We start from the raw sequence: 60,948 nt of genomic DNA, 5'->3' as shown, positions 1-60,948 counted from the left end.
CCTGGAACTTGAAAGGTGCCTCCGTGGACCAATTGGGAAGGTCAGAAACAAGAAAATGGAATGACAGGGTTGATGGAAACCAAAACCACAACCTGTGCCATTGGAAAGGATAATTTGCATTTGAGGAGAGTCTCTTGAATAGTTAGTGTGACTGTGGGCCTGGGGCAGTGCACGAGCTGTATAAAAGAAGGCCCGTCTCCTCTCTCTCAGTCATCCATAGCTCTCGCCTTCATCTCCCTGGGAACAAGGTGAGTCTGAATCCCTTTGACCATCATCTGCTTCTCAGGGATTAGTTTGCGCGTATACGTGCCTTTATCCTAGGTTGGATCTTGGGGAAGCAGGTTGGCCTGAGGGAGGGAAGGGGGCAGCCAGTGTGGCATGATGCTGGGCATTACCTGAGGAGTCTCCTTAGCTATGAGCTAGTCAAGGACCTAGCTGTGCCTGTTTGCTCTTGGCCAGAACACTGGGTTCAAAGGGAAGGAGAAGCCACTGGGCTTCCTGACACATCCACCATATCCCTAGTCAACACTGTGCCTTGACTCCCTCCTGCTGGGATGGCAGGCAGCTTCTCACTCACTTCTGAGCTCCTCCCGACCCTCTGTCCCAACAGGCGCCCCTCCAAGACACAAGACATGTCCTGCTACGACCAGTGCGTGCCACGCCTGCAGTGTCGGCCCTGTGGCCCCACCCCTCTGGGCAGCAGCTGCAACGAGCCCTGCGTCAGGCAGTGCCAGGACTCCAACGTCGTCATCCAGCCCTCTCCCGTGGTGGTGACCCTGCCCGGACCCATCCTCAGCTCCTTCCCGCAGAGCACCGCCGTGGGATCCTCCACCTCCGCTGCCGTTGGCAGCATCCTCAGCTCTGAGGGTGTGCCCATCTCCTCTGGAGGCTTTGGCTTCTCCGGCTTTGGCAGCGGCTCCTGTGGCAGGCGGTGCTTCCCCTGCTAAATCTGCTGGCCATGGCCCTGGAGAAAGACCTCCATAGTCCATGAAGTTTGAAGAAGACCTGAGAGAGAGCACCGGGGCGAATCTCATCTCTCGGAAAACATGCTCCGTGACTTCTTTTCCCCCCTTCTACCTTTTTATTTTTTTCCTTTTTTTTTTTTTTTCCTCTGTGTCCTTCCTGCTCACTGTCAACTTTCCTGGACTGTGAGTGCCATTGAATCAGCCTCGGAATGTCCGACTGGCCCTGTGCCATCCACTCAAAGGGCAGATGCGCAGCTGGAGGCAATAGCTGCCATGGCCATGCCGTTCAGACTGTCCTCTGCCCCTGGTGCTTCTGGCAGCAGGGCCTGCCCTTGCATGGACCTTGTTTCCAAATTTTCTCTCATTAAAGATTTAAAGCATTTGAATGTGCACCTCTGTGTTATCCTTTCCCTTGCAAAGGCTGCCCAGTGGAGGCTAGGGGAGAGATGTTTCAAAGTGTTGGTTCTGGGAAAGGGTCCTTCCTTCTCCTTTGGACAATTGGTACTACAGGCTTCTATTATGCATGCCTGGGGTGGAATCACTTTACCTTCCGGTTTCTAAACATTTTGGCTTATGTAGCGATCTCAAGGGTCTTGACTTGGACCAGCACTTTTGAACAACTTTTCAGAGACATGTTTGTCTGGGGTAACACAGCAGAGGAAGTTTTTGAGAAAGGTAAGAAAACAGGGCAAATTCTTCTAATGGTCAGTTTTGACGTAAAGCGAGGTGGAGTCAGTGGTTCCAAAGAAGAGGACCGTTTCCTCAGAGTAAAGCTTCAGGGTGCAATGTCCACATTGCTACGGGTGAGAGCAAGAAGGTAGCAACTATGTCCCCAGCAGCTTTTAGGAAAGAAAGGCAAGCCTTCCCATGGTATTTGCTGTGGGGTCCTGGAAAATGCACCTTCCAGGCCATAGTCAGCTTGAGTGCCCTCTATATGGAGGGAGTGCAAAGAGGGCCTTCTTTGAGTGGGGTCCTGAGCATCATCAAGCCTTTGAACAGATTAAACATGAGGAAGAAGCATTTGAGCAGTTGTACTTGGGCCTGTCCGTGCAGCACCAGCTCGTCCAAGTGGGCTTTCTAGCACAACTGGGGAGAATAGCCTCACCTGGAGCCTCTGGAAGAAAGCCCAGGAGAAACTAGTACAGCACTGACTGACGGAGCATTGGATCAGGCTGCCCAGAGAGGTGGTGAAGTCTCCTTTCCTGGAGATACTCAAAAGTCCCTTAGCATTCTTTCCTCTGCAACCTAGCGTAGGGAACCTTCTCTAGCAAGGGACTTGGACTAGATGACCTCCAGTGGTCCCTTCCAACCGCTGTGCTCCGTCCTTCTGTGACTGATATCATACCATTGTTTTGTCTCTTGCAGAGCAGTGCAAGCACAGCAACCTCTCTCCAACAAAAGCCTGTACGCTGGGGGAAGGCAAGCTGTGGGGAGGAGGCATCAAGGGGGCAGCTGACCTCAAGAGACTCCGGGCTGAGAGTTGGACTGTGGTTTTGCACTAGAAGCTTCTCAGAGCAAAGTTTGGCCTTTCCTAAACCTTCTTATGAAATGCAGCACAGGATGCTTTTCCAAAAATTTGTTGAGGCAGAGACTAGCAGAAGATACGTCAAATACCATGCTTAAAAGCAGAAACTGGAGTGTTCTGACTAACCCAAGATAAGGCAAATCTGCACGGTAGACATAGGAGAGGGCCGAACGACAAGGATAATTTTAATCCTTAGCACAGGGCAGAACAGAGGTTATACAAACTCAACCTGTAAAATGAACGCAATAACCTTGAGAATTACTGCCCTCCTACCTCTATGGAGAAATACAAAATATACTTAAAAGCAACAGATTGGGAGCGGATCTAATACTGAAATATTCCTTAGTGACTGCGCGGGGAAGATTGCGAGCCTGGGATACTCAAACAGTGAGGAACTAGGAGACATGGTAGCACGCATTTTGAGGAAGATAAATAGCGGGGTGTATTTTGCTGAGAAGGCGTGCAGTTTCTCTTTTGTCTCAAGAGAGGGCGTGTCTACCGCTGCAACTGTGAAGAAAATATGCTGCTTCACTGAGGCCCTTTGACTGAGAGTGTTTCTCACCCAAGGGGTACCCCATACCACGTGACGGCACACCAACAATGGAGGTGGAGAAGGGGAAGGAGGAAGGGAGTGTCTCGTTATGAAAACTTCTGTCTTTTCAAGCCACTCCTATGCCTATGGACTCCCTGCATCCCGCAGCATGATAGAATATCACTAGTTGATGGGAAGTAGAGAATGCTTGCTTTCTCTTTCTACACTACCATGCAGCCCCAAACTGGACTCTGTTGCAAGAAAGACATGGGGCGAGTGGAGTGAGCTCTGTGGTGCTATTGGTAGTAGGGCTTTGCCCCCACCTTCCTTCCTTCTTGCTTCACATTGCCGAGCCTATTGATAAAAAAGAAGTAGTGCGAACAGCAAAGTGGATAGCACTCACTGAACTACACTGGATACTTTTCTGCAGCCCTAATTTGACTCATGAGGGTACAGCCAATCCCGCTGTTCATGGCTCTGAGAAACTTGCTGAAAAGCAGTGGTGAGAATGGAGACCGCTGAGATTTCTTACCATTTGTTCAGAAAACCTTTCAGAAGCACCTCCCAGGATCGCTGCTGAGAAACATCTCTCTTCCCACCCTTCATTGGAGCGCTTTTGCAAGGGAAGGAATAAGACAGAGGTGCTGGTTGGGATGCAGGAGATCTTTGGTGAGTGACTATTTGGAAGCAAGGTGATTGCAAGGGGAGGCCCTGCTGCAGAAGGACCTGAGAGTCTGCGCTGCGTGAGCATGGCCGCCACGCCTCCAGCTGTCCTTCTGCCTTATCCACAGTCAGCATAGGGCCAGTGGGTCCTCCCTACGCTGACTCGGTGGGCCACGCAGTTCAGGGGAGACATGCTGAGCAGTGAGGACTGAGGATGGAAAAGAGAGAGAGCAAGAGAGGGGAATGGCAGAAGTGGGTCGTATTTTCTGAACGACCAAGCTGGCCCCAGTGCTCTCTCTCAGGGACTGCGACAATCTTCATGGACTTTGGAGGTCTTTCTACAGGGCCATTGCCAGCAGATTTAGCAGGAAGGAACCTTCTGCCACTCTGGTGACTGTCAAAGCCAACAGCACGCTTTTTCAGGCTGGGCCTGATGGGGAAAAGGTGATGGGTCCCCACCTGTCACACACGTTTGCCAAAGTCTTCAGAGTAGCAGACATCCTGCAGGCACATGGAGTGTTTGCAGAGTAGAGTGAGTGATGCAGAGGCACAGGCTGAGATGCGCCACAGCTTTATTGAGTCAAAAGGGGGAAAGAAAGTTGCGTCCAGGGGAGGACATCAAGCAGGAAGCACCAGGAGCAGAGTCTGCACTAATGGCCATGGTGGATATCCCCCCAGGTGTCCATCTCCCATTCTTCCACAGAGGGAGAAGTGCCATCAGCTCCTCCCTCGGCTGGTCTTCTGGGGTTGACAGACCAGAGGAGCAGAGGTGACAAATAAGAAGTCAGGGGGAAAAGGAGGCAGTGGAAGAGGGGAAAGGCAGACAGGGGCAGCGCATTCTGAGAGTTGGTGCTTGCCCCGCCTTTTTGCAAGAGGCGTTGCTGGGTCCCTATGAAAGGAAGAGCTGAGTGCTCTCTCTCAGGGCCGCTATCAAATTCTGGGCCCCAAGAGGTAATCCTCCGGGACCATCACCAGCAGATTTAGCAGGGGAAGTACCGCCTGCCACTGAAGCGGCCGCCGAAGCCGGAGAGGCCAAAGCCTCCAGAGGAGATGGGCACACCCTCAGAGCTGAGGATGCTGCCAACGGCAGCGGATGTGGAGGATCCCACGGCGGTGCTCTGCGGGAAGGAGCTGAGGATGGGTCCGGGCAGGGTCACCACCACGGGAGAGGGCTGGATGACGACGTTGGAGTCCTGGCACTGCCTGACGCAGGGCTCGTTGCAGCTGCTGCCCAGAGGGGTGGGGCCGCACGGCTGGCAGGGCAGGCGTGGCAGGCACTGGTTGTAGCAGGACATGGCTTGTGTCTGGAGGGTCACCTGTTGGCAGAAAGGGAGGAGCAAAAGAAGGGGAGAGTAAGAAGCAGCCTGCCTTCCCAGCACAAGTGTTCCAAGGCTCAGTGCTGACTGGAGATACGGAGTCTGTGCAAGGAAACCTGTGGCCTTCTCCTTACATTTGGCCCCGCCAAGAGTGACCAGGCACGTTCAGGGTGCTGCCTGGCCCATAGCTCAGGAGACACCTCTGGCAAGACCTAGCATCTGTTGACACCGCACCGGCTGCCCTTTTCTGTCTCCCTGCACTGGTTGCCTTCCCAAGGCCCAACAGAGGATGAAGGCGCTTGCAAGTGCAGAGAAATCCCGGAAGAGGACGGAGCGATGGAAGGGCTTCAGACTCACCTTGTTCCTGGGGTGATGGAGGCAAGAGGAGCGGATGAGAGAGAGAGGAGATGGGCCTTCTTTTATACAGCTCGTGCACCGCCCCAGGCCTACAGTCACTGCATGCGAGCAGTAATTTTCCAGGAGACTCACCTCAGATGCAAATTATGCTTGCCAGTGGTGCAGGTTGTGGTTTTGTTTCCCCTCATTTCAATTCCTCATTTGTGAAATGCCAATTCTTCCAGGCTGACCTCTTTCAAGTGTTGGTGTGAGAGACCTAGGGATTACGCCAGGACAACAACACCAAAATGAACAGAAGTGGATGAGGAAAATGCTGTTGGCCAAACACAAACACAGCAATACGAAGCCTCTTGGGGAAGAAAGCACGGTTGAGTAACGTGAGAGGAATGCAGCCATAGTGTGTGTGTGTGTGCAGTCAGGAACCAAGCGAGGAAAGCCATAGGCCTGATAGAATTCAGTCTGTCAAGGGACGTGAAGGGCAACAAAAAGGGTTCCTACACAGATCTCAATGGTGAAAGGAAAATAAGGTGGGTGTTCTCCTCATGGAAATGGGTGACCTGTTCACTGGGGACAGCAAAAATGCTGAGGTCCTGATTGTCTTCTTTGTTTCTTTCTTATCCAGCAAGTGTGGCTTTTGGGAATTCCATGGCTCAGAGGCCATGCTGAAAAGCTGGAACAATCGAGATGCAGCTTTGGGTCAGGGAAACCTCGAGGAAACTGGATGTGTGTAACACGTTAGGCTTATTTGTCCCATGATGAGATGAGTCCATGAGTGCTGAGGGAGCTGTCCCCACTTGATCAGCATAGGTTGTTGACTGGACTGGGAGAAGTGGCCCAAAACTGGGGGAAAGAGCGTGTTACTCCTGTTTAAGAAGACCAGGAGGGTGGAAGCAGGGAGCTAGGGGACCAGGGTCTTCAGGTCAGTCTCTTGGTAGGAGGCGGAACAGTGCACCCTGGAAAAAACATGGAGCTTGGAAACCATTTCCGTGCTCATGAAGGATGAAAATATCTGCATCGTCACACGCAGCGTGGATTCACAGTGGAGAAGTCATGGATTGCTGGAGGTGATTCATCACAAAGAAACAAGAAGCCTGAAGGATGTGGGAAGAGGACTGTATGCTTTCTTGCTGGAGTTCAGAAAGGCTTTTGACATTGTCCTCCACGAGATGGTCCTAGTGAAGCTGTGGAAGAATGGGCTGAATGAGTGCTCCTGAGCACGGAGAAAAAAAAAACCATCTCAGTTGAAGAGGCAAGCAAGCTCGCCACAAATGAAGAAGGGCTGCGGGGTCCCAGAAGTGTCAGGTGGCTGGGGATGGTCGTGGAATGGAAGTGATGAAGAAGGGCGTATGTTCACAATTTTCTCCTGGACTCAATCAAAGAAGCAATGCGTCCTTGCGGCATGAACAAAACACTTCTCTGCCCTGCTGGCATAGAGGGAGATGTGTTGTGGTGCAAAAGTGCTCGAGAAAATCTTTATTCCTATGGAAAGCTTTCTGAAGAGACTCTCCCTGTGCAAGGCCATTTACAATCTAATTTTGCATTGGCCACGGGTGACCCTTTTGGCGTGGGTCCTCCCCGTCTGTGCATCTGTCTGCAGGCCTGAGCATCACTCGCACCAGGCAATCCTGTCCCTGAGAGGAGGAGGAGCAAGGCACTGTAAAGAAAACCAGCACAGCCGTCAACTCAAAAGGACAGACCTTATTCCGTGGCACTTTTTAGGTAATAGCAGGGCTCTGGAAGGCAATACTCTCCTTCAAAAGAACAACTGATGGTGTGATATCGTTTCTGTGCCTGCAGACTGTGATGAGAGTGCACAGTGCCAAATAAACACAGAAATGTCTTTGCAGAACAGTTAAGCTGTGGGTGAAGACGTGTGCAAGCAGCAGAACATCCCACCTGGCTTCTTAGGGAACAAACAGGTGCTCGTGGAGTAGTCTGAGAGACAGACCTTGAGGGAGAAAGACAAAATGAGTCCCCGGGCAAAGCAGGTTCAAGGTATTCAGAAGTGGGCCGCACTGACATGAGGATATGCCTGCCTGGCTCCAAAGGCGGTTACAAATAAGGTCCTGACATTTCCCAAGACACACATGCCATGCCTGAAGCACAGAATACGTCTTCTACCCGCGCTGACGCGTTTCTGCAAGGAAACTCCTTGTGCCTTTCATCCTGGAACTTGAAAGGTGCCTCCGTGGACCAATTGGGAAGGTCAGAAACAAGAAAATGGAATGACAGGGTTGATGGAAACCAAAACCACAACCTGTGCCATTGGAAAGGATAATTTGCATTTGAGGAGAGTCTCTTGAATAGTTAGTGTGACTGTGGGCCTGGGGCAGTGCACGAGCTGTATAAAAGAAGGCCCGTCTCCTCTCTCTCAGTCATCCATAGCTCTCGCCTTCATCTCCCTGGGAACAAGGTGAGTCTGAATCCCTTTGACCATCATCTGCTTCTCAGGGATTAGTTTGCGCGTATACGTGCCTTTATCCTAGGTTGGATCTTGGGGAAGCAGGTTGGCCTGAGGGAGGGAAGGGGGCAGCCAGTGTGGCATGATGCTGGGCATTACCTGAGGAGTCTCCTTAGCTATGAGCTAGTCAAGGACCTAGCTGTGCCTGTTTGCTCTTGGCCAGAACACTGGGTTCAAAGGGAAGGAGAAGCCACTGGGCTTCCTGACACATCCACCATATCCCTAGTCAACACTGTGCCTTGACTCCCTCCTGCTGGGATGGCAGGCAGCTTCTCACTCACTTCTGAGCTCCTCCCGACCCTCTGTCCCAACAGGCGCCCCTCCAAGACACAAGACATGTCCTGCTACGACCAGTGCGTGCCACGCCTGCAGTGTCGGCCCTGTGGCCCCACCCCTCTGGGCAGCAGCTGCAACGAGCCCTGCGTCAGGCAGTGCCAGGACTCCAACGTCGTCATCCAGCCCTCTCCCGTGGTGGTGACCCTGCCCGGACCCATCCTCAGCTCCTTCCCGCAGAGCACCGCCGTGGGATCCTCCACCTCCGCTGCCGTTGGCAGCATCCTCAGCTCTGAGGGTGTGCCCATCTCCTCTGGAGGCTTTGGCTTCTCCGGCTTTGGCAGCGGCTCCTGTGGCAGGCGGTGCTTCCCCTGCTAAATCTGCTGGCCATGGCCCTGGAGAAAGACCTCCATAGTCCATGAAGTTTGAAGAAGACCTGAGAGAGAGCACCGGGGCGAATCTCATCTCTCGGAAAACATGCTCCGTGACTTCTTTTCCCCCCTTCTACCTTTTTATTTTTTTCCTTTTTTTTTTTTTTTCCTCTGTGTCCTTCCTGCTCACTGTCAACTTTCCTGGACTGTGAGTGCCATTGAATCAGCCTCGGAATGTCCGACTGGCCCTGTGCCATCCACTCAAAGGGCAGATGCGCAGCTGGAGGCAATAGCTGCCATGGCCATGCCGTTCAGACTGTCCTCTGCCCCTGGTGCTTCTGGCAGCAGGGCCTGCCCTTGCATGGACCTTGTTTCCAAATTTTCTCTCATTAAAGATTTAAAGCATTTGAATGTGCACCTCTGTGTTATCCTTTCCCTTGCAAAGGCTGCCCAGTGGAGGCTAGGGGAGAGATGTTTCAAAGTGTTGGTTCTGGGAAAGGGTCCTTCCTTCTCCTTTGGACAATTGGTACTACAGGCTTCTATTATGCATGCCTGGGGTGGAATCACTTTACCTTCCGGTTTCTAAACATTTTGGCTTATGTAGCGATCTCAAGGGTCTTGACTTGGACCAGCACTTTTGAACAACTTTTCAGAGACATGTTTGTCTGGGGTAACACAGCAGAGGAAGTTTTTGAGAAAGGTAAGAAAACAGGGCAAATTCTTCTAATGGTCAGTTTTGACGTAAAGCGAGGTGGAGTCAGTGGTTCCAAAGAAGAGGACCGTTTCCTCAGAGTAAAGCTTCAGGGTGCAATGTCCACATTGCTACGGGTGAGAGCAAGAAGGTAGCAACTATGTCCCCAGCAGCTTTTAGGAAAGAAAGGCAAGCCTTCCCATGGTATTTGCTGTGGGGTCCTGGAAAATGCACCTTCCAGGCCATAGTCAGCTTGAGTGCCCTCTATATGGAGGGAGTGCAAAGAGGGCCTTCTTTGAGTGGGGTCCTGAGCATCATCAAGCCTTTGAACAGATTAAACATGAGGAAGAAGCATTTGAGCAGTTGTACTTGGGCCTGTCCGTGCAGCACCAGCTCGTCCAAGTGGGCTTTCTAGCACAACTGGGGAGAATAGCCTCACCTGGAGCCTCTGGAAGAAAGCCCAGGAGAAAGTAGTACAGCACTGACTGACGGAGCATTGGATCAGGCTGCCCAGAGAGGTGGTGAAGTCTCCTTTCCTGGAGATACTCAAAAGTCCCTTAGCATTCTTTCCTCTGCAACCTAGCGTAGGGAACCTTCTCTAGCAAGGGACTTGGACTAGATGACCTCCAGTGGTCCCTTCCAACCGCTGTGCTCCGTCCTTCTGTGACTGATATCATACCATTGTTTTGTCTCTTGCAGAGCAGTGCAAGCACAGCAACCTCTCTCCAACAAAAGCCTGTACGCTGGGGGAAGGCAAGCTGTGGGGAGGAGGCATCAAGGGGGCAGCTGACCTCAAGAGACTCCGGGCTGAGAGTTGGACTGTGGTTTTGCACTAGAAGCTTCTCAGAGCAAAGTTTGGCCTTTCCTAAACCTTCTTATGAAATGCAGCACAGGATGCTTTTCCAAAAATTTGTTGAGGCAGAGACTAGCAGAAGATACGTCAAATACCATGCTTAAAAGCAGAAACTGGAGTGTTCTGACTAACCCAAGATAAGGCAAATCTGCACGGTAGACATAGGAGAGGGCCGAACGACAAGGATAATTTTAATCCTTAGCACAGGGCAGAACAGAGGTTATACAAACTCAACCTGTAAAATGAACGCAATAACCTTGAGAATTACTGCCCTCCTACCTCTATGGAGAAATACAAAATATACTTAAAAGCAACAGATTGGGAGCGGATCTAATACTGAAATATTCCTTAGTGACTGCGCGGGGAAGATTGCGAGCCTGGGATACTCAAACAGTGAGGAACTAGGAGACATGGTAGCACGCATTTTGAGGAAGATAAATAGCGGGGTGTATTTTGCTGAGAAGGCGTGCAGTTTCTCTTTTGTCTCAAGAGAGGGCGTGTCTACCGCTGCAACTGTGAAGAAAATATGCTGCTTCACTGAGGCCCTTTGACTGAGAGTGTTTCTCACCCAAGGGGTACTCCATACCACGTGACGGCACACCAACAATGGAGGTGGAGAAGGGGAAGGAGGAAGGGAGTGTCTCGTTATGAAAACTTCTGTCTTTTCAAGCCACTCCTATGCCTATGGACTCCCTGCATCCCGCAGCATGATAGAATATCACTAGTTGATGGGAAGTAGAGAATGCTTGCTTTCTCTTTCTGCACTACCATGCAGCCCCAAACTGGACTCTGTTGCAAGAAAGACATGGGGCGAGTGGAGTGAGCTCTGTGGTGCTATTGGTAGTAGGGCTTTGCCCCCACCTTCCTTCCTTCTTGCTTCACATTGCCGAGCCTATTGATAAAAAAGAAGTAGTGCGAACAGCAAAGTGGATAGCACTCACTGAACTACACTGGATACTTTTCTGCAGCCCTAATTTGACTCATGAGGGTACAGCCAATCCCGCTGTTCATGGCTCTGAGAAACTTGCTGAAAAGCAGTGGTGAGAATGGAGACCGCTGAGATTTCTTACCATTTGTTCAGAAAACCTTTCAGAAGCACCTCCCAGGATCGCTGCTGAGAAACATCTCTCTTCCCACCCTTCATTGGAGCGCTTTTGCAAGGGAAGGAATAAGACAGAGGTGCTGGTTGGGATGCAGGAGATCTTTGGTGAGTGACTATTTGGAAGCAAGGTGATTGCAAGGGGAGGCCCTGCTGCAGAAGGACCTGAGAGTCTGCGCTGCGTGAGCATGGCCGCCACGCCTCCAGCTGTCCTTCTGCCTTATCCACAGTCAGCATAGGGCCAGTGGGTCCTCCCTACGCTGACTCGGTGGGCCACGCAGTTCAGGGGAGACATGCTGAGCAGTGAGGACTGAGGATGGAAAAGAGAGAGAGCAAGAGAGGGGAATGGCAGAAGTGGGTCGTATTTTCTGAACGACCAAGCTGGCCCCAGTGCTCTCTCTCAGGGACTGCGACAATCTTCATGGACTTTGGAGGTCTTTCTACAGGGCCATTGCCAGCAGATTTAGCAGGAAGGAACCTTCTGCCACTCTGGTGACTGTCAAAGCCAACAGCACGCTTTTTCAGGCTGGGCCTGATGGGGAAAAGGTGATGGGTCCCCACCTGTCACACACGTTTGCCGAAGTCTTCAGAGTAGCAGACATCCTGCAGGCACATGGAGTGTTTGCAGAGTAGAGTGAGTGATGCAGAGGCACAGGCTGAGATGCGCCACAGCTTTATTGAGTCAAAAGGGGGAAAGAAAGTTGCGTCCAGGGGAGGACATCAAGCAGGAAGCACCAGGAGCAGAGTCTGCACTAATGGCCATGGTGGATATCCCCCCAGGTGTCCATCTCCCATTCTTCCACAGAGGGAGAAGTGCCATCAGCTCCTCCCTCGGCTGGTCTTCTGGGGTTGACAGACCAGAGGAGCAGAGGTGACAAATAAGAAGTCAGGGGGAAAAGGAGGCAGTGGAAGAGGGGAAAGGCAGACAGGGGCAGCGCATTCTGAGAGTTCGTGCTTGCCCCGCCTTTTTGCAAGAGGCGTTGCTGGGTCCCTATGAAAGGAAGAGCTGAGTGCTCTCTCTCAGGGCCGCTATCAAATTCTGGGCCCCAAGAGGTAATCCTCCGGGACCATCACCAGCAGATTTAGCAGGGGAAGTACCGCCTGCCACTGAAGCGGCCGCCGAAGCCGGAGAGGCCAAAGCCTCCAGAGGAGATGGGCACACCCTCAGAGCTGAGGATGCTGCCAACGGCAGCGGAGGTGGAGGATCCCACGGCGGTGCTCTGCGGGAAGGAGCTGAGGATGGGTCCGGGCAGGGTCACCACCACGGGAGAGGGCTGGATGACGACGTTGGAGTCCTGGCACTGCCTGACGCAGGGCTCGTTGCAGCTGCTGCCCAGAGGGGTGGGGCCGCACGGCTGGCAGGGCAGGCGTGGCAGGCACTGGTTGTAGCAGGACATGGCTTGTGTCTGGAGGGTCACCTGTTGGCAGAAAGGGAGGAGCAAAAGAAGGGGAGAGTAAGAAGCAGCCTGCCTTCCCAGCACAAGTGTTCCAAGGCTCAGTGCTGACTGGAGATACGGAGTCTGTGCAAGGAAACCTGTGGCCTTCTCCTTACATTTGGCCCCGCCAAGAGTGACCAGGCACGTTCAGGGTGCTGCCTGGCCCATAGCTCAGGAGACACCTCTGGCAAGACCTAGCATCTGTTGACACCGCACCGGCTGCCCTTTTCTGTCTCCCTGCACTGGTTGCCTTCCCAAGGCCCAACAGAGGATGAAGGCGCTTGCAAGTGCAGAGAAATCCCGGAAGAGGACGGAGCGATGGAAGGGCTTCAGACTCACCTTGTTCCTGGGGTGATGGAGGCAAGAGGAGCGGATGAGAGAGAGAGGAGATGGGCCTTCTTTTATACAGCTCGTGCACCGCCCCAGGCCTACAGTCACTGCATGCGAGCAGTAATTTTCCAGGAGACTCACCTCAGATGCAAATTATGCTTGCCAGTGGTGCAGGTTGTGGTTTTGTTTCCCCTCATTTCAATTCCTCATTTGTGAAATGCCAATTCTTCCAGGCTGACCTCTTTCAAGTGTTGGTGTGAGAGACCTAGGGATTACGCCAGGACAACAACACCAAAATGAACAGAAGTGGATGAGGAAAATGCTGTTGGCCAAACACAAACACAGCAATACGAAGCCTCTTGGGGAAGAAAGCACGGTTGAGTAACGTGAGAGGAATGCAGCCATAGTGTGTGTGTGTGTGCAGTCAGGAACCAAGCGAGGAAAGCCATAGGCCTGATAGAATTCAGTCTGTCAAGGGACGTGAAGGGCAACAAAAAGGGTTCCTACACAGATCTCAATGGTGAAAGGAAAATAAGGTGGGTGTTCTCCTCATGGAAATGGGTGACCTGTTCACTGGGGACAGCAAAAATGCTGAGGTCCTGATTGTCTTCTTTGTTTCTTTCTTATCCAGCAAGTGTGGCTTTTGGGAATTCCATGGCTCAGAGGCCATGCTGAAAAGCTGGAACAATCGAGATGCAGCTTTGGGTCAGGGAAACCTCGAGGAAACTGGATGTGTGTAACACGTTAGGCTTATTTGTCCCATGATGAGATGAGTCCATGAGTGCTGAGGGAGCTGTCCCCACTTGATCAGCATAGGTTGTTGACTGGACTGGGAGAAGTGGCCCAAAACTGGGGGAAAGAGCGTGTTACTCCTGTTTAAGAAGACCAGGAGGGTGGAAGCAGGGAGCTAGGGGACCAGGGTCTTCAGGTCAGTCTCTTGGTAGGAGGCGGAACAGTGCACCCTGGAAAAAACATGGAGCTTGGAAACCATTTCCGTGCTCATGAAGGATGAAAATATCTGCATCGTCACACGCAGCGTGGATTCACAGTGGAGAAGTCATGGATTGCTGGAGGTGATTCATCACAAAGAAACAAGAAGCCTGAAGGATGTGGGAAGAGGACTGTATGCTTTCTTGCTGGAGTTCAGAAAGGCTTTTGACATTGTCCTCCACGAGATGGTCCTAGTGAAGCTGTGGAAGAATGGGCTGAATGAGTGCTCCTGAGCACGGAGAAAAAAAAAACCATCTCAGTTGAAGAGGCAAGCAAGCTCGCCACAAATGAAGAAGGGCTGCGGGGTCCCAGAAGTGTCAGGTGGCTGGGGATGGTCGTGGAATGGAAGTGATGAAGAAGGGCGTATGTTCACAATTTTCTCCTGGACTCAATCAAAGAAGCAATGCGTCCTTGCGGCATGAACAAAACACTTCTCTGCCCTGCTGGCATAGAGGGAGATGTGTTGTGGTGCAAAAGTGCTCGAGAAAATCTTTATTCCTATGGAAAGCTTTCTGAAGAGACTCTCCCTGTGCAAGGCCATTTACAATCTAATTTTGCATTGGCCACGGGTGACCCTTTTGGCGTGGGTCCTCCCCGTCTGTGCATCTGTCTGCAGGCCTGAGCATCACTCGCACCAGGCAATCCTGTCCCTGAGAGGAGGAGGAGCAAGGCACTGTAAAGAAAACCAGCACAGCCGTCAACTCAAAAGGACAGACCTTATTCCGTGGCACTTTTTAGGTAATAGCAGGGCTCTGGAAGGCAATACTCTCCTTCAAAAGAACAACTGATGGTGTGATATCGTTTCTGTGCCTGCAGACTGTGATGAGAGTGCACAGTGCCAAATAAACACAGAAATGTCTTTGCAGAACAGTTAAGCTGTGGGTGAAGACGTGTGCAAGCAGCAGAACATCCCACCTGGCTTCTTAGGGAACAAACAGGTGCTCGTGGAGTAGTCTGAGAGACAGACCTTGAGGGAGAAAGACAAAATGAGTCCCCGGGCAAAGCAGGTTCAAGGTATTCAGAAGTGGGCCGCACTGACATGAGGATATGCCTGCCTGGCTCCAAAGGCGGTTACAAATAAGGTCCTGACATTTCCCAAGACACACATGCCATGCCTGAAGCACAGAATACGTCTTCTACCCGCGCTGACGCGTTTCTGCAAGGAAACTCCTTGTGCCTTTCATCCTGGAACTTGAAAGGTGCCTCCGTGGACCAATTGGGAAGGTCAGAAACAAGAAAATGGAATGACAGGGTTGATGGAAACCAAAACCACAACCTGTGCCATTGGAAAGGATAATTTGCATTTGAGGAGAGTCTCTTGAATAGTTAGTGTGACTGTGGGCCTGGGGCAGTGCACGAGCTGTATAAAAGAAGGCCCGTCTCCTCTCTCTCAGTCATCCATAGCTCTCGCCTTCATCTCCCTGGGAACAAGGTGAGTCTGAATCCCTTTGACCATCATCTGCTTCTCAGGGATTAGTTTGCGCGTATACGTGCCTTTATCCTAGGTTGGATCTTGGGGAAGCAGGTTGGCCTGAGGGAGGGAAGGGGGCAGCCAGTGTGGCATGATGCTGGGCATTACCTGAGGAGTCTCCTTAGCTATGAGCTAGTCAAGGACCTAGCTGTGCCTGTTTGCTCTTGGCCAGAACACTGGGTTCAAAGGGAAGGAGAAGCCACTGGGCTTCCTGACACATCCACCATATCCCTAGTCAACACTGTGCCTTGACTCCCTCCTGCTGGGATGGCAGGCAGCTTCTCACTCACTTCTGAGCTCCTCCCGACCCTCTGTCCCAACAGGCGCCCCTCCAAGACACAAGACATGTCCTGCTACGACCAGTGCGTGCCACGCCTGCAGTGTCGGCCCTGTGGCCCCACCCCTCTGGGCAGCAGCTGCAACGAGCCCTGCGTCAGGCAGTGCCAGGACTCCAACGTCGTCATCCAGCCCTCTCCCGTGGTGGTGACCCTGCCCGGACCCATCCTCAGCTCCTTCCCGCAGAGCACCGCCGTGGGATCCTCCACCTCCGCTGCCGTTGGCAGCATCCTCAGCTCTGAGGGTGTGCCCATCTCCTCTGGAGGCTTTGGCTTCTCCGGCTTTGGCAGCGGCTCCTGTGGCAGGCGGTGCTTCCCCTGCTAAATCTGCTGGCCATGGCCCTGGAGAAAGACCTCCATAGTCCATGAAGTTTGAAGAAGACCTGAGAGAGAGCACCGGGGCGAATCTCATCTCTCGGAAAACATGCTCCGTGACTTCTTTTCCCCCCTTCTACCTTTTTATTTTTTTCCTTTTTTTTTTTTTTCCTCTGTGTCCTTCCTGCTCACTGTCAACTTTCCTGGACTGTGAGTGCCATTGAATCAGCCTCGGAATGTCCGACTGGCCCTGTGCCATCCACTCAAAGGGCAGATGCGCAGCTGGAGGCAATAGCTGCCATGGCCATGCCGTTCAGACTGTCCTCTGCCCCTGGTGCTTCTGGCAGCAGGGCCTGCCCTTGCATGGACCTTGTTTCCAAATTTTCTCTCATTAAAGATTTAAAGCATTTGAATGTGCACCTCTGTGTTATCCTTTCCCTTGCAAAGGCTGCCCAGTGGAGGCTAGGGGAGAGATGTTTCAAAGTGTTGGTTCTGGGAAAGGGTCCTTCCTTCTCCTTTGGACAATTGGTACTACAGGCTTCTATTATGCATGCCTGGGGTGGAATCACTTTACCTTCCGGTTTCTAAACATTTTGGCTTATGTAGCGATCTCAAGGGTCTTGACTTGGACCAGCACTTTTGAACAACTTTTCAGAGACATGTTTGTCTGGGGTAACACAGCAGAGGAAGTTTTTGAGAAAGGTAAGAAAACAGGGCAAATTCTTCTAATGGTCAGTTTTGACGTAAAGCGAGGTGGAGTCAGTGGTTCCAAAGAAGAGGACCGTTTCCTCAGAGTAAAGCTTCAGGGTGCAATGTCCACATTGCTACGGGTGAGAGCAAGAAGGTAGCAACTATGTCCCCAGCAGCTTTTAGGAAAGAAAGGCAAGCCTTCCCATGGTATTTGCTGTGGGGTCCTGGAAAATGCACCTTCCAGGCCATAGTCAGCTTGAGTGCCCTCTATATGGAGGGAGTGCAAAGAGGGCCTTCTTTGAGTGGGGTCCTGAGCATCATCAAGCCTTTGAACAGATTAAACATGAGGAAGAAGCATTTGAGCAGTTGTACTTGGGCCTGTCCGTGCAGCACCAGCTCGTCCAAGTGGGCTTTCTAGCACAACTGGGGAGAATAGCCTCACCTGGAGCCTCTGGAAGAAAGCCCAGGAGAAAGTAGTACAGCACTGACTGACGGAGCATTGGATCAGGCTGCCCAGAGAGGTGGTGAAGTCTCCTTTCCTGGAGATACTCAAAAGTCCCTTAGCATTCTTTCCTCTGCAACCTAGCGTAGGGAACCTTCTCTAGCAAGGGACTTGGACTAGATGACCTCCAGTGGTCCCTTCCAACCGCTGTGCTCCGTCCTTCTGTGACTGATATCATACCATTGTTTTGTCTCTTGCAGAGCAGTGCAAGCACAGCAACCTCTCTCCAACAAAAGCCTGTACGCTGGGGGAAGGCAAGCTGTGGGGAGGAGGCATCAAGGGGGCAGCTGACCTCAAGAGACTCCGGGCTGAGAGTTGGACTGTGGTTTTGCACTAGAAGCTTCTCAGAGCAAAGTTTGGCCTTTCCTAAACCTTCTTATGAAATGCAGCACAGGATGCTTTTCCAAAAATTTGTTGAGGCAGAGACTAGCAGAAGATACGTCAAATACCATGCTTAAAAGCAGAAACTGGAGTGTTCTGACTAACCCAAGATAAGGCAAATCTGCACGGTAGACATAGGAGAGGGCCGAACGACAAGGATAATTTTAATCCTTAGCACAGGGCAGAACAGAGGTTATACAAACTCAACCTGTAAAATGAACGCAATAACCTTGAGAATTACTGCCCTCCTACCTCTATGGAGAAATACAAAATATACTTAAAAGCAACAGATTGGGAGCGGATCTAATACTGAAATATTCCTTAGTGACTGCGCGGGGAAGATTGCGAGCCTGGGATACTCAAACAGTGAGGAACTAGGAGACATGGTAGCACGCATTTTGAGGAAGATAAATAGCGGGGTGTATTTTGCTGAGAAGGCGTGCAGTTTCTCTTTTGTCTCAAGAGAGGGCGTGTCTACCGCTGCAACTGTGAAGAAAATATGCTGCTTCACTGAGGCCCTTTGACTGAGAGTGTTTCTCACCCAAGGGGTACTCCATACCACGTGACGGCACACCAACAATGGAGGTGGAGAAGGGGAAGGAGGAAGGGAGTGTCTCGTTATGAAAACTTCTGTCTTTTCAAGCCACTCCTATGCCTATGGACTCCCTGCATCCCGCAGCATGATAGAATATCACTAGTTGATGGGAAGTAGAGAATGCTTGCTTTCTCTTTCTACACTACCATGCAGCCCCAAACTGGACTCTGTTGCAAGAAAGACATGGGGCGAGTGGAGTGAGCTCTGTGGTGCTATTGGTAGTAGGGCTTTGCCCCCACCTTCCTTCCTTCTTGCTTCACATTGCCGAGCCTATTGATAAAAAAGAAGTAGTGCGAACAGCAAAGTGGATAGCACTCACTGAACTACACTGGATACTTTTCTGCAGCCCTAATTTGACTCATGAGGGTACAGCCAATCCCGCTGTTCATGGCTCTGAGAAACTTGCTGAAAAGCAGTGGTGAGAATGGAGACCGCTGAGATTTCTTACCATTTGTTCAGAAAACCTTTCAGAAGCACCTCCCAGGATCACTGCTGAGAAACATCTCTCTTCCCACCCTTCATTGGAGCGCTTTTGCAAGGGAAGGAATAAGACAGAGGTGCTGGTTGGGATGCAGGAGATCTTTGGTGAGTGACTATTTGGAAGCAAGGTGATTGCAAGGGGAGGCCCTGCTGCAGAAGGACCTGAGAGTCTGCGCTGCGTGAGCATGGCCGCCACGCCTCCAGCTGTCCTTCTGCCTTATCCACAGTCAGCATAGGGCCAGTGGGTCCTCCCTACGCTGACTCGGTGGGCCACGCAGTTCAGGGGAGACATGCTGAGCAGTGAGGACTGAGGATGGAAAAGAGAGAGAGCAAGAGAGGGGAATGGCAGAAGTGGGTCGTATTTTCTGAACGACCAAGCTGGCCCCAGTGCTCTCTCTCAGGGACTGCGACAATCTTCATGGACTTTGGAGGTCTTTCTACAGGGCCATTGCCAGCAGATTTAGCAGGAAGGAACCTTCTGCCACTCTGGTGACTGTCAAAGCCAACAGCACGCTTTTTCAGGCTGGGCCTGATGGGGAAAAGGTGATGGGTCCCCACCTGTCACACACGTTTGCCGAAGTCTTCAGAGTAGCAGACATCCTGCAGGCACATGGAGTGTTTGCAGAGTAGAGTGAGTGATGCAGAGGCACAGGCTGAGATGCGCCACAGCTTTATTGAGTCAAAAGGGGGAAAGAAAGTTGCGTCCAGGGGAGGACATCAAGCAGGAAGCACCAGGAGCAGAGTCTGCACTAATGGCCATGGTGGATATCCCCCCAGGTGTCCATCTCCCATTCTTCCACAGAGGGAGAAGTGCCATCAGCTCCTCCCTCGGCTGGTCTTCTGGGGTTGACAGACCAGAGGAGCAGAGGTGACAAATAAGAAGTCAGGGGGAAAAGGAGGCAGTGGAAGAGGGGAAAGGCAGACAGGGGCAGCGCATTCTGAGAGTTCGTGCTTGCCCCGCCTTTTTGCAAGAGGCGTTGCTGGGTCCCTATGAAAGGAAGAGCTGAGTGCTCTCTCTCAGGGCCGCTATCAAATTCTGGGCCCCAAGAGGTAATCCTCCGGGACCATCACCAGCAGATTTAGCAGGGGAAGTACCGCCTGCCACTGAAGCGGCCGCCGAAGCCGGAGAGGCCAAAGCCTCCAGAGGAGATGGGCACACCCTCAGAGCTGAGGATGCTGCCAACGGCAGCGGAGGTGGAGGATCCCACGGCGGTGCTCTGCGGGAAGGAGCTGAGGATGGGTCCGGGCAGGGTCACCACCACGGGAGAGGGCTGGATGACGACGTTGGAGTCCTGGCACTGCCTGACGCAGGGCTCGTTGCAGCTGCTGCCCAGAGGGGTGGGGCCGCACGGCTGGCAGGGCAGGCGTGGCAGGCACTGGTTGTAGCAGGACATGGCTTGTGTCTGGAGGGTCACCTGTTGGCAGAAAGGGAGGAGCAAAAGAAGGGGAGAGTAAGAAGCAGCCTGCCTTCCCAGCACAAGTGTTCCAAGGCTCAGTGCTGACTGGAGATACGGAGTCTGTGCAAGGAAACCTGTGGCCTTCTCCTTACATTTGGCCCCGCCAAGAGTGACCAGGCACGTTCAGGGTGCTGCCTGGCCCATAGCTCAGGAGACACCTCTGGCAAGACCTAGCATCTGTTGACACCGCACCGGCTGCCCTTTTCTGTCTCCCTGCACTGGTTGCCTTCCCAAGGCCCAACAGAGGATGAAGGCGCTTGCAAGTGCAGAGAAATCCCGGAAGAGGACGGAGCGATGGAAGGGCTTCAGACTCACCTTGTTCCTGGGGTGATGGAGGCAAGAGGAGCGGATGAGAGAGAGAGGAGATGGGCCTTCTTTTATACAGCTCGTGCACCGCCCCAGGCCTACAGTCACTGCATGCGAGCAGTAATTTTCCAGGAGACTCACCTCAGATGCAAATTATGCTTGCCAGTGGTGCAGGTTGTGGTTTTGTTTCCCCTCATTTCAATTCCTCATTTGTGAAATGCCAATTCTTCCAGGCTGACCTCTTTCAAGTGTTGGTGTGAGAGACCTAGGGATTACGCCAGGACAACAACACCAAAATGAACAGAAGTGGATGAGGAAAATGCTGTTGGCCAAACACAAACACAGCAATACGAAGCCTCTTGGGGAAGAAAGCACGGTTGAGTAACGTGAGAGGAATGCAGCCATAGTGTGTGTGTGTGTGCAGTCAGGAACCAAGCGAGGAAAGCCATAGGCCTGATAGAATTCAGTCTGTCAAGGGACGTGAAGGGCAACAAAAAGGGTTCCTACACAGATCTCAATGGTGAAAGGAAAATAAGGTGGGTGTTCTCCTCATGGAAATGGGTGACCTGTTCACTGGGGACAGCAAAAATGCTGAGGTCCTGATTGTCTTCTTTGTTTCTTTCTTATCCAGCAAGTGTGGCTTTTGGGAATTCCATGGCTCAGAGGCCATGCTGAAAAGCTGGAACAATCGAGATGCAGCTTTGGGTGAGGGAAACCTCGAGGAAACTGGGTGTGTGTAACACGTTAGGCTTATTTGTCCCATGATGAGATGAGTCCATGAGTGCTGAGGGAGCTGTCCCCACTTGATCAGCATAGGTTGTTGACTGGACTGGGAGAAGTGGCCCAAAACTGGGGGAAAGAGTGTGTTACTCCTGTTTAAGAAGACCAGGAGGGTGGAAGCAGGGAGCTAGGGGACCAGGGTCTTCAGGTCAGTCTCTTGGTAGGAGGCGGAACAGTGCACCCTGGAAAAAACATGGAGCTTGGAAACCATTTCCGTGCTCATGAAGGATGAAAATATCTGCATCGTCACACGCAGCGTGGATTCACAGTGGAGAAGTCATGGATTGCTGGAGGTGATTCATCACAAAGAAACAAGAAGCCTGAAGGATGTGGGAAGAGGACTGTATGCTTTCTTGCTGGAGTTCAGAAAGGCTTTTGACATTGTCCTCCACGAGATGGTCCTAGTGAAGCTGTGGAAGAATGGGCTGAATGAGTGCTCCTGAGCACGGAGAAAAAAAAAACCATCTCAGTTGAAGAGGCAAGCAAGCTCGCCACAAATGAAGAAGGGCTGCGGGGTCCCAGAAGTGTCAGGTGGCTGGGGATGGTCGTGGAATGGAAGTGATGAAGAAAGGCGTATGTTCACAATTTTCTCCTGGACTCAATCAAAGAAGCAATGCGTCCTTGCGGCATGAACAAAACACTTCTCTGCCCTGCTGGCATAGAGGGAGATGTGTTGTGGTGCAAAAGTGCTCGAGAAAATCTTTATTCCTATGGAAAGCTTTCTGAAGAGACTCTCCCTGTGCAAGGCCATTTACAATCTAATTTTGCATTGGCCACGGGTGACCCTTTTGGCGTGGGTCCTCCCCGTCTGTGCATCTGTCTGCAGGCCTGAGCATCACTCGCACCAGGCAATCCTGTCCCTGAGAGGAGGAGGAGCAAGGCACTGTAAAGAAAACCAGCACAGCCGTCAACTCAAAAGGACAGACCTTATTCCGTGGCACTTTTTAGGTAATAGCAGGGCTCTGGAAGGCAATACTCTCCTTCAAAAGAACAACTGATGGTGTGATATCGTTTCTGTGCCTGCAGACTGTGATGAGAGTGCACAGTGCCAAATGAACACAGAAATGTCTTTGCAGAACAGTTAAGCTGTGGGTGAAGACGTGTGCAAGCAGCAGAACATCCCACCTGGCTTCTTAGGGAACAAACAGGTGCTCGTGGAGTAGTCTGAGAGACAGACCTTGAGGGAGAAAGACAAAATGAGTCCCCAGGCAAAGCAGGTTCAAGGTATTCAGAAGTGGGCCGCACTGACATGAGGATATGCCTGCCTGGCTCCAAAGGCGGTTACAAATAAGGTCCTGACATTTCCCAAGACACACATGCCATGCCTGAAGCACAGAATACGTCTTCTACCCGCGCTGACGCGTTTCTGCAAGGAAACTCCTTGTGCCTTTCATCCTGGAACTTGAAAGGTGCCTCCGTGGACCAATTGGGAAGGTCAGAAACAAGAAAATGGAATGACAGGGTTGATGGAAACCAAAACCACAACCTGTGCCATTGGAAAGGATAATTTGCATTTGAGGAGAGTCTCTTGAATAGTTAGTGTGACTGTGGGCCTGGGGCAGTGCACGAGCGGTATAAAAGAAGGCCCGTCTCCTCTCTCTCAGTCATCCATAGCTCTCGCCTTCATCTCCCTGGGAACAAGGTGAGTCTGAATCCCTTTGACCATCATCTGCTTCTCAGGGATTAGTTTGCGCGTATACGTGCCTTTATCCTAGGTTGGATCTTGGGGAAGCAGGTTGGCCTGAGGGAGGGAAGGGGGCAGCCAGTGTGGCATGATGCTGGGCATTACCTGAGGAGTCTCCTTAGCTATGAGCTAGTCAAGGACCTAGCTGTGCCTGTTTGCTCTTGGCCAGAACACTGGGTTCAAAGGGAAGGAGAAGCCACTGGGCTTCCTGACACATCCACCATATCCCTAGTCAACACTGTGCCTTGACTCCCTCCTGCTGGGATGGCAGGCAGCTTCTCACTCACTTCTGAGCTCCTCCCGACCCTCTGTCCCAACAGGCGCCCCTCCAAGACACAAGACATGTCCTGCTACGACCAGTGCGTGCCACGCCTGCAGTGTCGGCCCTGTGGCCCCACCCCTCTGGGCAGCAGCTGCAACGAGCCCTGTGTCAGGCAGTGCCAGGACTCCAACGTCGTCATCCAGCCCTCTCCCGTGGTGGTGACCCTGCCCGGACCCATCCTCAGCTCCTTCCCACAGAGCACCGCCGTGGGATCCTCCACCTCCGCTGCCGTTGGCAGCATCCTCAGCTCTGAGGGTGTGCCCATCTCCTCTGGAGGCTTTGGCTTCTCCGGCTTTGGCAGCGGCTCCTGTGGCAGGCGGTGCTTCCCCTGCTAAATCTGCTGGCCATGGCCCTGGAGAAAGACCTCCATAGTCCATGAAGTTTGAAGAAGACCTGAGAGAGAGCACCGGGGCGAATCTCATCTCTCGGAAAACATGCTCCGTGACTTCTTTTCCCCCCTTCTACCTTTTTATTTTTTTCCTTTTTTTTTTTTTTCCTCTGTGTCCTTCCTGCTCACTGTCAACTTTCCTGGACTGTGAGTGCCATTGAATCAGCCTCGGAATGTCCAACTGGCCCTGTGCCATCCACTCAAAGGGCAGATGCGCAGCTGGAGGCAATAGCTGCCATGGCCATGCCGTTCAGACTGTCCTCTGCCCCTGGTGCTTCTGGCAGCAGGGCCTGCCCTTGCATGGACCTTGTTTCCAAATTTTCTCTCATTAAAGATTTAAAGCATTTGAATGTGCACCTCTGTGTTATCCTTTCCCTTGCAAAGGCTGCCCAGTGGAGGCTAGGGGAGAGATGTTTCAAAGTGTTGGTTCTGGGAAAGGGTCCTTCCTTCTCCTTTGGACAATTGGTACTACAGGCTTCTATTATGCATGCCTGGGGTGGAATCACTTTACCTTCCGGTTTCTAAACATTTTGGCTTATGTAGCGATCTCAAGGGTCTTGACTTGGACCAGCACTTTTGAACAACTTTTCAGAGACATGTTTGTCTGGGGTAACACAGCAGAGGAAGTTTTTGAGAAAGGTAAGAAAACAGGGCAAATTCTTCTAATGGTCAGTTTTGACGTAAAGCGAGGTGGAGTCAGTGGTTCCAAAGAAGAGGACCGTTTCCTCAGAGTAAAGCTTCAGGGTGCAATGTCCACATTGCTACGGGTGAGAGCAAGAAGGTAGCAACTATGTCCCCAGCAGCTTTTAGGAAAGAAAGGCAAGCCTTCCCATGGTATTTGCTGTGGGGTCCTGGAAAATGCACCTTCCAGGCCATAGTCAGCTTGAGTGCCCTCTATATGGAGGGAGTGCAAAGAGGGCCTTCTTTGAGTGGGGTCCTGAGCATCATCAAGCCTTTGAACAGATTAAACATGAGGAAGAAGCATTTGAGCAGTTGTACTTGGGCCTGTCCGTGCAGCACCAGCTCGTCCAAGTGGGCTTTCTAGCACAACTGGGGAGAATAGCCTCACCTGGAGCCTCTGGAAGAAAGCCCAGGAGAAACTAGTACAGCACTGACTGACGGAGCATTGGATCAGGCTGCCCAGAGAGGTGGTGAAGTCTCCTTTCCTGGAGATACTCAAAAGTCCCTTAGCATTCTTTCCTCTGCAACCTAGCGTAGGGAACCTTCTCTAGCAAGGGACTTGGACTAGATGACCTCCAGTGGTCCCTTCCAACCGCTGTGCTCCGTCCTTCTGTGACTGATATCATACCATTGTTTTGTCTCTTGCAGAGCAGTGCAAGCACAGCAACCTCTCTCCAACAAAAGCCTGTACGCTGGGGGAAGGCAAGCTGTGGGGAGGAGGCATCAAGGGGGCAGCTGACCTCAAGAGACTCCGGGCTGAGAGTTGGACTGTGGTTTTGCACTAGAAGCTTCTCAGAGCAAAGTTTGGCCTTTCCTAAACCTTCTTATGAAATGCAGCACAGGATGCTTTTCCAAAAATTTGTTGAGGCAGAGACTAGCAGAAGATACGTCAAATACCATGCTTAAAAGCAGAAACTGGAGTGTTCTGACTAACCCAAGATAAGGCAAATCTGCACGGTAGACATAGGAGAGGGCCGAACGACAAGGATAATTTTAATCCTTAGCACAGGGCAGAACAGAGGTTATACAAACTCAACCTGTAAAATGAACGCAATAACCTTGAGAATTACTGCCCTCCTACCTCTATGGAGAAATACAAAATATACTTAAAAGCAACAGATTGGGAGCGGATCTAATACTGAAATATTCCTTAGTGACTGCGCGGGGAAGATTGCGAGCCTGGGATACTCAAACAGTGAGGAACTAGGAGACATGGTAGCACGCATTTTGAGGAAGATAAATAGCGGGGTGTATTTTGCTGAGAAGGCGTGCAGTTTCTCTTTTGTCTCAAGAGAGGGCGTGTCTACCGCTGCAACTGTGAAGAAAATATGCTGCTTCACTGAGGCCCTTTGACTGAGAGTGTTTCTCACCCAAGGGGTACTCCATACCACGTGACGGCACACCAACAATGGAGGTGGAGAAGGGGAAGGAGGAAGGGAGTGTCTCGTTATGAAAACTTCTGTCTTTTCAAGCCACTCCTATGCCTATGGACTCCCTGCATCCCGCAGCATGATAGAATATCACTAGTTGATGGGAAGTAGAGAATGCTTGCTTTCTCTTTCTGCACTACCATGCAGCCCCAAACTGGACTCTGTTGCAAGAAAGACATGGGGCGAGTGGAGTGAGCTCTGTGGTGCTATTGGTAGTAGGGCTTTGCCCCCACCTTCCTTCCTTCTTGCTTCACATTGCCGAGCCTATTGATAAAAAAGAAGTAGTGCGAACAGCAAAGTGGATAGCACTCACTGAACTACACTGGATACTTTTCTGCAGCCCTAATTTGACTCATGAGGGTACAGCCAATCCCGCTGTTCATGGCTCTGAGAAACTTGCTGAAAAGCAGTGGTGAGAATGGAGACCGCTGAGATTTCTTACCATTTGTTCAGAAAACCTTTCAGAAGCACCTCCCAGGATCACTGCTGAGAAACATCTCTCTTCCCACCCTTCATTGGAGCGCTTTTGCAAGGGAAGGAATAAGACAGAGGTGCTGGTTGGGATGCAGGAGATCTTTGGTGAGTGACTATTTGGAAGCAAGGTGATTGCAAGGGGAGGCCCTGCTGCAGAAGGACCTGAGAGTCTGCGCTGCGTGAGCATGGCCGCCACGCCTCCAGCTGTCCTTCTGCCTTATCCACAGTCAGCATAGGGCCAGTGGGTCCTCCCTACGCTGACTCGGTGGGCCACGCAGTTCAGGGGAGACATGCTGAGCAGTGAGGACTGAGGATGGAAAAGAGAGAGAGCAAGAGAGGGGAATGGCAGAAGTGGGTCGTATTTTCTGAACGACCAAGCTGGCCCCAGTGCTCTCTCTCAGGGACTGCGACAATCTTCATGGACTTTGGAGGTCTTTCTACAGGGCCATTGCCAGCAGATTTAGCAGGAAGGAACCTTCTGCCACTCTGGTGACTGTCAAAGCCAACAGCACGCTTTTTCAGGCTGGGCCTGATGGGGAAAAGGTGATGGGTCCCCACCTGTCACACACGTTTGCCGAAGTCTTCAGAGTAGCAGACATCCTGCAGGCACATGGAGTGTTTGCAGAGTAGAGTGAGTGATGCAGAGGCACAGGCTGAGATGCGCCACAGCTTTATTGAGTCAAAAGGGGGAAAGAAAGTTGCGTCCAGGGGAGGACATCAAGCAGGAAGCACCAGGAGCAGAGTCTGCACTAATGGCCATGGTGGATATCCCCCCAGGTGTCCATCTCCCATTCTTCCACAGAGGGAGAAGTGCCATCAGCTCCTCCCTCGGCTGGTCTTCTGGGGTTGACAGACCAGAGGAGCAGAGGTGACAAATAAGAAGTCAGGGGGAAAAGGAGGCAGTGGAAGAGGGGAAAGGCAGACAGGGGCAGCGCATTCTGAGAGTTCGTGCTTGCCCCGCCTTTTTGCAAGAGGCGTTGCTGGGTCCCTATGAAAGGAAGAGCTGAGTGCTCTCTCTCAGGGCCGCTATCAAATTCTGGGCCCCAAGAGGTAATCCTCCGGGACCATCACCAGCAGATTTAGCAGGGGAAGTACCGCCTGCCACTGAAGCGGCCGCCGAAGCCGGAGAGGCCAAAGCCTCCAGAGGAGATGGGCACACCCTCAGAGCTGAGGATGCTGCCAACGGCAGCGGAGGTGGAGGATCCCACGGCGGTGCTCTGCGGGAAGGAGCTGAGGATGGGTCCGGGCAGGGTCACCACCACGGGAGAGGGCTGGATGACGACGTTGGAGTCCTGGCACTGCCTGACGCAGGGCTCGTTGCAGCTGCTGCCCAGAGGGGTGGGGCCGCACGGCTGGCAGGGCAGGCGTGGCAGGCACTGGTTGTAGCAGGACATGGCTTGTGTCTGGAGGGTCACCTGTTGGCAGAAAGGGAGGAGCAAAAGAAGGGGAGAGTAAGAAGCAGCCTGCCTTCCCAGCACAAGTGTTCCAAGGCTCAGTGCTGACTGGAGATACGGAGTCTGTGCAAGGAAACCTGTGGCCTTCTCCTTACATTTGGCCCCGCCAAGAGTGACCAGGCACGTTCAGGGTGCTGCCTGGCCCATAGCTCAGGAGACACCTCTGGCAAGACCTAGCATCTGTTGACACCGCACCGGCTGCCCTTTTCTGTCTCCCTGCACTAGTTGCCTTCCCAAGGCCCAACAGAGGATGAAGGCGCTTGCAAGTGCAGAGAAATCCCGGAAGAGGACGGAGTGATGGAAGGGCTTCAGACTCACCTTGTTCCTGGGGTGATGGAGGCAAGAGGAGCGGATGAGAGAGAGAGGAGATGGGCCTTCTTTTATACAGCTCGTGCACCGCCCCAGGCCTACAGTCACTGCATGCGAGAAGTAATTTTCCAGGAGACTCACCTCAGATGCAAATTATGCTTGCCAGTGGTGCAGGTTGTGGTTTTGTTTCCCCTCATTTCAATTCCTCATTTGTGAAATGCCAATTCTTCCAGGCTGACCTCTTTCAAGTGTTGGTGTGAGAGACCTAGGGATTACGCCAGGACAACAACACCAAAATGAACAGAAGTGGATGAGGAAAATGCTGTTGGCCAAACACAAACACAGCAATACGAAGCCTCTTGGGGAAGAAAGCACGGTTGAGTAACGTGAGAGGAATGCAGCCATAGTGTGTGTGTGTGTGCAGTCAGGAACCAAGCGAGGAAAGCCATAGGCCTGATAGAATTCAGTCTGTCAAGGGACGTGAAGGGCAACAAAAAGGGTTCCTACACAGATCTCAATGGTGAAAGGAAAATAAGGTGGGTGTTCTCCTCATGGAAATGGGTGACCTGTTCACTGGGGACAGCAAAAATGCTGAGGTCCTGATTGTCTTCTTTGTTTCTTTCTTATCCAGCAAGTGTGGCTTTTGGGAATTCCATGGCTCAGAGGCCATGCTGAAAAGCTGGAACAATCGAGATGCAGCTTTGGGTCAGGGAAACCTCAAGGAAACTGGATGTGTGTAACACGTTAGGCTTATTTGTCCCATGATGAGATGAGTCCATGAGTGCTGAGGGAGCTGTCCCCACTTGATCAGCATAGGTTGTTGACTGGACTGGGAGAAGTGGCCCAAAACTGGGGGAAAGAGCGTGTTACTCCTGTTTAAGAAGACCAGGAGGGTGGAAGCAGGGAGCTAGGGGACCAGGGTCTTCAGGTCAGTCTCTTGGTAGGAGGCGGAACAGTGCACCCTGGAAAAACATGGAGCTTGGAAACCATTTCCGTGCTCATGAAGGATGAAAATATCTGCATCGTCACACGCAGCATGGATTCACAGTGGAGAAGTCATGGATTGCTGGAGGTGATTCATCACAAAGAAACAAGAAGCCTGAAGGATGTGGGAAGAGGACTGTATGCTTTCTTGCTGGAGTTCAGAAAGGCTTTTGACATTGTCCTCCACGAGATGGTCCTAGTGAAGCTGTGGAAGAATGGGCTGAATGAGTGCTCCTGAGTACGGAGAAAAAAAAAACCATCTCAGTTGAAGAGGCAAGCAAGCTCGCCACAAATGAAGAAGGGCTGCGGGGTCCCAGAAGTGTCAGGTGGCTGGGGATGGTCGTGGAATGGAAGTGATGAAGAAGGGCGTATGTTCACAATTTTCTCCTGGACTCAATCAAAGAAGCAATGCGTCCTTGCGGCATGAACAAAACACTTCTCTGCCCTGCTGGCATAGAGGGAGATGTGTTGTGGTGCAAAAGTGCTCGAGAAAATCTTTATTCCTATGGAAAGCTTTCTGAAGAGACTCTCCCTGTGCAAGGCCATTTACAATCTAATTTTGCATTGGCCACGGGTGACCCTTTTGGCGTGGGTCCTCCCCGTCTGTGCATCTGTCTGCAGGCCTGAGCATCACTCGCACCAGGCAATCCTGTCCCTGAGAGGAGGAGGAGCAAGGCACTGTAAAGAAAACCAGCACAGCCGTCAACTCAAAAGGACAGACCTTATTCCGTGGCACTTTTTAGGTAATAGCAGGGCTCTGGAAGGCAATACTCTCCTTCAAAAGAACAACTGATGGTGTGATATCGTTTCTGTGCCTGCAGACTGTGATGAGAGTGCACAGTGCCAAATGAACACAGAAATGTCTTTGCAGAACAGTTAAGCTGTGGGTGAAGACGTGTGCAAGCAGCAGAACATCCCACCTGGCTTCTTAGGGAACAAACAGGTGCTCGTGGAGTAGTCTGAGAGACAGACCTTGAGGGAGAAAGACAAAATGAGTCCCCGGGCAAAGCAGGTTCAAGGTATTCAGAAGTGGGCCGCACTGACATGAGGATATGCCTGCCTTGCTCCAAAGGCGGTTACAAATAAGGTCCTGACATTTCCCAAGACACACATGCCATGCCTGAAGCACAGAATACGTCTTCTACCCGCGCTGACGCGTTTCTGCAAGGAAACTCCTTGTGCCTTTCATCCTGGAACTTGAAAGGTGCCTCCGTGGACCAATTGGGAAGGTCAGAAACAAGAAAATGGAATGACAGGGTTGATGGAAACCAAAACCACAACCTGTGCCATTGGAAAGGATAATTTGCATTTGAGGAGAGTCTCTTGAATAGTTAGTGTGACTGTGGGCCTGGGGCAGTGCACGAGCTGTATAAAAGAAGGCCCGTCTCCTCTCTCTCAGTCATCCATAGCTCTCGCCTTCATCTCCCTGGGAACAAGGTGAGTCTGAATCCCTTTGACCATCATCTGCTTCTCAGGGATTAGTTTGCGCGTATACGTGCCTTTATCCTAGGTTGGATCTTGGGGAAGCAGGTTGGCCTGAGGGAGGGAAGGGGGCAGCCAGTGTGGCATGATGCTGGGCATTACCTGAGGAGTCTCCTTAGCTATGAGCTAGTCAAGGACCTAGCTGTGCCTGTTTGCTCTTGGCCAGAACACTGGGTTCAAAGGGAAGGAGAAGCCACTGGGCTTCCTGACACATCCACCATATCCCTAGTCAACACTGTGCCTTGACTCCCTCCTGCTGGGATGGCAGGCAGCTTCTCACTCACTTCTGAGCTCCTCCCGACCCTCTGTCCCAACAGGCGCCCCTCCAAGACACAAGACATGTCCTGCTACGACCAGTGCGTGCCACGCCTGCAGTGTCGGCCCTGTGGCCCCACCCCTCTGGGCAGCAGCTGCAACGAGCCCTGCGTCAGGCAGTGCCAGGACTCCAACGTCGTCATCCAGCCCTCTCCCGTGGTGGTGACCCTGCCCGGACCCATCCTCAGCTCCTTCCCACAGAGCACCGCCGTGGGATCCTCCACCTCCGCTGCCGTTGGCAGCATCCTCAGTTCTGAGGGTGTGCCCATCTCCTCTGGAGGCTTTGGCTTCTCCGGCTTTGGCAGCGGCTCCTGTGGCAGGCGGTGCTTCCCCTGCTAAATCTGCTGGCCATGGCCCTGGAGAAAGACCTCCATAGTCCATGAAGTTTGAAGAAGACCTGAGAGAGAGCACCGGGGCGAATCTCATCTCTCGGAAAACATGCTCCGTGACTTCTTTTCCCCCCTTCTACCTTTTTATTTTTTTCCTTTTTTTTTTTTTTTCCTCTGTGTCCTTCCTGCTCACTGTCAACTTTCCTGGACTGTGAGTGCCATTGAATCAGCCTCGGAATGTCCGACTGGCCCTGTGCCATCCACGCAAAGGGCAGATGCGCAGCTGGAGGCAATAGCTGCCATGGCCATGCCGTTCAGACTGTCCTCTGCCCCTGGTGCTTCTGGCAGCAGGGCCTGCCCTTGCATGGACCTTGTTTCCAAATTTTCTCTCATTAAAGATTTAAAGCATTTGAATGTGCACCTCTGTGTTATCCTTTCCCTTGCAAAGGCTGCCCAGTGGAGGCTAGGGGAGAGATGTTTCAAAGTGTTGGTTCTGGGAAAGGGTCCTTCCTTCTCCTTTGGACAATTGGTACTACAGGCTTCTATTATGCATGCCTGGGGTGGAATCACTTTACCTTCCGGTTTCTAAACATTTTGGCTTATGTAGCGATCTCAAGGGTCTTGACTTGGACCAGCACTTTTGAACAACTTTTCAGAGACATGTTTGTCTGGGGTAACACAGCAGAGGAAGTTTTTGAGAAAGGTAAGAAAACAGGGCAAATTCTTCTAATGGTCAGTTTTGACGTAAAGCGAGGTGGAGTCAGTGGTTCCAAAGAAGAGGACCGTTTCCTCAGAGTAGAGCTTCAGGGTGCAATGTCCACATTGCTACGGGTGAGAGCAAGAAGGTAGCAACTATGTCCCCAGCAGCTTTTAGGAAAGAAAGGCAAGCCTTCCCATGGTATTTGCTGTGGGGTCCTGGAAAATGCAATAAGACAGAGGTGCTGATTGTGCCTATATCTTTCTGTAAGCTTTGACCTCTCTGGCTTTGGCTTCTCCAGGTTTAGCAGCCTCAACAGTGGCTGGTGGTGTTTTCCTTCTAAAGTTGTTGGGAACTGCTCTCAATAAAGTTTTCCTGTGTTGGTAGAGTACTGGGGATCTTGTTTTCCATGGGTTTGAATATATATAGCTCCCATCGCAAGAGGAAAAGGAGAGGTCTAGCCTGGGCTTGGAACAAGCTACTAGCCCTTCTTCTTTTCTGGTGTGAGCAGATGAATAGCTGGCTATATAGCACAGACTCTCATCTTTCTGTGGTGCCTCTTCCACTAGGGCCTCCAATCACAGGAAAATTTTTACTTCTTTAAGTTAATTAAAGTTCTCTTTCATGCTGTCCTGGGCCTCTGTATTGTACTTCTTCTTCCCCTTAAGGACACTCTCCTACTTAAGCCTGGGGAGAAACACTTTTTTTCTTCAGTAGTTTTTGAAGTGTGTTGATGACACTGGTTTTGATGAGCAATAGTTAACACAGACTTGCATTGAGTATGCTTAGTTGCAATAACACCTTACTCTCTCTCTCTTTTTTTTTTTCTCCTAAGAAATGACTTCCAATGCAGATCTCTTGGGTGTCAGTACTGGGATCACTAAATTTTATCATCTTTGTCAGTAAGATATTTGGATTGAGCATGCATTTCTCAAGTTTGCAGATGAAACCAAGCTACATGGTGCTGTCAACTTGTTGGAGGGAAGCAATGTCATCCAGAAACATTTTGTAAAGCTCAAGAGGTGTCATGTGTTGATCTGTCTCAGTTCAACAAGATCAACTTCAAGGTCAACACCTGGATCATGGCAATTCCAAACATCAATACAAGCTGGATGGTGAGTGTATGAAGAGTAGCTCTGCTGGGAAGTACTAGGGATTACTTGTGGATAAAATGCTTGAGATGAGCTAGAAATGTGTATTTGCAGCCCAGAAAGCCAACAGGGCTGCACCAAAAGAGGGATGGCCAGCAGGGCAAGGAAGGTGATTGTTCCCCTCTACTTTGTCCTTGTGAGGCTCCATCTTGAAGTACTGTGTTCAGGCCTGGGGCCAGCAGCACAAGGAAGTTTTGGAGCTTTTGGAGTGTCCAGAGAAGGGCCATGAGGATGGTCAGAGGACTGGATCAGGTTGAGAAAGTTGGGGTTACTTTGACTATAGAAGACCCTGGAGAGACCTTATATCAGACTTCCAATACTTAAAGGAGGCCCACAGGATAGATGAGGGACTGTAATGCTGTAATGACAGGACAGGAGGACAGATCGAGGGGTAACTGGAAAAAAAAAAAAAAAAAAGTGAGTTTAGATAATATATTAGAAATATGTTTTTTCATGAAGAAGTTGTTGAGGTACTGGAACAGACCGCAAAGAGAAGTTATGGATGCTCCCTCTTTATGAGTGTTCAGATTGGATGGGGTTTTGGACAATTGGATCTAGTAGGAAGTGTCTGTGCTCTTGGAAGGGGATTGGAACTATATGATATTTAAGGTCCCTTCCAGTCCGAACCATGCTGGATTCTATTATTCTTTTTAGGACTGGACAGAACTACCTCATGTAACCCCACCACTTCTATTCACTTTGCTGTACATGTTGCTTCTTTCACTCTAATAAGCTCAACATTGTGAAGCAAGAAGTAAGGAAAGGGGGAAGAATGTGTCATAGAGAAGGCAGAGGCCAGAGATTCCTAGTAGAACACAGAAAACCCATTCTAAGAACTAAGCAGATCAGATATGCAGGGCAATGAGGAGAGCAGCTCCAAAACAAAAGCTTGATAACAATAAGGAAACACACAGTCATAACATTTTTGGAAAAAAAATACATGTATGTGTTAGCAGCTTTGGGACCATTGGATCATAGAGCTTTTTCTCTTGCTTTTTGCTACCCCTTCTCCCCCTCTGAAGAGCTTTCAAGACATATCCAGAGAAGTGTCTAGTTCCTTGGCTGGGAAGCTGAGCCATTTGTCTTGTCCTGTTCCCAGTTGGCAGTCACACAAAGAAAGTCCTATGGCCATAATGTCATAGCACAAATCAGGGTAGAAAGAACTTCTGTAAGTCAATATGTCCAACCGCTTGCTCCAAGCATACCACTGCTTGACAGTTCTTGTCCCTTTTCCTCCTATTCAGTGCAAACCTTAAGTCCACTGTCTCTTGTCTTCCAGTACTGTCACAGCACCAAGCCTTGCTCTGTCTTTGGAGGTTCTCACTGCATCTACTCCAAATGTTCTCTTAGATATCCCATCAAAGTCTTGCTCTTTCCCATGCAGAGCAAGCTCACAGCCACTTCTCACTGGTTAAGTGCTTGAGGCCCTTGATTACTCTGCCTAAGCTGAATAGAACTTGCTCTGCCTGGTGAATGTCTTTCTTTCAGCACAACCCCAAGCAGGGCTTAGTATTCAAGATGTTGTCAGATAAGAGCTGAGTATACTGGGCTTATCAGTTTCCTCAAGTTCATGGTTATGCATGAGGTCATGTAGCCCAGGATTCTGTTGACATTGCTGGGTCTGGAGAAACTGTTGGGAATCACATCTTTTTTGGTGAATTGCCACAAAAGCAGTTCTTTCTGGCCTTTCCCTTGATCTGCTGCTATACAGGGCTTGAAATATGTAGAATTATTGAATCACTGAGGCTGGAAAAGACCTGTAAGATGACCAGGACTAACCTAGTATTAACCTAGCATTGCCAAATCTACCACTACATCATGACCAGAAGCACCACATCTACACATCTTTCAAATAACTTCAGCCTGTTCCAATGCTTCACAAAGTGACATGAAGGCTGGGGTACAGCAGGACAACTGCCAGTAAGAACTCTGGGTGTTATGGCGCACAGGAGTGTTCTAGAGCAATTCAGTAGTTCCAAATCCATAGATGCAAAACTCTCTGAAACCTTTGTTGCTGGTATTTGAACTATTTGGTAGACCACGTGGGTGCCCGTTTGATGCATTCAGAATGCTTCCCTGTATCTCCTTCTGCCTGTATTCTCTTCCTGACCTCCTCTGCCAGTTTTTATTAGGATGCCTAGGACAGAGATGTAAGCAGCAAGACATGAATTGCCCGCACTGCTCAGTGCTGTTTTGACTAAAAAAACCACACATAAGCACCCACAAGTTGCATGCTCACTCACAACCAGTAGGGGAGATAAAAGTAAAAGCAAAGGATTTTACAGGTGCTCGTTGCAGGTGCTGCCCAGAGGGGTGGGGCCACAGGGCCGACACTGCAGGCGTGGCATGCACTGGTCGTAGCAGGACATGTCTTGTGTCTGGAGGGGCACCTGTTGGGAGAGGAGTCTGGGGGACGAATGGGGCTGAATGAGGAGCAGTCTGCCAGCCCTCAGTGAGAGAGTTAAGGCACGTGTTACCTGTGGAGATGGAGGCCATGTAAGGATGCCAGCAAGCCTTCTCCTACACTTTGGTCCTCATGAGCCTGGCCAATATCTGTCACTTTCAGTTAGGTCTCCTTTAGACCATAGGTCAGGAGACACCCCAGCTAAGATCCAGCATCTCTCTGTTACACACCTGCTGCCCCACTCCTTCTCCTGTATTTAGCTGTCACCCTAATACCCAAAGTAAGATCAAGGCACAAGCACGTGCTGAGAAATCCCCAAGGGTGGTGGTGAGTAGAATGAGGAGGAGCGTGGCCTTCAGATTCACCTTGTTCCCAGATCAGTGGAGGCAAGAGGAGCGGATGTGAGAGGGAGAAGAAAGGCCTGCTTTTATACTGTTCTGATACTGGCCTAAAGTCACTTCACGTGGGTAGTAATTTGCCAACAGACTCATCTCAAATGCAAATTAGCCTTCCTAATCTCACAGGTTTTGTTTTGCTTGCTGTCAACACTGCAATTACATTTCCTCATTTCTGACATGCCTATATTGTCATGTAGAATTTTTTCAAGTGTTGAGAGACTCAACAATTAAGTAAGTAGAGTCATGTTAGCATAAGCAGAAAAGGAGCTCCATGTGTTGGAATGGTCACATTCACTCTGGGACAGGGCATGGCTTGTGGTACCATGGGGGAATGGTTAACAATGTTCATCACTGATGATGTCCATCATTTTTAAGTGTTACTGTACTCAAAAGAACACTTCAAGCTTCTGTTCCCTAAGGACTTGTGTGGCAAGCCAAAGAGGCTTGTGGTTCATTATATTGATCTCCATCTCTCTGAATTAAGACTTAGAACTATCGAGGTGTTGGCTGACCAAGGCTGTGCTTTTATTTATTAAAAAAATTGGAGAGAAAGAGAGGAAAAACTAAAGAAGAGAGGAGATAGAGAAAAAATGGAAAGAAAAGCAAGTCATTACTGCAGATCCCTTGATGTCCTCAGAATCTATCCTCCTCCTTGTTCTTCTGGGGTGGTTGAGGATTTGGTAGGATTAGCACCACAGGCAGTGGGGTTGGGAATGCTTTTGATGTCATATGAAGATCCCTTACAATTGGCCAGAAGTTATTGCCAGGCAGAGAGTATCCAGAATCATGTGCCGTGCACATGCTGTACCACAGTGCTTCTCCCTTTGCATGGTGGTTGTGGAGGGCCTTGGTTGTATGTGTGGACAACAATGACCCAAGACCACCTTAAGCAAGATTACTAACTCAGTTTCCTCTCACAAGAGTGTTACAGTATAGTTTTCATTCTGAGGCCTTCATAAGATTGTTAGTTTTGTCTCTAGACAACAGTTAGATGCAAGTCCATCTCTTAACCAATCAGCAAGAATTCACAATGTTACATTTTGTATAGTGTTGTCACAGTCTGAACCAGAAAAAAACATTGTACTTCATTCCCACAGACATGCCGCATGAATCTTTCTTCTGCCTCTCTCTTGGCTCACTCTGACATTCACTGGCCATTGCCTTCACTGGCATCCAGGCTGTCCGAATGGATGTCCTCCTTTTGGTCTTGTTAGCTCTAGGGAGAAAGCTTGCCAGTCTGTCTGAGAATGCAGTCTTGATGTTAGGAAAGCCAGTGCCCTCCTGGAGTTGAACCAGGCAAAAGACAAGGAAAGCATCAAGAAGACCTTCTTGGCAGATAAGTAATAAAATCAAGGCTAAGGCAAAGGGAGCTGCAGTACTGAAGGGGCACCTTACTTGGGGACAGGGCATGAGAAGGAAGTGGAGGTGCTCAAAAGGTTCTTGGCCATGGTTTTAATGTAAAGATTTGATCCTGGCAAAGTTTGAGACTTCCTTTCAGTAGAGGATAATTGAATCAACAGTCAAATGAATCCATTACACCTAATAGCACGCACACAAGGGATTGGCAGATACCACTGCAAGGCTGCTCTCAACTGACTTTCAAAGTCATGAAAAGCAAAGAGTGTACAAACAGATGATAGTGAGTGGACAGCATGGATTTAGGAAGAGGAAGCCAGTCCTGGACTGCCTCACAGTCTTACAACTGTCAACCAAACTCAAACACAAAAGTATGAGGATTCTGAAGGATGGAAGTAGTGTCAGGTAAAGTGGGAGGAGTACAGCCACAATGTCCAGGCAGATAGGGTTCAAGTAAGGAAAGCGAAAAGCCTGATAGACTTCAACCTGAGAAAGGACATCAAGGGCAACTAGGAGGGCTTCTACAAGTAATTCAGTGGCAAAAGAAAAACTAGAGAATATATGGATGCTCTCTTGAATGAAACAGCAGACCTGGTTACTTGCAACAGTAAAAAAGGCTAATTACTGAATGTCCTCTTTGTCTCTTTCTTATCCAGCAAGACTGACCTTCAGGAATCCCAGGGCCCAAAGGCCAGGCTGAATGGCTGGACGTAGCAAGATGTACCTTTAGTGGAAGAGGATTAGGTCATGGAATATTTGAGCAAAATGGACATTTTTGAGTCCATGGATTGTGATGGGATGCATCAGTAAGTGCTGAGGGAACTGGCAAATGTGATTGCAAGAGAACTATTAATAAGCTTTATTCTACTGCAGGAGCTGGGAGATGTGCCTGAAAACTGGAGTAACTAGCAGAGACTGCACCAGGAGTTAAAAAAGGTGGAAAAAAAAAAACAACCAAATATCTAGCCAGAAGGAGAAAATTTTGGGGAGGGCATTTGCAAGCAGCAGTACAGTCCAGCTGCCAATGAAGGGAAAGAACAATGACTGATGGAACAGGTATGAAGGTAGGCAGGGAGGGAGAAGGCAGAATGCATCCACAGAAAAGGAGCCCTTGAATACCCCAAACAGACTAGAGGATATGTGCACTTTTGCAACAAAGTTGCAAAAAAGAACAAGATACATCCACAGACATCTAACACTTGCTTGGGATCCATCTAAGGGTTTGGGGTATGATATCTGACAGGACTGTTGTGTTGCTGCCTAATAAATCCATGCACTTTTCATCCTAGAACTTGAAAAGACTCTGTGTGCAAATGAGTAGGTCAGAAATGAGGAAATGAAATGAAGCAAAGATTATGCCATTAGGAAGGCTAATTTGCATTTGAGATGAGTCTGTTGGCAAATTACTACCCACATGAAGTGACTTTAGGCCAGTATCAGAACAGTATAAAAGCAGGCCTTTCTTCTCCCTCTCACATCCGCTCCTCTTGCCTCCACTGATCTGGGAACAAGGTGAATCTGAAGGCCACGCTCCTCCTCATTCTACTCACCACCACCCTTGGGGATTTCTCAGCACGTGCTTGTGCCTTGATCTTACTTTGGGTATTAGGGTGACAGCTAAATACAGGAGAAGGAGTGGGGCAGCAGGTGTGTAACAGAGAGATGCTGGATCTTAGCTGGGGTGTCTCCTGACCTATGGTCTAAAGGAGACCTAACTGAAAGTGACAGATATTGGCCAGGCTCATGAGGACCAAAGTGTAGGAGAAGGCTTGCTGGCATCCTTACATGGCCTCCATCTCCACAGGTAACACGTGCCTTAACTCTCTCACTGAGGGCTGGCAGACTGCTCCTCATTCAGCCCCATTCGTCCCCCAGACTCCTCTCCCAACAGGTGCCCCTCCAGACACAAGACATGTCCTGCTACGACCAGTGCATGCCACGCCTGCAGTGTCGGCCCTGTGGCCCCACCCCTCTGGGCAGCAGCTGCAACGAGCCCTGCGTCAGGCAGTGCCAGGACTCCCACGTCTTCATCCAGCCCTCTCCCGTGGTGGTGACCCTACCCGGACCCATTCTCAGCTCCTTCCCGCAGAACACCGCCGTGGGATCCTCCACCTCCACTGCCGTTGGCAGCATCCTCAGCTCTGAGGGTGTGCCCATCTCCTCTGGAGGCTTTGGCTTCTCCGGCTTTGGCAGCGGCTCTTGTGGCAGGCGGTACTTCCCCTGCTAAATCTGCTGGCCATGGCCCTGGAGGAAGATTCCCAGAGACTGAGGTGATAACATCCTGGGAACCGAGCATTGGGATCTTGTAAAAAAGGGCTGAGTAGTGTGTGCATCTGTTTCAAAAAGGACCTGGTGGTCCTTCTGTCTGTGTGGAACAGGTAGATGTACAGCAGTCAGCATGTTCAGCATGCCACACAGTGCAGACTGTCATCTGTCCCTGCTGCTTCCTGCACCACGACCTCCCCTCAGACTGACCTCGTTTCCTTCTTTTCCTACATTAAAGTTTTATTGCATTCCAGCTTGTGGCTCTGCGTTGTCCTTCCCCAGGGGACACTCCAGACAACAAGTGCCAGGAGGAAATGCCTTGCACTATGGATTTCAATAGGTGTCTCTGCACATTGGAACGCTACACCTTTCCTAAAGGTTGCAACACCGCTTTTGGCTCTTTTAGGAAATCACTGTCACTCATGCATGAGGGGGGTGTCCATGAGTCCTGCAGTATCCCTGGCCTTCAGACCTACCCTTTTGCTTCTCTGTCCTGATGTGCCCCCTTGGCCTTGATGTACACCATGTAGAAGATGTTCTCTCTTGGTTTTGACTGCAGAGCCAGAGCTGCGGGAGGTCCCAGGAGGACATGAGCTCCACAAGCTTGTTGAAGGGGACAGCGGGAGAGAGGGCAGAGCAGGAGCAGCAATTCCTTCTGCTCTTGACACAGTGGTACTGGGCAGAAAATGGTCCCAGAGCAGGTCAGTAGAGGGAGTTTGGGAACCGGACTGTATTGGGACTGGCTAAGACGGAGACATTTTTCTTCACCACAGCCTATATGATGTTGTGTTGTAAAGGTGTAGTTAAACAGCAGAGGTAGCACAACAAGGTTTTAGCACAGCATCAAGACCTTTTGTTTCCCATTCTGCACCCGCACAGAGCTGACTAGGAGTCAGAAGGAGACTAAAAGGTCATACAGTGTGGATGGTTGACCCAAATTGAACATGGGGATATTGTGTGCCACATCACATCATATTTGTCTATAAAACAGGGAGCAGTCATTCCCAAGTAACTGTTCTTTAGAGGCTGACTGAGCATTGGTCTTCCTTCTGGCAGGTGGTACGGAAACACTGATTTGACATCACTGTTTTTTCTTTTTGTTTATCTTTCCTTTTTTTTTTAAAAAAAAAAAAACAAAAAACCTATCTTTATGTGAACATGGGTAGCTGCAATCCTGCTGCTAATCAGGGTTCTGTGGATCTCCTTCACCATGCCTAGCTGTGCCCTCATCTGCAAGCCCCTCTCCAGCCTTTGCTGCTGGTGACTGTAGAGCACGTGATGCATCTCCTCCTGCCCTCAGTCTCTCCCTGCCGTTTTCTGCCCACATTCTTTTCCTCAGGAAACTTGGACAGAAACAGAAGGAGAATGGAAGGAACATATACTGCCTGAATTTGTGTGGTGTGTTGACCACTGAAGGACCTTGGTAACCATCAGTTCCTTCCTCACTCCCCACCCTCCCCACCCTCCATGTGAGGCAAACTGAAGCAAGACCCAGCTCACCCACTCTCCCTCCATTTTCTACGTGGGCCTCCCAGCCCAGGAGGAGAAATTCTCACCTATGTTTTCCCCATTCTCCCTCTCCACTTTGTCCCCTTCTGTGATCTTGTGTGCCTGCTGCCCTCCCAGGGAAGCTCTGGCTCCTCAGTCAGGGCCAGCAGTGGCCACCTTCTGCTGTGCACTGATGTCCAAAAGGAATATCAGGACAGAGAGGCAGCAAAACTGGGACTGAAGTCCACTGACAGTACATAACTCGTAGATACTTTCCTCACATAGAATCATACCATTTGAGTTGCAAGGAACCTTGAAGATCATGTAGTTCTAATCTGCCTGCTGTGGGCACAGTTGCTAACCACTAGAACACGTTTCTCGGGACACCAACTAACTTGGTATTGAACATCTCCAGGGATGGGTCATTCACATCTTCTCTGAGCAACCTATTCCAGTGTCTCATCACCCTCTGACTAAAGAATTTCCTCCTGATATAGAATCTAAATCTTCCCTCTTCTACTCAAAAAACATTCTCTGTTGTCTCATTACTTTCAGACCATGAAAGAAATCAATATCTTTCCTATTTATAAGCTCTCTTGAAGTGCTGGAAAGTTGCAGTGACATCTTTCTGGAAACTTCTCCAGACTGAACAACCACAGCTGATTCAGCCTTTATTTTCTTCTTTTACTTATTCTGTTTTGTTCTGCTTGCTTGTTTTTATTTTCATTTAATTAAAATGTCTTTATCTCAATAAGGGGGGAGTTGGAAGGGAGAGTGAGAGAACAGTGTGGTGGTGTTTTGTGTGCCATCACAACTTGAAGCTATGCAATTGCTATGCACATCAGATGAGGTGAGGTAAACTTTGGCCAGGCAAAGAAGTCCTATCCTTAGATCTCACTGCTAAGCTGGCTTATGCTTGCTTTCCACATGACCTCCTAAGCTGGGAAGGGAGAGTCATGGGATCCTCCCATTCTGGTTTTCATAACAGAGGAAAAATGCAGGAAGATTAGTTCTTTTACCTTTCCAGTGAGAAGGGAAAAGGGAGGGAAGTGAGGAGGAAAATATCCAGGACAGAATTTGAGAGAAAGCCTTGTATGCTTGAGAAGAGGTGACTGGGCTTTGAAAGAGAGATGTATTTCACGGACACTGCTTGGAAGATAGATGTTAAATCCTAAACCATGAGGTACTTATTGATTAACTAAGGGAAGTTTCCCTAGCAATATCCTTGTTCCTCAAAAGCTATAAGCCAGCCCACATCAAGCTGATAACAGGTCTCTGATGCCTCTGATGAACTGAGTATTTATACTCCTGACTAATGCTCAGTTTAGCAGATGTCTCATTGCAGCTTAGCTCCTCTGTGAAAACACATCAGCAATTATTATCTAGTGTTCCCTCATCTTCTAAACCAGACACTCAAAGATCTCCATCCAAGACTTTGCATTACAGCTATAAGGCACCAAGTGTATTATTTATTTATTGCTTCCAAGAAATTGTGTGCTTCTTCAAGAATGTAGACAGCTAGGGAATTTGGAAAAGAATGGATTCAGGGATTTCTAGACTTCTAGATGCAATGGGAGCTTGATGTTGCGTGGCAAAGGTCAAAACTAAGAGGCAATATTCTCCAAAAATCTGCCCAACCTTCTTTATACTGATACAATACTTGCTTCTCAGCTAAGGCTGTTTCAGACATTGATCTGAAAATCATAGAATCATAGAATCATTCAGGTTGGAAAAGACCTTAAAGATCATCAAGTCCAACCATGACCTAATCAAACAACCCTAACCACCCTCTGCTAAATCATGTCCCTAAGCATCACATCCAAATGGTTTTTAAACACATCCAGGAATGGTGACTCAACCACCTCCCTGGGGAGCCTATTCCAGTGCTTAACCCTTTCTGTAAAGAAGTTTTTCCTGATATTCAAACTAAACCTCCCCTGGTGCAACTTGAGGCCATTTCCCCTCATCCTGTCACCTGTTACCAGTGACAAGAGACCAAGCCTACTCTTGCTGTAAGCACCTTTCAGGTATTTGAAGAGAGCAGTAAGGTCTCCCCTTAGCCTCCTTTTCCCCAGACTAAACAGCCCCAGTTCCTTCAGTCTCTCCTCGTAGGCCATATTCTCCAAGCCCTTCACAAGCCTTGTTGCCCTTCTTTGGACCTGCTCCAGCACCTCAATGTCCCTTCTATACTGAGTTGACCAAAACTGAACACAGTACTTGAGGCGAGGTCTCAACAATACTGAGTACAGGGGCAGGATTTCTTCTCTGGTACTGGTCACCACACCATTCCTGATACAAGCCAGCATGCTATTGGCCTTCTTGGCCATCTGGGCATACTGTTGGCTCATATTCAGCTGACTGTGCATCAGTACACCAAAGTCCCTTTCCAACAGGCAGCTTTCCATCCACTCTCCCCCAGGCCTGTAGGGTCGCCTAGGGTTGTTGTGACCAAAATGCACGACCCGATTCTTGGATCTATTGAAACTCATACAGTTAAAAGAGAAAATTAAAGTTAAAACAGAGAAAAAAAAAATATTCAGACTGGGATCATCTAGGTCTGTCTGTCCATGACTCATCAAAGTTTGCCAGTCCCACAGGTGTTGAGCAGAAGAGCCACATTCCAATTTTGCCTCCAGAGGGTGCCAAGCCATCTTCCAAAAAGAGGAAGTAAAGTCTGCAAGTTTCCATCTTCCATCTCTTCTACCTGTCAACTTCAAGAAATTTCCAAACCTCAATCTAAAAGGTGGAACAAAACCATCTTCCTGCTACTCAGGCAGAGCTCCTAGGATCACTCTACTCTGTGCTGATGCAACCTCACCTCAAATACTGTGTGCAATTTTGGGCAAGATAGTGAAAAGTCTACAGGAGATGATGTATGAGGAGTGATTGAGGTCACTTGGCTTATAAAGCTTTGATGAGAAAGCTGAGACATGACTTCATTGCAGTCTACAGCTTCCTCATGAGGGCAAATTATCATGGGGTTTCTGACCTCTTTTCTCTTGTGACCAGCAATAGGATCTGAGAGAACAATGTAAATCTGAACAGGGGAGATTCAGGCTGGATATTAGGAAATGGTTCTTCACTAGAGGGTTTTCAGGCACTGGCTCTCCAGGGAAGTGGTCACAGCGGCAAGAGTGCTATGTTTGGACAACAGAGATGTTTGGTTTGATTTTTGTGTGATCCTGAATGGAACCATGAGTTGGACTTGATATTATCTTGTGGGCTCTTCCAACTCAGTATATTCTCTGATTCTATGATCCCAGGCCTTTAGCCATGAGGCATTCTAAAAAGACGAGTAGAGGTTAAATATATTTGCTTAGCCAAAGCAGTAGTATAAAGACGAACCTTTGCAATATCCCAAGTTCATCCAGATCTGTATAATGATCAAAGCTCTTCAAAATTCACAAGGGATCTGAACATTCTCACAAGCACTCATACCTTTCAGAAGTGTGGAATATGAAAAAGTCCTGCTCCTCCATCCCTGCTGATGGGGAACACTGGGTCTGCAAAAAATCTGCGCACAACAGCACCAGGCCGATGTCCTCAGTCTGCATTCGACCCCACCAGCAGGAGGACTCATCTCCCAGTAGCACTGATGAGTTGTCCCATAAATCCTTGAGCCACCTGCCCCGTCAATGAAAAGGAACCTTCAAGGTGGACCAGAAATGATTAAAAGAGGAAAAGAAAAAGCATCAGTGCTGACATTTTTTTCTCTCATTGCACCAGAAACTTTGACACCAGCAAAGTCATGATCACTGTTAATTCTGCCAACACAAGACAGCCACATACTACCACATCTCCCACAATGCTTTTAGAGGTGACTGTCTCACACAAGGGTATGAGTGCCTGTGAGGAACAGATCAGAGCCCTCAGTGACCAAGAGGATTTTGAAAGGCCATGACGCCTTTCCTTTCTGCCTAGATGTGCCAGTTGGAAGGATGCATGTCATGGAGGACATGCAGAAGCTTCCAGATACAAAAGCATGTCCCAGTGCCATTGCTACCTCTCATTGTGGCTGGGAAGATCATTTCCTCTCTAGGGTATTGGTTGGGTTCTCCATCTGCTGGATGTGCTCAAAGGCTGGGGAGAGCACTTCTGTGCAGAGACACAGAAAGGCAGGCCCTGGATGTGGGAAATTTTCCTCAACTTCGAGGGACAGTGTTTGAAACAAGCTCACTGCCTGTGTCTCACTGTCTGGCAACGGACATGGGTCTCCTCTGACCCTGCAGGATCTTCTCAAAGCAATAGATTTCTGGCAGCCTGGGAGAGTGTCCAGAGAGGAAAGTACCACACAGAGATCCAGACCAGGATACAGAAGAACTTTAAGGATTTGAAAGAGGGGAACAAGGACCTCTGAGAAGGTGCCATGATATGGGGAGCATCGGGGTAGGTAGGAATCATTGATCAGAGGGAGCTTTGCACTGGGCATCTGTCTGCCCACACCCTGGAGGGAGAGAGGAAGCTGGTTCTTCCAAGACTGGCTTATCAGGAGTTCACAGTCCAGTAGAGCAGAAAAAAAGGGAGAAGAGAGAGAGAGAAGAGGGAACATTAGGCATGGGCCATGTTTTCAGAGAGCTTGGGTTGATCTCCTCATGTCTTCCTTTGCAAATGGAGTTGTGTATGCTCAGCCCCTCTGAAAGCAATGGCTGGAATGCCTGTTCTCAGTTCTTTAGCATATCCTTGATTGATGGTGGCCGCCTTAGGTAGCTTTCACAGGGGAAGCACGTTCTGCCATGGTAAAGGGTTAGAAATGCAAGAGAGGTCAAAGTTACCAGAGGAGATGGGCACACCATCAGAGCTGAGGATGCTGCCAACAGCAGCGGAGGTGGAGGATCCCACAGCGGTGTTCTGTGTGAAGGAGCTGAGGATGGGTCCAGGCAGGGTCACCACCATGGGAGAGGGCTCAATGGCGTTGGTGGAGTCCTGGCACTGCCTGACGCAGGGCTCGTTGCAGCTGCTGGCCAGTGGGGTCGGGTCACAGGGCTGGCAGGGCAGGCTTGGCATGCACTGGTCGTAGCAGGATATGTCTTGTGTCTGGAGGGGCACCTGTTGGGAGAAAGGACCAGGAGAACATGGAAATGAGAAAAGAAGCCCAGCAGCCCACCAGAAGTCTGCAAAGGCACATGCTAGGTAGGGGCCGTTCATGGAGAGAGGTAGCCCAGGGTCCTCTTTATCTGTCCCTCATGGGAATGTGCAAAGAGAGCCAGGAACAGGAAGGCTCTTTGGCAGCCAAGACTTCTAGAATCTTCTGAGTCCAGCCCCTGGCTCTCTTCATCTCAGCCCTTCTACCCACTTCCCCTCCCACGACAGGCAGACCCACACCTCAGCACTGGACAGAGCTTTGTACTCACTTGATTCCAAAGGAGGAGAGTGAAGTGGATGAGAGAGTGAAGAGTTGGACTGACTTTTGTATTTGTCCCACAGTGCTCCAGGTCTGTAGAGATTATAATTTCTAAGGAAGGATGTATCATGTTCCTTCTCCTACCATCACTGCTCCCTCTGATGTCCCTGGATGCAGGCAGCTGGTCTGCTTTTGACTCTCATCCTCCTGATGCTGTTCTAGGTTGGCACTGGTGCACCTGTTTGACTGCCTCCATTGTCTGGACTGTCTCTGAGGGTTTTCTACAAACACTCTCAGTATGTCTGGGGCCTTGTCCACTCTGCCCACTCCAGGGTGACAGGATACTCTTTGCCCTACTCCCCCATATCTGGGCAACTGTGTCTCATCAGTTTCTGCCCATTCCATCAGGACTGCCAGCAAAATCTGCACTCTGTCATGCTTTCCATTCAACAAGGTATCCATGAAATTCCTAGAAAGCTGGAGCTGAAGTTTGCTGGCTTGCATATTCTCCTACCTCTGCCAGATTAAAGCCACCTCCAAACCTCAGCCCAAAGAATCCTCTCAGTTTAGTCCTAGCCCCTTTCAGGGTACTCTGGCTCTTCCCTGTCCTGTCAAGAATCTTCCCACTGTGTCCTCTGACTTTATAACTGCTTTTGTTTGTCATAGAATCACTGCATGATTTGGGTTTAAAAGGGCCTCAAAGATAATCTGTTTCCAACTCCCCTCCCATTGTCAGAGTTACTTTCTACTAGACTCAAACCTCCATTCAGTATACAAATAAATATATTTCTTTGCATTGTTCTGATATTCCTACACCAACCAGTTGGTCAGGCAACAAAAGTAGCAACATCATTAAACTAGCCTCCCAACTCAAGCTTAGGGTACCTCTCTGTGGCTGCTCCAGAGGTGCTGGCCAGTGAAGAAGATATCTGATGTCACAATAAAAAGTATGATAGGTCAACAATTTCCCCAACTGTGGTTCATCAGTCTTCTCAACTTGACAAGTGCATTTTCACTCATCTCTCACTTTAATGTGCTTCAGTCCACTTGTCCAGCAACAGCGCATGTGATTGTGAATTTAGAGTGGGAGTTTGTGTACTTTAACTAGTGAATCTAAATCCAGATTAACCAGAGAGGACGAAACTTGGCTATCTATATTTATGATTGATGTGAGTTCCAGTGGTAATATATGTGGGTACTGCTGAAGGCAGTGCTTTCTCTGTGGCAATCTATTGGTCCTGTGTGTTTGAGTCTGGGATACATGTTCAGCCCCTTTACTGTTTGAAACTGTCATCTAGAAAGTAGCTGCCTCATCCACTGGCTAGGGAGGTAGAAACCACTAGATCTCTGGGTGAAATTTGCTAGGCTCCAGTAGCTGCACAGGAGGAATCATAGGGTCCCAGAAATGGGACATTGCCAGAAATGGCCATTTGAAACATCCCTCATCATTCATTATCTTCTAGGTGGCTTGAACTGGATTTGCACCACCAGTGTTTCAATGTGTTGGTTTTGTTGGTTTTTATTTATTTATCTATCTATCTATCTATCTATCTACTTTATTTATTTATTTATTTATTGTCTGGACAGCTCCAAATAGAATACAGTACTGCAGAGGAGATTTCACAAGTGCTGAATAGAAAGGTATGTCCCCTACTTTCTTGCTGAGACAATCATGGCAAACTATAAGTACAAGGCACATTGCTGAAATGTGTCCAATTTGTCCATCAACAGCCTCAGATACTCTACTAAAAAGCTGCTATCTAACCAAGCTGCCCACCCTATTGTATGGGGGGGTGGGGGGGTTGTTCCATTTTGGAGATCTTTTCATTAGCCTTTTTTCAGTAATTTGAGGTGCCTTCTATCCTATTTCTCTAGTATGCCTATCACCTGTTTCCCCTTCATCAGGTATCCCGTATGAACTTGTAGAAAGTATATTCTCTTTTACATACAGGTTGTTAATAAAGATGTTAATGTTAGCTCCAGTATAAGTCTGAGAAGGATGTTACTGAGAACCTTCTACAGGACATATGTGATATTGAAAGCCTGTATATTGGGAGATTCTAGGGAGTGACATGGGGTCAGTCAAAACCAGAACATTCACATCTGCAACAGAAATGGTATGGTAGTGAGTGAATTTGCACCCTCTGAAGAGGAGATGTGTGCTTATAACCAGTGTGTCCTCCACAGGGGTCAGGCCTTAAGGAGTACCCTTAACCTTGTGCATGTGCGTGGGTTCTTATGGGTGTTGGCATGCATGTGTGAGTGCGTGTGTGAATGCAGGTGTGATTAGAATTTTCTAGAATTAGCTGACAAGAAAGTGTTTTGGTGTTTGTAGGTACTTACTGACGACGTCTCTGTCTCTTAAGGTGGTTTACTTGTTGTGCTGCTGATGTTATCCTAAACAAATAACTGCTTTCTGGTTACATTAAATGAACAGAAGACTTCTTCTCTCTAGTACATAATGTCTTCCAAGGGACCAGTCATCTGGGCTCTCTCCACTTTCCCACCATCTGCCCCCAGAGAATTCAGTGCTACAGGGAGATGAGAGTTTTCATCATGCTCTAACCCAGCAACACTTCAGTACTTTCCTCAGGAAACCCAGGCATACAGCCTCCCAGCCTCCCACCCTTTCCCCCAGCCTGCATGGTCTTTTTCATTCATTGAGAAGTCTGCACAGGGATGTACATACCTGGCCTCAAAATAGTGTCTTCACTTACCTCACCTCCCTCCTTGCAAATCTCCATCCTTCCCCACTCATTTTTTTTTTCTGTGTCCCAAGCACTAGAGTACCTTCTGGGTCAGTCTTAAGTTCCCTAGGCTGATTGCTAATTCTCCATGAAACCTTTTTCAGGTCAGTCCTTTTGTGCTCCCCAAAATGCTCCAATCAGGGAAGACTGAAGAGCCTTCTTCACCTTCTTCTGCGATTTTGTTCTCTTCCCCTGCCTCCATCAGCTTTTGAAGGGGTTAGGGTATGGTGTGAAAAACAGGAGGTGTTATGTAAAATCCTAGGCTGCACACATACAAAGAAATACAGAAAAACAATGGCAGGTGGGGAACCCAAATAATGCCCTCAGTCAGCTAATCCCAAGGACATCACAGGAGACTGGTCAACCCACCAAAGGCACATTTTCACACATAAAAAGCAGGCGAGGGAAACTGAAATAAGTAGTGGGTGGAATGGACACCCTTGTCCTCGGTACAGTTATGTGTTGTTCAGATCCGAGACCCATCAAGACGACTTGGCTCACAGAGGGATTATATTTTAGCAATATTGGGCACATTAAAGGATGCAGAGTAAAAGCATTTTGGGATTGCTCAGGACTTATTACGAGGTATTTAGGGGAGGAAAAAAATGGAGAAAAATACAGACATAAGGGGAAAAAAGGACTGGTCTCATGTAAATGGATGATCAAAAAACTTGCCTGACCATGTCCTGTCTATGCCCTATCTTATTACATTTCGTTCCCATTTGTTTCCAAATATGAGGAAATCTATACTCTATGTAAATATGTCTAAGTACCAGCAACTGCTGTGTGACCTTGTGTGAGAGGTGCCTTATACCTTGTGAGCAGCAGTTGGCGCTTTTAGGTGGATGCAAGGGCCAGCTCCAGGGTAGACTGCATTTTTAGCTAAGCTTCTCCAGTAATTCACATTATACATGTGTTTCCTCCCACATTACCTTCTGATCAGCCTAAGGGAGGAACAGGATGATGACCTTAGTGCTATTCTATTTTTATAGGAATGCTGAGTATATCTGCCTGTGCTGATTTAATTGGTGTGCTGTGTATATATAGTATGCGTATGTTATATGTATGGTAAACATATGTGCTTCTCATGTATGTGTGTAATTACTAGGAATATATCCTGAGCCTAGCTACTGGTTGGATCTATGTGTGGTGGTGAATCAAGTTAAATCTATCTGATGACCTGTCAGAAGTGGTGTTTCCCAGGGATTATGACTGGATTCAGCCCTGTTTAGTATCTTTATTTATAATCTGCCTGGGGGGTTTGAGTGCACCCTCAGTAAATTTGTAGATGACACCAAAATGGAAGGAAGTGTTGATCTGCCTGAAGGTAGGAAGGCCCTGCAGAGGGCCAGAGGGACCTGCAGAGGTGCAAAGATATGTATGGGGAGAATCACTCAGTATTCTGTGACAGTAGTGGAGGAATGGTCATCAAGTCAAACACATTGATGGTCTACGCTTGGGCTTATACTTTTCTTTCTTTCCATAGGTTGAATGTGGATGGAAATGTGTGAATACTGTTGGAGCAAATGCTATAGGACCCTGGAGACAGATCAAGCCATTGAAAACCTGAAGAAATTAAAGGGAATGTGAGAAGCTAAAAAAGTTGATCCAGCTCATCTGACTTCATCAGACCCTTGATGATTCACTCAGATTGAACAGTTTGTAGAAGGCAGTGCAATTACACTCTGAAAGTTATTGCTTCATCTAAATGCACCTCTTCAGTTGGGATAAAACCAGGTCTTGGCTAAAATGAGTGTGAGTAGAAACTGATCCCAAATAAAGGTAAGAAATCAATGGAATTTTCTACTCATCTGTTTATTCATTCTTTCCTTGTGTCTAATATTGCTATTGATTCTACGCAGTTCACTTCACCACTGAGGAGATAGTAAACAAAAACGGATCCCCTTGGCACACATTGGTGCACCTAGAGTTCCTAGAGGAACATCTTTTACACAGCAACACAAGGAGACTCAGGACTTATGCTTGATCGATATACATGCAAAAATTTGAAGATGTGTGCAATCCTTTCAATAAGATGTAAGGCCTATTGCCTCCCAGCACGGCTTCTACTGAAGTGTGTAAGGCTTTTTTACTGCTCAGTGAGGTTTGGAATTGACTAATTAGGAAAAGTTTACTATTTTCTTTGCTTTTATTGTCAAGAGAAATTATAACATTAAGATTTTAATGAACTCTCAAGCTAATGGGATTTCTTTCTTTTTGTCTGAGCCTTTGACTTTTGTTCCTAGTAAAGACAAGACATTCTAAACTTGCAGATTCAGTGGATCAATGTGCCTTTGTGGGAGACAGGATATATACTTCTGGTCAGAATTCTCTGAGTCCAGATATTTGGTGAATTTTGCACCCACGTAATCTCTGTTGTATCCATGTTTGGCTATAAGAATAAACCGGGAGAGAGGGCAGAAAGTGATGATAAAGCCAATGTGAACAAAACTTTCTCTTATCTACTTGAATGGTTTGAATCATTTGATCATTGGATGTTCAGGAGAAAAGTTGGACAGGTTACTCTAATCACAGAAATCACAGAAACACCAAGGTTGGAAAAGTCCAACAGTCCACCTATCACCAATAGTTCTCACTAAACCATGACCCTCAACACAATGTCCAAACGTTCCTTGAACACCTCCAGGGTCAGTGAATCCACCACCTCCTTGGGCAGCCCATTTCACTTCCTGACCACTCTTTCAGAAAAGTAATATTTCCTAATGTCCAGCCTAAATCTCCCCTGGTGCAGCTTGAAGCCATTTCCTCTAGTTCTATCACTAGTTACTAGTTACAAGAGGCCAAAGCCCAGCTCACTACATCCTCCCTTCAGGTAGTTATAGAGAGCAATAAGGTCTCCCCTGAGCCTCCTCTTCTCCAGACTGAACAATCCCAGCTCCTTCAGGTGCTTCTGTTAAAGCCTGTGCTCCAGACCCCTCACCAGACCTGTTGCCCTTCTTTGAACCCACTCCAGGGTCTAAATGTCTTTCTTGCAGTGAGGGGCCCAAAACTGGACACAGTACTTGAGGTACGGCCTCGCCAGAGCTGAGTACAGGGGGATCTGTCACACAAAGTGCAAGCAAACCTTTAAAAACAGATAGGACTTGGACCCTGTGAAGTGGATAAGACAAATTTCAGCATCACATCTAGGAAGGAAGACTTCAGCTCCTTCAGGGATGTATTTATCAGCAGATGAGCAATCTAGGAGGGATATAGAGACATTATTTATATATGCAGAATTGCACTAAAATCAAGGAGAAGGATGAGGAAAAATTGGACCTGCTTCTAAATAGGACAGAATATCTACTGACCAAGCATGAGCTGAAAACTGCAGTGCCTATATTTTTGCTTTGTTTTTCCCTGGTGATGTCTTCCTTCTAGCATCCCTGAAATGAGGGAAGAATCTACATGATAACCACAGAGAGGAAAGATCAAGATCGGAGGAATTAAGGAAATTCAGCCTATACAAGTCCAGATGCAGATGTAGGTTCTTTGGTTTCTCTTTGTTTTTCTTTGTTCTTCTTTCTTTATTTCTCCCCCCTCCCCCCCCCCCCCCTTTTTTTTTTAATTCTTCATATAAGAAGTAGTCATATCTTAGAATAGCTCTAAAGAATACGAAGTATTTCTCAAAGTAAACCTTTCACTGTCTAACATTATCTTTGTATGTAAGCTGGATTCCTCATAAATAAGTAAATAGTGAACTAGCTTCATAAGCATCACAGTAGTGAAAGGGCCTTCTCTATATTTGATTCCACTTGATTCTTCCACACTCCCAGGACACACCACAGAATGAATGAGGTACCCTGAAGGTACACTGTATGTGATGTGTGTTTAGAACTGATCTCACGGTGGGTTTATTGCAGTCCTCTTTCCACAGAAGTCTCTCATCTAACTAGTATGATTGCTGCTGATCACAGCGATGGCTAGGCACTCTCTTAAATACTCTCATCTTTCTTTCTACATCCTTTTACTCTTTACTATTTCTGCATACATTTACTCTGTACCTTTATAGACCACAGCACATATTCCCAAATCTAACTGCCAGGAACACCTGGATGTCTGGGATAGTCAATGTCATCTCAAAATAAATGATGCACTGCCAGTCATGTGGGAAGCTGTGTTCAGCTCAGGATCTCCACTGAATAAAAGTGAAACCAGTGTTAAGGTCTGAGTGATTTTCTCAGTGGTAATGTGTATGACTAAAGGAATACAACACCCAGTCAAGGATACCACAGTCAGGAAAACTGTGCCTGCCATATTTGCCCTAAGGACAAGCTCACATTCCAACACAAATTGCTTTGCTCATTTCTCTGAAAAAGAGAAATTCAACATTTTGTTTAAACTCCTACATGCAATGTCTCCAACCATTCTATTAGCCTCTATGAAGAAAAAGCAAGCCAGGAAAAGACATTGACATTTTTCTCAGATGGGCACATGTTTCTCCAAGGCCCTCTTCTCCATCTACCATTACATACTACATGTTCAGCTTCTCTTCCTTTACCTGTTCCCTGTTCTCACAGCCTCAGTCTCTCTCCCTTCACCAGTGCCCCGTGACCAAGTTGTCCATGTTGGAGGCAGCCCCTCCCACACTCCCCTGTTCCCAGTATCACTGCAGATGGTTCTGCTCCCATTGCTGTCTCCCACAGGTGTGTCTTCAGGCCCATGGTTGAGTGGTGGCTCCTGATCACTCCAAACTCCATGTTCCTTGCACCATCCCTCCCTTTGCTCCTACCTACCTTGAATTCATCAATCCAATCTTCATCCAACTCTTCCTGGTTTTTGGTTTTTTTTTTTCCATCCCTCTCTGTAACTCTGTAATTCATGCAGTCATTTCTTACATTCTGCTTCTTTCAAGTTCTTCTTCAACAGTTCCACCTTTCTATCTGTGATATATGCACTAATCTCTTCACCATTAATGCACACATCACTTAGTGCACATGTTGCTGTCATCCTTTGGAATCTCTTACAATCTCTGTATGCTCCTCACCATTTCTCCAAGATTTGTCATCATAAACAATAGCCAGGGCTGCACACAAAGCAGTTTTTATATACTAGACAATGGCTGTGAGCAGAGCCCAGGTGCAGCAGGAGCTGTTGGCAGAGATCAGTGAGGACATCTGGCATTAACACCACCTGCTCACATCCCAACATTAAGTTGTTCACTACCCATTTGTACCATCTGTTCCTGGTCTGACCACCCCGATTGACAGCACCAGTTGTCCAAGACACAAAACTGGTTGAAACTACACCAACAGGATGGCTGTTGGTGGCAGAAGACCGATTCTGGGAATGGAGAAGGGTGTCCTTAAACATTCATCTTATACCCACCAAGAGCAAAAACATTCTCCCTGGGCAGCTCTGGAGGCTACATACAGTGGGAAGAAACATCAAAAGCCCAAAGTGATATGCAGAAATTTTTAATGAGTGTTTAAAGAGGAAACTTTTTTTGACCCCAACAGAGGTTCTGCAGTGCAGGATTCACCTGATCCTGTGGTAGACATCATGCAGGGCATATGCCTGGCTTTCCAGCAGAGGATTGGCTGGCTCAGGGTAGTCCCAACACCCAGAGGAGCCTAGACGGGGGGCAAAAAAAAAAAGAAAATGGAAAGAGGTAGGTGGTGGAATGGAAGAAGAGACATGAGCCAGGCTTTCAGAAAGGGCAGTCATCCTTCTTCCTGTCAGCATTTTCTAGAATAGTTGAGGATGGTCAGGTATTCTGAAATCAGTGTCCTGAAGGTTCCACCTCTGTCTGGTAGTTTTTGGAAGAACTTCCCCAGAACCATGGTCAGCATCTTTAGCAGGGGTAGCACCTTCTGCCACAATAGCGGCTTCCAAAATCAGAGAGGTCAAAGCCCCCCGAGGTGATAGGCACACCCTCAGAGCTGAGGATGCTGCCAACAGCAGCGGAGGTGGAGGATCCCACAACAGTGTTCTGCGGGAAGGAGCTGAGGATGGGTCCGGGCAGGGTCACCACCACGGGAGAGGGCTCGATGACAACGTTGGAGTTCTGGCACTGCCTGACACAGGGCTCATTGCAGCTGCTGGCTAGAGGAGTTGGGCTGCATGGCCGGCATGGCACACACTGGGAGTAGCAGGACATGTCTTGGGACTGGAAATAAACCTAGGAGAGAGTTAGGAGGAAACACAGTACATGACTATGTGAAGAGCAAGTGGATACCCTCTCACAAAGGAGCCCAGGCAGCTACTATGAATGGAGATGAAGGCTGTGACAGCATGTCACATCCCTTTGTCATGCCAGAGCCCTACAAAGAGCAGCCTGACTCAGGGAGACTCTCACACAGTGCATAAATCATAACCAATAAGCTGTGTCCCAGTCACTCTCTGCAGACGTATCCTCCTCCCATAGCAAGGAGCTCCAATCCCCAGCATAGGACAGAATAACTATTTGATAAGAAGGACACTGAGGCAAAATCTCGCTTTGCAAGAGGATAGAGGGCTTCACACTTACCTAGTTCCAAAGGAGAATGAGGTGAGAGAAGTGGATGGGGGAGCTGGGAATTGGGCTGCCTTTTATACTGGTCCTTCATTGCTGCAGGCCCAGAGGTACCCTTAGCAGAGGTAATAATTTTCTGACAGGCTCACCTTAAATGCAAGCCATCCTTGCTAATGATATGAGCTGTGCTTTAGTTTCCTGCAGTGCTGCCTTTTCATTTCCAGATTTATGCCATGCCCATCCTCTAATGAAGGCTTTTTTTGAGTGCTGAGATGAAAGGCCTGAGGACTTTTAGGGCAGGATTGCACTGATGAGACAGAAAACTCAGCTCAAGTGCCGGACCAGTCCTGAGCAGGTAAGTGTCATCAGCTTGGTTCACTGTAGTGGGGCTGTTTGAGGAAGCCATCCTCAGGATAATTTCCAGCAAGTATCATCTGAATACCCAAGTCTTCCTGTGCATGAGAATGTGTCATGTCCTTTTCTTTCCCTGCCTCCTCATCTTGCTTTGATGGCCTTTTTTTTTTTTTTTTTGGCCTTCCCATGGGTATAGGTTTCCTGCTGGTTTTTAAACCCATCCTATGTAACACTCTGGAAAAGAGTTTGACTTGTTCCCTCTCTATGCTATCTGTAAATTCACAGAAAATGTCAGAATCATAGCATAGTTTTGGTTGGAAGGGATATGAAACTTCTCTAGTTCCATCCACCTCTATAAGCAGGGATACTTTCCACTAGATCAGGTGGCTCAGAGTCCTATCCAGCATGACCCTGAATATTGCTAGGGATGGAGCATACACAACTACTCTGGGCAACCTGTTTCAGTGAAGAATGTATTCCTAATATCTAACCTAAATCTACTCTTTTTTACTTTAAAGACATTACACCTTCTCCTATCATTGCACTCACTGATAAAGAGTAGTTGTAGATGGAAAATGACTATACTATACTGCACTTGTAGGAGAGAGGCTAGAATATATTTATTGATAGATAAAATATAGTGATTTAACTAAGCTTTACTGTAACTAAGGCTCAAGTTAATGAGATTCGAGATGGCTGGATACACTTAATTATTTACTACACACAGGGTAGGGTTAAACACACACATACATCCCTCTGTGAACAGTGCTCTTGTCATACTAAATCCTATTGGTGCAGCAAAGAGTTGGCTCTGGGAACAGCTGTTCTGGAAGCTGACTAAATTAGCTATGATGGCTTCTAAGAAGAAATCTTTCTGTTGGAGCAAACACCTACTGGAGAGCTATGGATATGAAGGATGGACTGTTCTGTGGATTAAGAATTGGTTGACTGGATGCAGCCAAAGGGTTGTGATTACTGGTTCTGAGTCAGGATGGGGGCCAGTCGCAGGTGGTGTCCCTCAGGGGTCAGTCTTGTGACTGGTGCTCTTCAACAGCCAGCAGGGAGAGGGAGGTGATTGTCCCCCTTGTCTCAGCTCTTGTGAGACCCTGTCTGGAATACTGCATCCACACCTGGGGCCCCCAGTACTGGAAAGATGCAGAGCTCTTGAAACGAGTCCAGAGGAGGGCCACTAAGATGGGCTGGAGCACCTCTCCTATGAGGAAAGGGTGAAGTAACTGGTGGGATTGTTTAGCTTAGAGAAGAGAAGGCACTGGGGAGACCTCATTGTGGCCTTCCAATACTCGATGGGAGCATATAAAAAGGAGAAGGAACGGCTGTTTATGAGAGTGGATAGTAATAGGACAAGGGAGAATGGTCTTAAACTGAGATGGGGGAGGTTTAGGTTAGATATTAGGAGGAAGTTTTTAACACAGAGGGTGGTGACGAACTGAAACAGGTTGCCCAAGGAGGTTATGGATACCCCATACCTGGAGCCATTCAAGGCCAGGCTGGGAAGAAAAAGAGATTGAAGAAAGGAGATTGCCTGTTCCTGAGAGGGGTAGGAAGATAGAAAAGTAGCTTCAAGCTTCAAGCTGTTTTGGAGGCCATTGGGAGGAGGATTTTAGCTCTGTCCTCATGCTTCGAAAGTACCAGATATGTGAGAGAAGGTTCAAGGATTTGAGAAAAGCAGGAAATCTAGTAGACAAAAAAAAAAATAGATCTGTTGGTTTGTGGGTACACTACTAAGTCATTCCAAAATGACAGTCTAACTTTTTATTTTTCTAGCTGTGTTACATTACTGATAATGACTGTCTATGAGATTAATCTTTACTATTTCCTTCATATTTGTTACTTCCCAGGTGTCCTGAAAAACAAATGCCATTACTTAGGTTGCCAAAGACTGAGAGACCAATTGAAGACTTAGTTGTCACTAAGGGTGCAGACAGAGAGTCTACATTATCATTCTCTGTTAACAGGCTCACATCTTCTGTGCTTCCATGTCTACTCTTACAACTGGAAAGTTGGATATGCATAGTGTCTGCAGAGAAGCCAGGAGATGGTTTTTCTACATGGCCATCTGCAGGTTCCCAGAACTCCAAGGTGTCCTCCATAAAGAAGTTCATTGTGTTGTTGACTGAGGGACCAAAATGAGTCACTGCCAGAGTAGACAGAACCAGAGGGGGAGTGTTTGAGGTATGAGAACCTTTTGTCTTTCCTGCTTTCTTTACCCTCCTTGCTAAGTCATCTCCACCAAGTCTGCTCTTGAGGAAGGTGGGTTTCTGACTCTCATATACCAACAACTGAATTGGTCTCAGCCTTCACTTCAGATCATTGTTGAGTCCATCCATCATGTCAGAAGGGAATTGTGCTACGAACTCTATCCCAATTCTGTATTTTACCACTGCCCAGAGCCCCAGAGGCCCCCAAAACAGCTTATAGTGTTTGGACCTCAAATGCTGGAATCAAAACAGGTCCAGAGGGATGAGGGACAATCCACATTCAATTCCCTGCCACCTCAGATAGTTCCTTTGGCCCTGAATGCACACTTTGGGGCTCTTACTTCCTTCTGTACAGCCTAGCATTTTCGCTGGCAAAGCTTGTTGTGGGGAGATGTTTCCTACATTAGTGGCACAGATTTACTCTCCATTATCTTGACACAGATCCTGTGAATGTGAGTTCTGCTGGAGGACAAATTCCCCATGGAACAAAGCTCTAGCGTACCAGAAAAAGTAAGGAGATGGAGATTTTCTCACACTGGCAAATTCCCCAATGCCATTTCTGCAGGTCTCAGTCTAGTCTTGGTCTCTAAGAACAGAAGGAAGGTGCCCAGGGCCTAGAGAATTGAGTAGAGATAGTGGCTCTGATCTGAGCCATAGCAGGAGGACTGTGAGGAGAGCATTGCCTAGTGCATGGGATCTTGCATGCATGAGTTCTTATTTCAAGTTCAGCAGTGCCTTCAGGAATTCCTTCTTTGCACAGGAAATGGTGGTTCCCTCAGGATGACAAACATTTTAATCACTACCTTGAAAGGAAATTGTAGTATGATTGAAGAGAGTACTTAAATGTTGCTGTTAATAGTGAAGCTGCATGTCCTTCATACAAACTCAGGAAAGATGAAACTGAGAAGACAGTGGACATGAGGCTGCAGAAAGCAGTGAGTTGCTTTGGGGTACCATTTCAGCTATCATTTCCCAGTGAACAACAACATGTAAACTGACCAAAAAGTGGGGATTTCCTGCAGAGATGTACAGGGAACAGGTGCTTTGTGCAACTTAGGACATGCAGAGCTGTGATAGAAAGTGTGATAGCTGTGAAACTGTGGTACTCCAGGGAATATGGGCTCTGTGCCTTGACTTCTTCATTACCCTGCCTCACCACAGTGCAATCTGAGGTCACCTGCAGTTCACAAGGAAGGTATAGCAAGGCCAAGATGTAGATCATGGGTGTCCAACCCTTTGGCTTGCCTGGGCCACACTGAATGAAGAGGAATTGTCTTGGGCCACATATAGAAGACATAATAGAGTTAATGTATATAATTAACAAAATTTTTATTTTTACATAGTGTTTATTAAAACAAAAAAGAGGGCAATAAAACTAATGGGAATTTGATCTTGTTTTTGTGAAACTATTGCATAAATGTCTGGTTCTATGGAAATGGTTGCAGTTCTTAGTGAGCTCTCATGGTGCTCATCAGAGATTTTTGATCTAATTTTACTCTTCCTGTCCTCCATCCTTGACAATAGTTGTTCACAAATATATTTACTGCCAAAAAGTGATGACACTAAAAAGGCATAATTGTGAAGTGAGGGATATTTCTCTCTGTTAAGATAGGGCTTATAAAAATCTAGTAAAGAGACATAATCAAATTTTTGAGTTGAATATCTGATTGTAACTCTGAACACTCCATTTGAAAATTTGCATATTTATGTCGACTGAAGATGGAGTTGCAAATATATAAGAAAAATTGATTATTTTTTTGGCTGTCCTGAAACCTATTCACAAATTCCTTTATCAAAATGGAAAGTGAGGCAATTATTACTTGTATATTGCCCCCAGGTGGTCGGAATAGCAGAAACACTAATAAAGTACATATTGCAAAACTAATGAAAATACATTACAAATATTGAAAATTTAAAAATTTGTCAGCATTGCATCAGTATTCTGGATATTTCTTTAGCAGTGAATGTGTTAACTTATTCAATTATTTCATGAAATAACACAGCTCACGTTTAATAATAAAATGAGAAAACCTACACATCTGCTTAATAACAAAAACGTGTTTCCACAGGCACGCATGCGTGTAGGTATGTTGAAATATTATTATTACTGTATTTTACTCACTAAGTGGCACAAGAGCACATAAAATACAATACATGTGGATTTATATTTGACTGAATGCTTGTGGTGAGTGCAAGAAGTGGAGTTAATTCTTCACTGCACTTCTCCCTACTGCATTCTATTGTTGCCTATGCAGCCCATGCTCAAGCTATATGCAATCAACTCACAAAAATGTTTTTTGTCTCTTCCTCTAGTGAATGCAGTCCCAGAGACCTCAGTGTGTGTGTCTGCCTCAGTGGTTGCTCCTAGTCAAAGCCTCTGATGGGCCCGGGATTTGGCCCAGATGGTGCACACATCACCAGCCATAGCAAAAATGACCCAGCATAGAGCAGGGGCTGAGGGCAAAAACTTGTTCCACTATCATCCAAATGGCACAACAAGACTCAAGCTAATAACTACTCCTGCACAGAACCTCTTTAGAGACTGAATTTTAAAATGGGGTGCCCTCAGGGGACCTCAGGGGACCAAGAAAGCTGTTACAGGCTTAAGGAGAAAAAGTGTTGTACAGCCACTGCGGTGCTTTGGGCACTGGTGGCTTTTCTAGGCCTCATGGGGCAGTTGGGTTCACAGGCTGTTGGGTTCACAACTCCATTTTGTAGCCTGGATATGGCTGTTATCAGTACTAACTTGTGTATTATCCCCCAGCTATATACCTATCCCATCTGCCTGTGCCCATGTGTTCTAGCCATTAATCTTATATCAGGTGATGGAGGGGAAGAAGATGAGGCTATGGGCTGTTCCCTGGAGTATTAGGCTGTCCACAGGACTATAATCTCCCCATCCTCACTCACTCTAGCTATCCTTCGGTGCCATCCTCTGTCTAAGTCTCCTATCCTAGAGCAACTCTACCCAGACCAAGAGGCAATTCACGGAGTCAGAATGACTTAGGTTAGAAGGGATGTTGAAGACCATCTAGTTTCATCCTCCTT

General features: G+C 48.5%; 10 protein-coding genes across 10 annotated transcripts; 5 read left to right on the top strand and 5 right to left on the bottom strand.

The window, feature by feature from the left end:
• Positions 1-632: 632 nt before the first annotated feature.
• LOC149914936 (feather keratin 1-like) lies at positions 633-947 on the top strand. The gene has a single exon (XM_090125223.1). The coding sequence runs from the start codon at positions 633-635 to the stop codon at positions 945-947; it is 315 nt and encodes a 104-aa protein (XP_089981349.1).
• A 3,718-nt stretch (positions 948-4,665) lies between these two features.
• On the bottom strand, positions 4,666-4,980 carry LOC149914935 (feather keratin 1-like). Its single transcript, XM_090125079.1, has one exon. It carries the CDS (start codon positions 4,978-4,980, stop codon positions 4,666-4,668), a length of 315 nt encoding a protein of 104 aa, XP_089981205.1.
• Positions 4,981-8,155: 3,175 nt separating this feature from the next.
• Positions 8,156-8,470, top strand: LOC149914934 (feather keratin 1-like). Its single transcript, XM_090125221.1, has one exon. It carries the CDS (start codon positions 8,156-8,158, stop codon positions 8,468-8,470), a length of 315 nt encoding a protein of 104 aa, XP_089981347.1.
• Positions 8,471-12,188: 3,718 nt separating this feature from the next.
• Positions 12,189-12,503, bottom strand: LOC149914933 (feather keratin 1-like). The gene has a single exon (XM_090125080.1). The coding sequence runs from the start codon at positions 12,501-12,503 to the stop codon at positions 12,189-12,191; it is 315 nt and encodes a 104-aa protein (XP_089981206.1).
• A 3,175-nt stretch (positions 12,504-15,678) lies between these two features.
• Positions 15,679-15,993, top strand: LOC149914932 (feather keratin 1-like). The gene has a single exon (XM_090125116.1). It carries the CDS (start codon positions 15,679-15,681, stop codon positions 15,991-15,993), a length of 315 nt encoding a protein of 104 aa, XP_089981242.1.
• A 3,717-nt stretch (positions 15,994-19,710) lies between these two features.
• LOC149914931 (feather keratin 1-like) lies at positions 19,711-20,025 on the bottom strand. The gene has a single exon (XM_090125075.1). It carries the CDS (start codon positions 20,023-20,025, stop codon positions 19,711-19,713), a length of 315 nt encoding a protein of 104 aa, XP_089981201.1.
• A 3,175-nt stretch (positions 20,026-23,200) lies between these two features.
• LOC149914929 (feather keratin 1-like) lies at positions 23,201-31,036 on the top strand. Its single transcript, XM_090125082.1, has 2 exons — positions 23,201-23,492; positions 30,978-31,036. The coding sequence occupies exons 1-2, from the start codon at positions 23,201-23,203 to the stop codon at positions 31,034-31,036; spliced, it is 351 nt and encodes a 116-aa protein (XP_089981208.1).
• Positions 27,233-27,547, bottom strand: LOC149914930 (feather keratin 1-like). The gene has a single exon (XM_090125081.1). It carries the CDS (start codon positions 27,545-27,547, stop codon positions 27,233-27,235), a length of 315 nt encoding a protein of 104 aa, XP_089981207.1.
• Positions 31,037-38,944: 7,908 nt separating the features above from the next.
• LOC116240980 (feather keratin 1-like) lies at positions 38,945-39,259 on the top strand. The gene has a single exon (XM_031611565.2). The coding sequence runs from the start codon at positions 38,945-38,947 to the stop codon at positions 39,257-39,259; it is 315 nt and encodes a 104-aa protein (XP_031467425.2).
• A 15,328-nt stretch (positions 39,260-54,587) lies between these two features.
• On the bottom strand, positions 54,588-55,421 carry LOC116240979 (feather keratin Cos1-1/Cos1-3/Cos2-1-like). The gene is made up of 2 exons (XM_031611564.2): positions 55,343-55,421; positions 54,588-54,975 (listed from the first exon to the last, which is right to left on the bottom strand). Exons 1-2 carry the CDS (start codon positions 55,419-55,421, stop codon positions 54,668-54,670), a joined length of 387 nt encoding a protein of 128 aa, XP_031467424.2. The 3' UTR covers positions 54,588-54,667.
• Between the last annotated feature and the right edge of the window lie 5,527 nt (positions 55,422-60,948).

Source organism: Phasianus colchicus, chromosome 26 (assembly GCF_987193195.1).
Source record: "Phasianus colchicus chromosome 26, bPhaCol1.hap1.1, whole genome shotgun sequence".
In the NCBI taxonomy this organism is placed as follows: Eukaryota; Metazoa; Chordata; class Aves; order Galliformes; family Phasianidae; genus Phasianus; species Phasianus colchicus.
This window is presented reverse-complemented; position numbering and strand designations above follow the sequence as displayed.

Excerpts from the sequence above, each read along its gene's own strand:
- LOC149914932 (XM_090125116.1), top strand. The coding sequence starts at position 15,679 with ATGTCCTGCTACGACCAGTGCGTGCCACGCCTGCAGTGTCGGCCCTGT.
- LOC149914936 (XM_090125223.1), top strand. The coding sequence starts at position 633 with ATGTCCTGCTACGACCAGTGCGTGCCACGCCTGCAGTGTCGGCCCTGT.
- LOC149914929 (XM_090125082.1), top strand. The coding sequence starts at position 23,201 with ATGTCCTGCTACGACCAGTGCGTGCCACGCCTGCAGTGTCGGCCCTGT. Across the intron at positions 23,493-30,977 it reads CTTTGGCAGCGGCTCCTGTG|GCTTTGGCTTCTCCGGCTTT; the intron begins GCAGGCGGTGCT and ends TCTCCTCTGGAG.
- LOC149914933 (XM_090125080.1), bottom strand. The coding sequence starts at position 12,503 with ATGTCCTGCTACAACCAGTGCCTGCCACGCCTGCCCTGCCAGCCGTGC.
- LOC116240979 (XM_031611564.2), bottom strand. The coding sequence starts at position 55,421 with ATGAAGGACCAGTATAAAAGGCAGCCCAATTCCCAGCTCCCCCATCCA. Across the intron at positions 54,976-55,342 it reads TCATTCTCCTTTGGAACTAG|ACATGTCCTGCTACTCCCAG; the intron begins GTAAGTGTGAAG and ends TCCAGTCCCAAG.
- LOC149914931 (XM_090125075.1), bottom strand. The coding sequence starts at position 20,025 with ATGTCCTGCTACAACCAGTGCCTGCCACGCCTGCCCTGCCAGCCGTGC.
- LOC149914935 (XM_090125079.1), bottom strand. The coding sequence starts at position 4,980 with ATGTCCTGCTACAACCAGTGCCTGCCACGCCTGCCCTGCCAGCCGTGC.
- LOC149914930 (XM_090125081.1), bottom strand. The coding sequence starts at position 27,547 with ATGTCCTGCTACAACCAGTGCCTGCCACGCCTGCCCTGCCAGCCGTGC.
- LOC116240980 (XM_031611565.2), top strand. The coding sequence starts at position 38,945 with ATGTCCTGCTACGACCAGTGCATGCCACGCCTGCAGTGTCGGCCCTGT.
- LOC149914934 (XM_090125221.1), top strand. The coding sequence starts at position 8,156 with ATGTCCTGCTACGACCAGTGCGTGCCACGCCTGCAGTGTCGGCCCTGT.